The sequence below is a fragment of the Coccinella septempunctata genome, chromosome 5 (assembly GCF_907165205.1).
Source record: "Coccinella septempunctata chromosome 5, icCocSept1.1, whole genome shotgun sequence".
NCBI classification, from domain to species: Eukaryota; Metazoa; Arthropoda; class Insecta; order Coleoptera; family Coccinellidae; genus Coccinella; species Coccinella septempunctata.
Genome location: NC_058193.1, coordinates 35,368,620 through 35,439,968, shown reverse-complemented (window position 1 = coordinate 35,439,968; position 71,349 = coordinate 35,368,620). Strand labels below are relative to the sequence as shown.

The window sequence follows — 71,349 nt, the reverse complement described above, 5'->3', positions numbered from 1 at the left end:
TAATGCGAAAAGTTTACTACAGGATTTTCGATGAATGTCATCGTAGAATAAGTTCCCGAAAATTGATTTTTCCATTTTTCATTTGACTTATCCTATACATTGTAAGTGTCTTAAGGTACCAATAAATACCTAATTATTATTATTATATCGATGCATTAAGATGAACAGCCACAAATACGCGCCAGTTGTCCTGTTAATTGTTTATTCTTGTGAAATTTTTGTTCAAAGGTGAAGTTCATCTTGACTTGAAACTTCCTTTTACTTATATTAATGCATGATGTTTTTTATTGAAGAATTTAACATTCTCGTAATTATGTGTTAATTACTTCGGGAGATACCCATTCCCAACCACTACAACATATGCATTTCATCTTCGTGTTATTATTTTTGAAATCTACAACTGATGTAACGTATTCAAACTTTAGCCAAAGAAGATAACGAACATTAACTCTCCTCAAGATAGAGCATATTATGATATTATACTGATCTTTTGTATTTTCCATGCAAATAATTGGATTTGGTATACCTTCAATCAGTTTGTATAAACTTCAATTATGTTAGTCACATATTTTCTGAAGAGATTCGACATTGTTATAAAATAACAGAAACTTTTACGTAGAACGGGCAACATAGCGTTGATTTAAAACCCAAAAATGTTTTGACAAGCTGCATAACCCCACATTTTCGTACTATACAGGGTGAAATGTGTCAAATTTCCATGGCCAACCGACTGCTAAAATAAAAGTGAATGGAGTATATGAAACGAGCCTTTCTACTCAAAATGAAATGGAATTTTCAAATCTAACAGACTGTCAGTGTGACGTGTCATATTCATCAATTGAACAAGGATGAAGATGCGTTTTCTGTTATCGATGATGAAGAGCAACCTTTAAGTAACTACTCACCTAAGAGGAATTACTGTAACTGTGCTGAATTCCACCAAAACCTCAGCGAAATGATCCCGAACGGGTGACAAAACGGCACTTCTCGTGTCCTCCTAGCGTTGCCATAACCCTGATAACAGCCTCACAATCTTTTCCCAAGGCCAGTGCAAATCGCCGCGACTGTTACATCAAAGACATATCCGATACGTTCACACACTGTCCAAACTGTGTCCGAATCGTCCCTGATTTTACGCTCGGTATTATGTACGTTGCAAAAATAGATTGTCCACATGTTAATTTAAAACTTTAGGTAAACATACGCGATTCTAAAATAGAGCCGATAGCCATGTTCACTCTTCGATTCAGTTCCACACCGTCTACAAGAATAAAATAGTTGTCGTCACTCGTATTTCGAGAACGGCTATCTAGATTTTTTTTCTGTACTTTCTGCTGCTTCGATGCCAGCACAATGATTTTGATATCTCGCCGTGGATGTATCAAATGGGCAGGGAAATGTCAGTGTGGGCTATTTTCGTTGCAACATAGGTGAGTTGGGCAACGATATGGAAGAGATGATTCTTGGGGGACAAGGTCGGAAGATGTTGGATAGACACTTGTAAACAGGAGATTTCGAAACGTTGACAGCGGATGGGTCAACGTTTTTCATAATGGTCATTGCATTGGTCTTCTTTACTCGAAGGAAATGCAGTTTTGCTCCTGGAATGGACGCTCATTCTTATGGATATTGTAGAAAATTGAAATTCAATGATTCGAAGAACTTTCTCTTGGGAAACTCAACTTTGAGGCTGCTACTCTGGATGTTATTGAAAATTTTAATCTTCTAGGCACACCAATATTATACAGGGTGGTCCAGATCGTAACCAAGAAATTTTAACCACGTATTCTTCATCAAAAATAAGCCCTAGTTTGTCATATAAACATATGTCGAGAAATGTTTCCTCTCCGAGATACGGGGTGTTAAAATTATAGAAAAAAAAATGTTTTTTATCAATAACTTTCACACTGCTTGAAATATTTTTATGAAATTTGAGACATAGGTTTTGAGCGTCAAGGAGCACTTTTTGCATAATATCATTTCTTTTTTATTCTACCAGTAGCGTCCGTACTGCAGAGGGACTGAATATTTTCTGACAAAAAAATGATACGCCACTGGTTTTTCCGACAATAAAAATTACTATTTAAACCCTTTTTTAATTTGGAGCAAATTCGGTCTCTTGACTTTTTGCTGTACGAGGCACCGTTTCCGGTTTAAAAAAATAAAACACATTCTCATGCATGAAGAAATCGCCAAAATTTGATATAGCAAAAATAGTCTTATTATTATGTACCTACCATATCAAATTTTGGCGATTTCTTCATGCATGAGAATGTGTTTTATTTTTTTTAACCGGAAACGGTGCCTCGTACAGCAAAAAGTCAGGAGACCGAATTTGCTCCAAATCAAATAAGGGCTCAAATAGTAATTTTCATTATCGGAAAAACCAGTGGCGTATAATTTTTTATCTGAAAATATTCAGTCTCGCTGCAATACGGACGCCACTGGTAGAATAGAAAACAAATGATATTATGCAAAAAGTGCTCCTTGACGCTCAAAACCTATGTCTCAAATTTCATGAAAATATTTCAAGCAGTGTGAAAGTTATTAATAAAAAACATTTTTTTTTCTATAATTTTACCACCCCGTATCTCGGAGAGGAATCATTTCTCGACAAATGTTTATATGACAAACTAGGACTTATTTTTGATGTAGAATACGTGGTTAAAATTTCTTGGTTACGATCTGGACCACCCTGTATAATACTCGTAGGAAATGAGCATCAATAGGTTACCATCGAACTTTAACATTACCAATAATGGGCAACGATGTGTAACATAAAACATTTATTCTGTTCATAGGAAGACAGATTGTCTACATTTTCCACGTCTGGTATATTGCTCTCTCTAGGAAATCATAACAAAAACATTCATTTCATCACGAAGAATCACGTTTTATTAGGGTAGGTAAGTACAGGATATATCTTTCGAAATCATCTTCAATCTGGTAGATTCGAAAACATTACATGGTCAGAATTTCAGTTCGCACCTCTCAACAAAACAGACGGTGCTAGTGCCAACTGGAATGCTTCCACTTTTACGAATCCACTATACACTAGAGTGATGAGACGTAGACCATCAATAAGCACTCATGATGTAAGAAGGGGATTGATAGATTTCTGTATAAAATTTCACTCGGTAATGCAACGATGTGGTATCGGAGCCAAGATAAACGGAAAATTGGAAAACGATACCGTTGTAGTTTTTAGAATCGCGCGTTATAGGTATTTGTTACACCAGGTATCTGGAATTGCTGCAAGGAATGCAACCCTTTGAAAACTTGAGAGACATATTTATTATTTACCGAGCTCGATGAAATTCAATATTTATCACTAGAAGAGTATGTATCATATCTAGATCTACCATGGTTTTTCTGGGAGATGCTAGAGTCAAAGGTTGCCCTTCTAAAAATTCCCAAAAAGATGGGGTCAGTTGAAACTTCCTCAAGACCGAACGGTTGTGCCGAAATTGATGAAATTCTCAGATTTATTGCAAGAAGGGTCGCTCTTTCAGAATATGTATCACATTTAGATCTGCGATAGTTTTCCTAGAAGATACATGACTCGAAATTTGATCTTCGAAAAGTTCCCAAAAAGATGGGGTCTCTCAAAAATTAGTCAAGAGTTGCTCTTTCAGAATATCCTCCTAAAAGAAATGATTACAGTGTGAAACAGCAGACATACTCAGAAAGTCGAATTAATGAAGGAAAGAATGGCAAGCCATTATCATAATTCAAATAGCTTGCGTTCTGACGAGATATTATTTTGCCTTCTTTCAGGGAGGCGTTCATGCAGAAGCTTCTCAAATGTGGTCTGAGTATTTTGACCTCCAAAATAAATTATTCTCCAAGTTTACTGTGTAAGTCATCTCCTCCAACAATCGCTATGTGCTAACGAGGTTTCGACGGCCAGAGAAATGAATATGGATTATCTTGAGTTCAATTTACTGGAGTACTCAATGTATGAGGTTGTAGAAACCATTACTGCTGGAATTCACCGATATAAACTTTTTTCACAGAACTGTAAACACGAGTCATTCATCCCTGGTACTTCATCGATATATTGTATCTAGCATGTATCTCGTATTCTCTGGGTTCTTATTGTTGGCATCAATTCCCACACAGCTCAAAATTGAAACCGAAATTTGGCGTTCAACAAATTATTACTTGAGTAGCAAATGTCCCACGCAATACCAGCAATTGAATCAACCCAAGATGCTGATGAATCCAACAATTGTACTCTTGTAGACATTATGGTGATCAATGGAAATAATTAAAAATAACATTTAGCTACCTAGAAATTGGCTCGATACTAGAGGTTATTAATAATTGGAGGGTACTCGAAATTTTCGTTAACTTATTTTTATTAGCTCGTAAATATTTGTGCAAATTAGTTGTGACACTTTCTCATTGGTATTGATGTTTATACTGAGTTATATGTGAGGATGGCAAGTGTCAGGAATAAAAAGACGTTTATATCGATAAACATTGTATATTGTTTGCCTTTAGTTCTCGATTTCGTAACTGATCTCTAGGGACATCATAATGTTGCCAGTTCTGCTGACTTTGTGATAGGTACTGTGATGTCCGTAGATCTTTCTTGACACCGATTCAAGTAGGAATAACTCAGCGATATGTGAGTTAGATAGTAGCTTCTTCAAGACCTTCTAACGAACGATTCGAAAAGGATAACGTCAATCTCTTGACATGGGGGAAGACAATAATGGACGAAAACCTTACGTTGGAATTGTGGGATCCATGCAACCAATAATCCGAAGCCTCTTCACTGAGCAGATAGCCCAGTATCTACTGAAAATCTCACAACCTCATTTCCTACATCTAATAAAGTGCTCCCTTGTTGATAGATGCATGAAGGCTTCGCCTGATGCTATTTGAATTATGGAAGGGAGATATGTAACGATATTTAGAAACCATCTGCTTCCTACACGAAATTAGATCATTCGTCATTTAGAGCTGAAGACCAGAAGTTTGCAAGATTATATTGTAGCATTCGTTCAGACATTAATTGGTGCTTGCAGTGAATTTATGATCCATTAGCAGGTAATATTAAGCCATGTTTGACAAGAAACATCATGGCGGAAACAGCAATTTTACGTTCCTGGAATTGAAACGCGATTAGTTAAACTAGTATTTGTTCCATTACGATATCGATTGCTACTCGTCTAGCCCAGTGAAAGCTACAGTGTTAATGAAGGCAACATTTTGGAAAATTCGTTCAAGTACAGGATGTGAATACATGCTGTCATATATGCCCCTGCTTAGATACAGCCCTATTAAGATGGCACCTGAGAAGCAGTCTTCTGTTTTTTCTCAGAAACCAGAAAACTGACAGAAATTGAATTGAATAGACTCTCTGTGGGAGCAAGAATGGCAATCAGAAAGAATTTTGTTACCGGGAATTCTGGATTACATTTGTATGTGACGTTAAGAATTGCAGAGAAAGAAAAAGTTTTTGATGCTAATTCAAAGCGCGTGATTCGTTTACGTTAGTGAATGTGCCTGTTTAGGAATTAGGAATACGATATACCATCTGTTAACATCAGTCGAAAATCTGCGTAATCAAAGTCGGACTTGGAAGAAGGCCAAACCTAGACTAGTCAATAAAGAAAATCTATCTAGTTCCTTTTGCCAATGAACTTGTTCGAGAAGTCGTTTGTTATTATTCATTCGTAGTTCTTATACTCCTTTATATAAGATTTTCCGATACTGACAGCGCCCAAACGTCTAACCAAGAAAATTTATGGATTGTAGGGGGATATATAAATAGATACGTTTTGTGTGACAGACCCTTCAGCACCTTATGAAAAAGGCGTCAGCGCCATGTGTTTGAGCTCCTCATCAGGAAATTATGGGTCTCGTGATCAAAAGAGTGTTTTCGAATAAATTTTCCACTAATTCATAGAAACCATGGACGAAATGTTGGATCAAGGATTCATTTCACGTATGATTATTAGTTATTATCATGTATATATTCGAATTATCTGACAAACAATTAGTGAAACTGTGACAAGTGACAATTATCGTAGCTTTAGGTAAACATAGCCTTAAAAAACACCCTATTTTTCATCAATGTATACTTCATAATCGAATAATTCTGAAGGCCAACAGAAAAAATCCATTGGATTTCAGTTTATTTATTTTAGTGATCGAACCTTGAAATCTAGAAAGAAAGGATTATAATCTAAAGGTTATGATGAAATTTTTAAAGCCTTCTTTTTGAAGTAAGTAGTATATTTCATGAGGTTGATTTCAAAAAATCTCATCCTCCTTCATTCGAACTTCATTTTGTCTATTTCAGCTCTTGTCTGATTTACCAAGGTTCCAAAATTAAGGATTAAAACATATTACCAATAGTTTCACAGCAGAAACTCGAGATCTGTATTGGAATAACCAAACTTGATCTTGTCCCTTTTACTTTATTAGAAAAGATCATCATTACTTAAAATTTAATTGCCTAACGGCCGGTTTCATAATCAAACCTAAAGTCCCTTTAATTTTAAAGCCTCCTTTAGCCCTACTAAAAATGACAGTAAAGGAAGCTTTAAGTGACTTCAAATTTGATTATGAAACTGGACATTAATTCTGTATTATTGTATGTTTAGGGTGCTTTTTCATGACCAAAGATAATGAAATAGAAAAAGTTAAATAAACCATATCAGTTGCTCATTTATATTAACATTATAGTCAAATATAAAAAAAAGAAATCATTCTGTCAGAAATATTGAACAGTATTCCTATTTTGGATGACATAATTCGTTGTATTCTCCAGTACAGTATTCTTTACTGGAAAATTTAAAGAATTACTCGAAAACTGAGAAAAGCAATGAGTTCAATGATTGCTGACATAATTTTCCAGGAAAACCAGCATTGAAATAAACCCAGGAGGACCAAAATGCCCCTACCTGACAGTCATAATAATTTGGCATAAATTAACATTCATAAAAGATTCAGATGAACCATTAGGCCAGACGACCCTACATCAAGAAAACCCTCGATCTAAAAATTGAAACTGTCCGAAAATAAGACCAAAAATAAACTTCTCACACCTACCTAACGGTATAAGGCATCGCATAACTATCACACAGACCAATTCACTCGTGATACGCGGCAGATCGACGGCGTCTGGACGCGTTATTTACGCTTCAGCGTCGTAACTGCACTGACGTTTGAGCGACGCCAGAGAGCGACGTCCGTCGAGGCATATGGGTTGACGTAAAGCGGGAATTTCACCCGTTTTCCACCTGAAACACCTCCGCGCACGCGCCCTTCGACTGACCGAATAGGTGTCTTTGTTGACGCTAGCCAAAGTTCAAGTGCAGGAGGGAAGGATCCCTTTGATGGACTGCCGAAATGTTTTGGCGCATTTTTGGTCGTTTTACTGGGCCTTCTCACGTGGATTTACTCCAGATTTTCGGGAAACTATCGAATTATGTTTCAATTATTATTTTCATTGCTCATCTGTATATGAAAACGTGAAAATTGGAACTATATTCCATACTGGAGTATTTTTCAATCCATATTTGATCCATTTTTGAGCATTCGAACTCATAAATTTCAAGATTTAACGTCACATGTAAGAAAATTTATTCACTGACTAAAGCTATCTTGAGACAAGTTAATTATTTTCGAATAAGCTTGACAAAAGAAGACAGGGAACAGACACCTCTGGAATTCTGTGTACTGGGACACTTAGAACACTCTAACTAAATGGTTTGATGACCCTGAGAAAACGGTTCTGATGCTTCTAGAGTTAACTCACAGATGTTTCAATCTTTTCAGCATGAATGAAGGGTAGTGAAGAGCAAGCTGCGTGTCCCAGTTCTTATGTTCGATAACTCAAAGATACGCCACTGCTCTCAACTCAATCACAGGAGCTTGGTGGATCTTCTCATAGTTTTGTATTCATTTGATGTATCTTTCTCCAACACAAGATATCATCCACGTCTTCCTATTTTCTCATTTTGACCATAACGTTCCATAAAAATACCAAAAATTCAAAGAACCCAACTCTTGAAACTAAGTTGGAAGCTATCTAATGGATATTTGAACGTTTTGTAAAATAAAAGTATTCTTTATTTTTTCTCATATAATGCATCATTTTCGAGTAATTTGATATTCAAAAAGTATCTGTGAAATTTGAAAAATTGGATACTTTGACTGAGAACAACTCTGTTTAAAGGATCCACAGATGTTTAGTGTCACAGATTTAGCTAGTTATTCTGAAGGCAATATTGTTTTTCCAGGGGTGGCACAGCTCATTAAGAGAACTTAAAATGGCTATATTTTTTTATTAGGGTCGAATCGCGAGAATTGGTAGTTTATTCCATAGTCTTTAGTGTTTCCTTGAATTCTGAGAGTAAATCCTGTTTTTCATCTCCCAAACCATAGTAGTGTTTGTTAAGTGACAAAAAACTTAAAAGGAAAAATTGCAAACAAAGAGATGTTCAATATTCCTGAAACACAACAATTAGACTTGAACCAAAACGGCTTCATCTAGGAGAAATAAGAGAAAGATCCAAATACAATTTATTTCCATATACAACATTTTATTCGGTATGCACATTTTCAACGTTGCTTTTTCAAACGAAAAGAAACATTCCCTCAATTGGCTGACCTCTTCAAGCCAGAGAACAATCCCTTTTCCCTCATTCTTCCCTGTGAACTTCTTTCCGCCTCATTATACCCTGCCTTTCAATTCTTTCTTCTTAACGACCACACTTTCTCACTTCAAACCCCAGGTTTTAACAGGTTGCGTACGCAAGCCATCCTGTCGACAGATATTTCAGCTTCTTTCAGTCCGGGACAGATAGTCACGAATAAAACGTATAATTTTTTGCACAATCCGACTTTTTTTGGATTTCATTCTTCAGAGTGTTGGAAATTGAGTATCAGCTGGTTCTTTGGCAATGGAACATTCTATTTCTAATCCAAGTAAAACATGAAATTTTCATTTTTCCAGTTGTCATTCTCTGATTTTCAGCTTATTACAATAAATTTCATCAATTTTTTTTGTTCGTATGATTTTCGAGATATGAACTTGTGTACTCTTCTTCAATCAGAGAATTGAAATAATTTCAGAAATTTAATTTCTGTTCATTCATATTACAGAAGAATTTTTGAAATCAGCCACTTTGTAGTATCGATATGAACATTTTGATGTAGTGTTCCGCATAATGAATGCTCTGTGTTTGTACTTATTTCAGAAACGAAAATCGCAATATTCCTATGCATATAGTATTCAAGGTTCACTGAACTCATGCCATCATTCACATTAATATGCCTTTTCAAAACGAGGATATTTATGAGCTGCTAACACGATAATTCTGATGGGGGAGATAGCTATGAACTAGGGAAAACTCCTTGGCATTAGATTTGGATCAGTAGTATGAAATTGAATAATTTCATTTTCGTTTTACCAACTGTTTGGACTCCTTCCAAATTTCACTATCTGCATATTTGTATGAAATTTTTAAATTGTTATTGATGGAACCAGTCCTTTTATGTTTCTCCGAAAAAAATTTAGGGGAAAAAGTGTTTCTTCTGACTTCAGGAATTTCCTGTTGTTGCAATATATTTATGTCAAAGACTCACCCTATATATTTGTTTTCAAGTGAGAAATCCTGTGATAACTATGTTTATTTTAGTGGTTTTTGAAGTAGCAATGTCAACCTTAGTGTTGAAAAGTTATCTAACATTTACGTATTGTATACTCAATAGAAAATTACTAATCATGAAATTAGAAAAAATAAATTAAAATCACTTTTTGAGATGTATATTTATGTTTAACGCATCTATAAATGAAGAAATTACTCAATAATCCCCCCAACTTAACGACCATACAGGAAATACATTGTATTTCCACAATCATCGTGGAAGAAAACTTCCAACAATGCGGGAGTAGCCAAAAATAAATTTGGGGGATATTTCTGCAACTAAAACGATCTATTTTAAGGTGAGACCGCAAGATGGCTGCAGCTATTCGGTTTATTTTCGCGTCAAGCAGTATTTTGGAATGTTTTCAGTAGAAAACCCTAATTTCAGACATTTCTCCTTTCAAGAATTGTTATTATTTTTTTATTAGAGTATATACACGAAAAACTACCCTTCCTTTTGAAAGATAGTTAATGAAATGGTTTTCCTTATGCTGGTCCCAGCAAAAAACTTGGTTGGAAGTTTTTGACATAAAATACATTTGCTTTTTTTGTGTTAGTTAACAATTTTCATTAGTTGGCAATCTCTGTTGAAATTTATTGTTCATATACTTTTTTGGTACTGGTAGTACTCTTTTCTATAGAGTTCGTACAAAATCTTCTAGTTCAAATGTTTATTTTTCGTTATTTTATGTTCTCTTATTCATTTCACTATCAAAAATTCTGTAACATACTAAATAAACAAAAAATTTGGAAGGATGATCTGTTATGCTATTCACTGTTTGAATTTCGAAGAGGTGGTCGATTCTAGTGTGCATTTATGCGTATCTTAAGTATAGATGTAAGAAAAAAATCGATTTCATTTACTTGTATCTATCGAAGCTTTGAAAATATTACAAAAAATGAAGTGTTTCTCATTCTATAGCAAAATCTACTGTTCGCATCTACGTAGAAGTGGAAGAAGTCCTTCGGATCCTGTCTGAAAACTTATCCCTATAAGCTTTGTCCTCGAAAGCTAACTTTCCAACGTTCAAACGTCAATATAATCTACCGAGAGACACAAGTAATTCTTCTTCGGGGCGCAAACTCAGTAATTTTCACGTTTTAACCCCTGGATCAAGCATCTAATTGAGATGAAAAAAACACGTTGAGCAATATTTGAACGATTGGTGGTCTAAACGTTGGTCAGGCAACAAATTTCCTAGCTGCATCTTTCTGACAGTGAAAACCAGGCGGGTGCGCTAGTGACTTCCCAGATAGGACTCCCGATTATCGATTCCTGAATTTCTGGAGAGTGGCGAACGTTGCTGTGGTGGAGTGTACACAGCTGATCGATTTCCTCTACTCAGTGCTGGGTCCTACCCACATTTCGTGTTAGTTTTCCGGTTAAAGAAGAATCCATAATTTGAACACATCGATAGGTGGTGAAATAAAGGTGAGTTTTTAGTGTTCATTGTTGCGTTTGCTTTGTTTTTGTCTCTTAACTGATGTTGCCCTGTTCATACAGCAATATATTGCACCTGTCATATTTTTAGTTGACGGGAATTCAGTTAATTGATCAAGAATTGCTTGAAATAATCGAATACAGGAAGTGTTCAGTATTTTTCAAGCCTTTCTGCATGTTTCAAGCTGTTGTTGTTTCAAAACAGATTCGTCCATTGTTTACAAAAGCAGAACTAGGCTATTAGGTTTCTGTACCATACGATGCCAAAAGAGTGCTTGTTCAATTTATTTCTGAATCAATAACGGTTTTGAAATGGTTCAGAAAGCCAATTTTGTATATTTTTCTATGGAGTTTTCTGTCTCTGTTCATTCTGAACCCAAGGATTCAACAGAGGTCCAAATCTGTGTATTTCAGACTGACCTAGATTAGAACTCGGCAATTTGAAGCATCCTCGAACATACACTCCTCTTAAACTAACGACCACTTGATATCAAAAGGGTAAGTCAACCTAAAGCTTTTGCCTCATTTGGAATTCTTTCTCAAGTTTTGAACGATTGGAATTGGTGGAATTAGAATTTTTATTAATTGATCGTGTTCGACTCTCTTCACTGGTATATTTCTTATTCAAATGCAAGTTTTATCCGAGTTCATTTCACATTTGGATTATGGCTTTTCTGTCTTTCAAATTTATATACATCATAAGTAATACTGAAGGGGTAATGAAATATTTAGGTTGACTTAGAAGCCCAAATGAAGTTAGAAACTGTTCATGAAAATACCAGCACATATGGTGAATAGAAAGACGAATATTTCACTGGAACCAGATTGACAAAAAAGCTTGTATTGAATAAAGAAAATGATAATTTCAATAAAAAAAAGTTCATGAAAATTGGATTGATAAAAAAAACATACAAGAATACAGTTAAAATGAAAACCTGCCATTTTCAAAAACTAAAGAAGAAATTATCTTGTATTTTTTGTGTTTATCGGAGCCTCAAACATTGATTTCTAGTAGCTTGTTACAGATACATATAAGCTTCCCTTTTTTGTTGTTCTACTCATAGACGTGATTCCAATAGTTTTTCATTCTTCATTGAATTTAATACACAAGAATACCTCGTTTTATTTCGAAAATAAGTGGTATTTTTGTCTTTTTCGAAAGAATAGATGCCAGTTGGGTGAACGAAAATCAACAAATCAAACTTTAATGTTTAGAGCAATGCCAGATGAGGACGACTCGATGAAACATTGTTCGAATTTGTAATGACAACTGATTCTATTCACTGAAACCACTAAGGTGTGATACCTGTTAAGTCCCATCACACGAGAATACATATGACGAACGTAGAGCTGAATTTATCTGTCTATTTCTATTTTTACTGTTTACCCATCATTTTCGAAAATGTTATACCTTCGATGATATTGAATTATGAACTCAAAGAACCTCTTTAAATCTTCATTGGAAGCCTATACTCGAAATCCTCAAAAATATGCTAAATCTGTCTATACAAAAGTCGCGCATTCTAGGCTAGGCTTTCCCGACTCCAATTTTTCATTTGCTTCAATCGGAGTCGTAAAAACAAGTGTAGTTAAAATTTAACTGGTATTAGATTTGATAACAGAAAATTTATATGCTGTTAGAGCCCATTGTTCAATGCCACTGCCTTCAGTGGTCAATTTCATCTTTGTGGGTCATTATGATCGTGATGTTCAGAGACGGTGTTGCAAATACGGATTTTATATGTAGCCAAAAACTGCAATTTCTGGAAATCTCGGGGTGAAATATGAGCAGAGGTGGATCCTTCGATGGAGAGTTTGAAAGCTTAGATCTGAATCGAGAAGGTAGATAATTTTTGGTTAACTTCCGCTATAGCAAAAATATTTCTATAGATGCCTGTAGATCTATTTCAAGTGGTGATAGAAAATTTCAAGGGACTGTATCATCGTTTCTGTTACCATTCCGTTTCCGAGAACCATTCTGTAACCTATCTTCAGGTAGATCATTGTACAGACATCAGTTGATTTTTTTTTATCTTCAGTATCTGAAACGATGGATATATACGGTTGAAAAGAATCCACAAAAGTACTATTTATCCTCGTGAAATGCAACATCAAAGCAAAATAACCTAGAACATCTATTCAATTCATTTGTATAGGTAGTCAAGATCCTGAGATTTTTAGTGGGCTCCTTTGATCTTATTCAAAAAGGAAAATGTTTCCTTGGAGAATTTAGTCGCTCGCAGTTTTAAAACGATCCAGAAAACCATAAATGCGGTTAAAAAATGGATAATAAGAAAATTTGTGTAGGTATTCCTATCCACTGACATTAATAAACATGAAATGACATTATGCAACGATAGTATGAAATAGTTGAACACGTTATCACTGTGGCTTTGTTGTTGATAAAACGACATCGATTTAGTAGGAAAATTCGTGGTACCGGAGTGAAACGTACATCTGTGCCAAATAAATGATTGTAACATGTCTAAAGCAAGTAATAATATATTTTTCTTCATTATAATTCCACCCCATCATCAGGCTTTATCATTCTGATACTAAAATTGAAAGATTCCACCTTTTCAGAATTGGTATCATGAATAATTGAGACCTAACCTAGCCGTATTATAGCCAGTTTCATAATTCCTTCAATTTAAAAGCTTCTTTCTGGTTCCCTGTTCAGTTGGACTTAAAAAAAATTCAAAGTTGAATCTCTGGAAAGCTTACCGTTTCTATATCTGGAAGTAGGCCACTGAATTGATAAAATAATGAATGGATTTCGTGAAAGGTCATCGAAACTATTGGAAGAAAATGGTGTTTTTTCACTATTACGAGGAGGGATAGATTGAAAATATTCTATATATTCGTTTTTCGTTCAATGGAACATATCGATTAAGATAAAGGGAGCTTTCTCGAGATAAAGAGAGTAATGCAAGGAGATCTTTCTTGCCGAGTATAGTAAACATATGTATATGTCTGTAGCTGAAGAATATCGAATATTAATAGAGTAATCATCTGAATTACAACCAAGGAAGCGGGGGCTTATCATATATGGGACAGGAAACAATGAAATATAGTTTTACTATCATGGTAAATTTAATTGTTTGAATTCAGTCAGATACAGGTGTTCATGTGAAGTGTAATTAGATTCGAGGTTCGACAAAGGTGCAACATAAATTAAAGCGGATGTAGTGTTAGGATTTTTCTGATGTTATAAATGAACGTAACTATGCTCTGTGATTTCTAAGTACCTACTCTCTTGATATAAATCAGAGTATTACTCGAGTTTTCTTGTAGTATTTTGTATACTGATCTAGCAGTTTTGACCAGGTTGTTGCTATATGTCAAATCCTAGTTCATACATCTTCAAACTGAGACTTGAAGTATTTCTGTCGATGCAGAAATATTTTTCTTACTTATTATTAGCATGAAGGACCTCTATTAGAGACAAAAAGTGCATTTGAAACATCTCAACAATTACTATTCTGTTGTTATATATTTCTGTGTATAGGCTATCGCGTTATTTTTTTTAATGTTTTTTTTCAGGTGACCAGCCCTTTGAAATACGAAAACCAAGGCACTCTAGACTTTTATCGTGGGTTGAAATACCACTGGGATATTTTGGAGACCACGTAAGTCAATCACAATGAATCTAACTGAGTTTATTTTGTGAGGGAGGAAATATTTTTATATATTATGATACTATAATGTTAGATTTTTGGACAGCAATAAGTTTTGAGCTTCACATGGAAATAATTCGAAATGAAAAAACTCGTGAGACGACTTGTTGATAAAATGTTGACCAATGAAATAAACCAATGTTTTCCCCCACAATCAAAAAGTTCGATTTATTATCAATTGAACCGTAGTTATCGTTAGCTTCCATTTTATGTTCAACCACAAATTCGATAGAAGTACAGTAAGGAAATCTAGAAATACTAATTTATCGTTACACCTTGAATGTACTTTGAAAATGTCGACAAGAAAAACATTCCCAGGATGTCTCAATAAGGTCTGAATATTTTTCATTTTCATATATCTAATTATTATAGTTTTCTTAGTCTAGTGGCATTTAGATTTTTTACATGATTTTCTCCTTATATTTACACTCAGATACTTAAAATTTTTTGCCAATGCGTTCAAAAGCTTCTAGAAAATAATTTTTTCAGAAATCTTCATGAACATATAATTTTTTATCAATCCTATTTTGAATTCAAAACTTTCTACCGATTCCATACAGTTTCAACCCCAGTGGTAAATGAAAAATTATTATGAAAAGGACCATATGGTTATATTATTCGTGTAATAGGTCTTGGAGTAGGTAGGTATTAGATTGATCCAAACCAGTATTGAACAATATATTCTGATGATTGATGGGAAGGTTGTAATTTCAACTCGTTGGAGAAATATCTGTTATTTAATCCTCAATAAGGGAGCTATTAAATAGTGCTCAGGTAGTGTATTTAGATCATGAGAAATTCGTTATTTTAAAATCGATTGTTAAATGTTTTCGAGAATTTCTCGAACCAAGGTGAATTGACTATTTGATTTTGTGTTCTCCTACAATAATCTATCGATGGAAATCCGACAAGAAATGCGGGCTTATGGAAAAATTCGAATATAACTAGGTACCTACAATACGAAATGTTCCAATGTGAATTTTTTCTGCAGATGGCAGGAGCCGATCCCAAATGGCAGAAAGATGCTGCCGATCAAAACTTCGACTACATGTTCAAACTCCTCATAATCGGAAACAGTTCAGTAGGAAAAACCTCCTTTCTATTCCGATATGCAGATGACAGCTTTACGTCGGCCTTTGTTAGCACTGTGGGTATCGATTTCAAAGTGAAAACCGTTTATCGTCACGAGAAACGGGTGAAGTTACAAATATGGGTGAGTTCTAGTCAAGTATTCTTGGTTTTTATTTGAAGACACCGTGTTTTTCTTCAGGATACAGCAGGTCAGGAAAGATATCGAACAATTACAACCGCTTACTACAGAGGCGCTATGGGATTCATTCTTATGTACGATATAACGAACGAAGAATCCTTCAACAGTGTGCAAGACTGGTAATCATGCATTTCGCATCTTATTTTATTGAACACTCATTCATTTCTTGATATAGAATCATTATTTTGAAATTAGGTGGATACTTACGAGGATATATTGAAAAATTCTTAGCCTACTATAGAACCAAACAAAATTTCAATGTCAAAATATTTTATTACTCAACTTATTCTCTTCCTAATTGGATGCATTTATTACAGCGAACCTGCAACGTCTCTAGAACTTTCAAAAGAAAAGTTTCTTCTTGCTCTGCAAACCAGACCTCCACAGCTTTCATTACCTCCTCGTTGAAAGAAAATTTACGACCTTTTAAACTTTTTTTCAGTTGAGGAAAGAGATGATAGTCGGATGGAGCCAAATCTGGTGAATAAGGGGGGTGTTCTAGTTATTCAAACCCTAAATAACGAATTTTTTGCATGGCAACATGATATTTGCGTGCAGGGGCGTTGGCCTGCAAAAACAAAACCCCTTTGGATAGCTTTCCTTGTCTTTTCTCTTCAGTTTTTTTCCCGTAGAGTGGTCAGTAATGTCGAATTGTAATCTTCTGTTATTGTTCTACCATTATTCAAAAGGTCAATCATGAATACTCCATGGCAACCCCAAAAAAACTGAAGCAAGAACTTTGCCAGCAGATTTTTGGACACGAAATTTCTTAAGTCTTGGAGAACCAGAGTGTCGCCATTCCATCGATTGTTGTTTTATTTCTGGATCGTAGAAATGTACCCAAGTCTCATCCATAGTAACAATGCGGTTTAAGAAGTCTACATCGTTTTCAAATCGGGCACAGATCGAACGCGATGCTTCTACCCTTGCACACTTCTGGTCAACATTCAAACATTTGGGGAGCCATTTTGCAGCAATTTTTTTTATGCATAGAACTGGTGCAGGCTAACTAGATATCCATACATCCTCGTATATTGTCAGTGACATATAATTTCATCAATTCCAAATGCATTGATAACACGGAAAACCTCATCCCATTTTCCTGTTACAGGGTGACCCAAATAAAAACGTACTCCTGGGACAACGCCCAAGTAATCCTGGTGGGAAATAAATGTGACATGGAGGACGAGAGAGTCATAAGTTTCGAGAGGGGTAAACAACTTGCTGATCAACTTGGCGTTGAATTTTTCGAAACGAGTGCTAAAGAGAACGTGAATGTTAAGGTAAGTCGATTATGAGTCAATTCGAGGACTAGCTTGAGTCCAACATCAAGAAAACTCCGCTGACAGCTCTAAAACTCTCTAAAACTACGCCCTAGAGGAGAACCTCTAACCTAACCTAAAATAACCTAACCTAACTAACTGCTTAACAAGAATCATTTGCTGAGTGAAATGATCATTGAAATTTCATGATCATGATGGTTGGAACCATCAAAGGCATTCTTGTCAGTGGAGACTCTGAGCAATTTATCTAGATTCTAGAACAAGACAAGAAACTTGTAGAAGTAAGGAAGTAATCCCTCCAGAACTAGAAGGCCAGCTGTAGACTATGTGTTGTCGAGCTCTAATGAAGGCATAATAGACCCTAAGGTCAAAGTTTAATGAAACCCTCCTCAAATCAACAATCTACTGATCCAAATAGAGTCTCTGTTTTAAGGACTACACTTGAACTGCTTCTGTCTTGTTACCCTACTCAAAGGGTTGAAACTATGGCTTCAAAATAGACTCTAGAGGGTCAGCCTAGCGTATGGTGAACTGAAGAAAGGCAGAAACCTTAACCCTGAACAGTCTCCTAGAAACCTTTTTCGTTTCATCACGTTTTCATTGTTTCATTCTCTAATTTTCCCCTCCTTTCAGGCTGTCTTCGAGAGGCTGGTGGACATAATATGTGACAAAATGTCTGACAGCTTAGACACAGACCCCACATTGATGAGTGGTGGTGGTAAAGTTCCGCGCCTCACAGACGCCCCACAAGGACCACAAGCTGCCAATTGCAACTGCTAATAGCTCGACTCATGTCCATATATATGTTTCAAATCAACTGTAACCAAGTTGACCAGAATTTATTGAAATACGTCTGATGTTCTCTTCATTCCAATCGAGACTGACAATACGCATGTGTAGTATTCAAATAATGTTCAATAATCTGCGCCTGGAAACGTCCTCTCAATTTCATACAAGGATTCACAAAACAGTTTTAAATGTATCTTATTGAAGAAATCTCGAAATTTGGTGGAATTCATGATGTGAATTCTCGTACGAATTATACGTTTCTTTCAGAACTCCTTTTTTCAGACTGTTAGGCAATGAAACATTTTATGTATATTATGAAAGTGCATATTCGATGTGGATATTTAGAATTTACAAACCAATCAAGCTTAACACTGCTCCTTCAAAAAAGAGTGATTTGAAGGGCTACTATTTTCCAAAGACAAAGCTCAGAAATTCTTTAAATTTCACGCTCATTCTCATTATTTTTATTTTGAAAACGTTTTCAATTCATAAATTTTCTTGAAATTCGTTGCTTCTGAGTAATTACAGAAGTATAATCATCATATCATAGTCATAAAAGCATTTCAATTATGGAAAAAGAATCGCTCGATACCACACTCACAAAGCACAGTCACTAGTTGATATATCACATGAAGAAGTTTACGTAAGATAAATATTCTTTTATATGCTTATGGTTTCGAGTGAAAGAACAAACTAGTGTTGAAAAGATGGTAATGAAACAGATTTAGGAAGCTTGTAGAAGGAAAATACGCAAAAATGTAACAATTGGACGTGTAAATAGATCTAATAAGTGAAATAGTTTGAGTTAGAAAATATAATAATAATATGTTCAGGAATTTGATTAATTTATTTTTCCACGAGAGCAGCATCATTTCAAAATACATAATTCATGAAACACTATCAATGAACTGACATTTTTATGGGACATTCTAGATATTACTGCAGTTATACAAGAATAAAAATATTTTTATTCTTTGAAAATTCCATCTTTTCTATTTGAAAACGTCTCGTTTAAAGCAATCATTTTAAATCTACTTGATGTTACTCATATTGTTCCCAAAATTGATTGAATCAGTGACAAAATCACACATAATCCAACGAAAGATTCTGAAATCAAATTATAAAAGGTAAAGGTACCCTTGCTGTGTACCTAGTTGTGTGAATAATAATGTTAAAAAATGTTAAACATCGCACACGATGAAATCCAACAACCCATTAAGTGTTATAGATTTATTGTTACCTCCAGAATAATTATTGTATATTAAAACCACCTGATTTATTAGTGTAAAATAAATAAAGCGTAAATGCCAGCTGTTAACCCTTCTTCTTCTTTCTCTTTGCTTTATCGGTCGTTTTAGCGTGTTTTTTCTTCTCGTTCTTATATTTGATCGTTGTGTAAGTGGTGGGGGAAGGACTGGTTTCCCAGTAACGTTTGGGTTTCAATTTGGGGATGATTTCATACGCTTTGAAAGTTCTGTACACTCCATTGGGGATGACGTTGGTATCCCCAGAAGCTTCCGGTTTGAAGAGTGTCATGACCACTGGACCTCTGAAAAGGACTGTGTTTTGAATGGTCATGTGACGAAAACAGGTTCTACCTGGTGATTGGCTCGAAGGTGATTTTTTTCACGGGTATTCCATCTTTCCCCATTTTCAATTTACTGATCAGTGTTTTCTTCTTGTTCCACTTTACTTTAGCCTCCTTCAGTCTGGATAGTTTCGGGTGAGATGCATAGTATAAGTAAGTATTTTCAGATTTTGGTTTGTAGGTTCGGTATTTGTTCCTGCGAAAGAAACCAACATCTGTTTATCTTCAACAATGAAGAGTGAGAGTATGTGGTGAGGTTTGATACCAACAGGAAGTAGTAGGAAGTGTCAAAAACAAAAATATTATGGTTGTTTGAAAGTTTTCAACATGTTGTTCAGTTTATATGAGGTATACTTGTTTGTGGACAGGATTTTAGACTTTTATGGATGATTTATTGTTGCAATAATGAGCCAAGGGCACTCACTTCTGATCTGGAAATGACAGATTAGCAACATGATTGTCCTCGTCGGTTAAAAACATTTCGAAATATCCTGTATAACTGCTCTTCTCGCTATCCAATTCCACCGATATAGCGTAGGTATACACTGCAAAAATCATAAATAGAATAGGGTGGATCATGAATCAAAAAAATAACTCACAACAAAATGGATTCTCAGCTGCGGTGTTCAAATAAAAGGATGAATTCGATGTTATATTGTGCTTGGAAGATAAACCGAAAGTTATGCATAAATCTTCATCTGTATCGGACATGCAAGTGATGCATCTTCCCTACAATCGTCAAATAGTACTAAAAATCAACATCTGAGCACGAAAACTCACATCTAAGAAATGCTGGTAGTCCGGACACTGAACTCCAACGAAAATGCAATCCCTGTTTTCTATGGACTCTATGAAATACTTAAAAGCCCGCTTATGACTGCAACCGGGCAGAATCTGGCCTGGCAAAAGTTCCTGCCTGCCCAACTTCAAAATCGAATGGTGTTTCACCTCCTTACATCCGGGTTGGATGTCAGCATTATTTACGAAGAAATCAGCATCGCCCATGAATTGTCCGCTACCTTGACTCACACCTGACAAAGTTGGAAATCGGAATTGTGGCGTAAAGAAAACTTATGGCTCACTTTGAAAATAGTCTGTGTGTAAAACTTCCACGTATTTCGCGCAACCTGCGTGCAAGCGAACAATTTCAGGCATATACTCGAATCTGGGACCTGTGGGATCCAGCCCTGGAAAATTGGAAATTAGTTTCTCAATGAACGCGTAGAAAAAAGAGAGAACCTGTAATTTTTTTCAAGCCACTTATCTCCTGTCCTACATATCCAGCTATGTGAGCGCCAACGCCATGTCCTATCAAATGTATGTCGTCTTTACAGGTTCCAAGTGTCTGTAATATACCTAGTGACATTAGAATTGTTACACTCGGAACACAAACACAAAATGATCACAAAATACAGATTTTTGGGGGTTTTGATGGGCCTTAACTACCCCAGTGGTGCATTTTAGAACGTTGGTTGACGTTTCTTCCACTTCTAGCAACATAGACCATAGATCAAGGTTAAAATCTAGTCTGTTAACACGAGGCAAAGGAGTAGGTATTATAAAACTTGAGGTCCAATAGCCTCACGCTGCACTGAGTCACTCACAAGTAGCATATTGATGAAGACTATGATCTCCAGCGCCACCACTCTCGCATTAGCTATAGCTTGGTCAAAGGGTGGTTCAGCACCAGCTTCCCAGTCCACAGATATCATATTCAAGGGATATTTCTCCAGGACTGCTGAACCAAGATGCTGCAGACGGATGCTAATGGTGAACTTGGGTTACTGTTCTTAGGTGTGTTAAATTCTTCGTTACCTTTATCCATCCCGTGTATCCGTTACTTGTGAAATCATGGATAGCTATGATGACGTCGGAGCCTCTTTGAAAGCCGGCATTGGAGATGGACCTTGCGTTAGCTGATGCCTTTTCGAATACTAAAGTATCCTGCAATAGAAGAGCACTCACTTTTTGATTGGAAAAAGTCTTATTTTCATTATTATTATACCTTAACTTCAGTTTTTCTGATATCAATATGAATTAGACCTTCAAGATGATATTTTCAAATGGATTGAATGCAGATGAGTAAACAAATTAGGAATTTTTCATGCGAAATCGATAGCTCTGTTTCTTTGTGCAAAGAATATTTTCTTAGGATTTATTCCAGTGTAATAAACTCTGGATACTTACACTGTCATCACTTCCTAGTATCAGAAATTCGGTCTTGATAACATGTCTTTCTAAGGGTTTGTAATTGACCGGCCTATATTGAGGGTGATACCATTCCTTTGTTACCTCTATACATCCAATATCCTCAAAACATTGACTAAAGAGGACTATCAGAAAATATCGTAATTACAATACGTCAACTACGCTAATTTTATCGAATTATCGGAAATCTTTGGACCATAATTGATGATGAGGCATGTATTTACGGCCTTCTGTTTACCTATATTTGAAATTGGGAATAATATTGATGGGTACGGCCAAAAAAAGGACAATCAAGTTGATACCATTATAATTGATGATGTCATTTAACTTCATTATTGAATAAAATAATTCCTGCAATACCAGTGAGGTTATTAAAAGTTCAATATTCAATGTTATTCAATTGGTAATTTTATTATTCAAAAACCTGTTTTAAGTTAAGATCCAACAGAAAAAAAGTATGATTTTGAGTGTCATGAGTCCACCTCTGGCATTTCGAGAAATACGATTTTTTACCTTAGTCCTCACTTATCAAGCCTTAATGATCCAATTGAGGCCAGTTTGTCTATGATTGAGGCCATGAGTGCGTACTTTTCGAAAGAAATATTGTAAAGCATATAGAAACATTCAATTAATCTAAAAAATCTTCGTCTCTCAAACGAAAATTTAATGAATGTAATTTTCTCAACAAAAGAAAACATTGAAAAATTATAAATATATAAAATAAGCTGAAGCACAATGGAAAAAACATAAACTGATCAAATTATTTCATCATTAAAAATGAATATATTAGTTGATATAAATTCTCAAAGCATGGGATAATGCTCTTGAACATCAACTCCAACTTTGAAGAGTTTCGAACATATTTTCTCATGTGAAATACGAATTTCTAAAGAATAATACTTACCCATATCAACTTTTTTATCAGTTCTATCCTCAGTTTCATTGTTTGCAGAATTGATCTTCTCCATGAACATTAAAGTGAAAAACAGTGAATATCCAAACTTGAAATACAAAAAATCGTTAACGAAGAACATCTCCACATAGTACGTGTGGAATGTGTCAGATTTTAACAGATTGACATTTTTTGGACACAAAAATTTTTGAAAAACTACAATTTTCTTATTCTTTCACAACGAAGATACAAAAATACACTGGTTAATTAAAATTATGCTCCATCAAAAGTCAATTCAAATTCGAAATAAAACAATTTTTTCAGATTATATTTTAATGTCATCGATGCTGTTGGTAGGCCATGAAACATTTTATTCATAAATGCACATCAACTTTTCCTTTAAATTTTGGTAGTATTATCCACTTCCACAGTAACTGTTGAAGATTTTTGAGCACCTGTGTTCTCAATTATTTGAACGTCGCCATTTCCTACATCATTCCTATTCTGGATCGGTAAATTTTTTTCTGTCACGCTGATCACTTTATGAGGGGTGGAATTTTTCTGTGTATCTTTCTCATTCGTCTTCTCAAATAGATTTCTGCTGCTTTGGAGTTTATCACGACATTCTTCAGCTTCATTTTCTACCACGCATTTGACCAGTTCATAAAGTTTGTCCAATTTATCTGATTGAGTATTGTCGTAAAACCAGTACGCTGGGTTCAGTTTATGAAGGAAGTAAACTGGAGCCACTGTAGGTGATATTGAGGTGGATGTTTGATTTTCTTCAAATTTTGTATTCTGGTAGCCAGTTCTCCATGCTGGGAAAATGTAGTTCCCTGAAATTCGAGAACTCTGAGCAAAGCTTGGAATATAATGTGTAATGGTAATTAGTGAATTGACATGATGAGTAGGGAGTTCTCCTACAACTAATCCTTCCTTATTTTAATAGGAGAAATCCATTGATACTAAAAATTTATCATAAACTTCCATAGACATTATGCATCATTTCACTTTTCCATTAATAAATACCTGGTAGCTCATACGGTTCATGAGTATGGATAAAATTTCAATTATAAGGTGATTTTGGATAAAAACAATAAAACAAAATGAAATTTGCTTGTTTCACTTACCGCTGACTCCTTGCAGAACCAACATACAACCAAACACAAACGCATACATTTTTTGATTTGTTTCTTCCGACCCTTAGCATAAGGCTTATATAGGTTCTAACAACTTCAACACTCATTATCTTTATCTTTGGATTACGGCACCTTGCCAGAATTTTGTTTTATCACAGGAAATGCATTTCAATCTTCACCCAACTGACAAGAAACATTCTCATTCTTATTGATGAATAAGGAAAAATTCTAGGAATTTCTTGAAATGAAGTGGATATATTCATTGAAAGACGCTTTCTGGTGGTTCTTTTAAGCAATATCCACTATCACCATATTTTTCTTCCACTAACAAAGACTTCGTTATGAATAAAAGAGCAAATTCTTCAGAAAAGATGGTACAGAATGTAGTACTAAGAAAATCATTCAACTGTACAAAAAATGTTCAGGAGCGATTTTGTGCTACCCTGTATTTCAACGTATCCATTCATCTTGTTTGTGAAATCGATATCAGGACATGATGAAGATGCGAGCATCAGAAATCAGTCAAAAATTTATCAAAATTGGTCGAAGCTTAGTCAAGGATGAAATTAGAGCAAATCTCTTTCCTTCCGGTTAATTTTATGATCCAGTGTATAGTGGAATGTGATAAACCAATTTAAAGATTCAATAAATCATTCAGAATTTCTAGTTCGATTGATACATGTTGATCATTTTTTCCGAAAATATGTAGATAGTGGTATGGAATATTTAGGATGAATATACCTACTTATCGAGTAGTTGACCTCTTTGATTTTGAACATGAATGATCTTTTCACCAGTCATTGTTTGGATACATTCGAATAATTATCAAATTGGACGTTTCAACAGTATTGCTGAATATCTGAAGGAGGAAGATGTTCACGTTAATTTTAATTTTGGTCTGTGTAATATTCCTCGTGAAATTGTTCATCTCAAGAAATGACGGTAGGAATTTCAAGGAAATACCAGGTCCGAAAGGCCTTCCTGTTTTCGGGAATATTCAGGATTATTTCCTAACAGACGGTGAGTCTTCCTAAATTTTCCTAAAAACGAATCATTTGAATTAATTCCATTTCAGAAAAATTGTGGATAGAATCGAGAGCAAGGGCACTCGAATTTTATCCAATATACAAATTGAAAACTCTCAATAAAACGATAGTGCACATTGTAGATCCAAAGGATGCAGAGGTTTAATGATATGAAATTAGTTAACGATCATTTTCGTATATTAAACACTTTTTCAGGTCGTTTTGAGTAATCCAAGATATATGACAAAAGGAGACACATATGGACCCTTCAAGGTTTGGATGGGAAATGGATTACTGGTGACTGAAGGTAGGATGAAAACATCATCAGCTGAGGGAATTTTTTTTGAGAATAGCCTCCTCAATTAACAATATCTTACAAGTTGAATCACCCCTCTGAATATCCTTTTGTCGTTGTGTATTGCTTCGAAAAATCTTTTTTTCAAATTTCAGGTGAAATATGGAGAAAGAGTAGAAAATTATTGACGAAATGTTTTCATTTCAACGCACTCAGGAATAAGTTGGACTTACTCAACAGTGCGGCGCTTAAGTTGGCCAGTATTCTGAGTGACGATAATGAAAAACCTACGGATTTGGTGAAACACCTCGGCAGGCATTCTCTTAGAGTAGCTATTGGTGGGACAAATAACTAGTTTGTTTGAAAAATCTACTAATGCTTATTTTAATTTTAGCCTCCTTCGTTGGGGAGAAACCAGAGGTGAAAAATGATGCAGCGAAACAATTTTTGAAGGCCTTACAAACTTTGACTAAAATAACAACTTATAAGATTTTTCTGCCCATTCTGAAATATCTCTATCTGTTCACTTCTATGAAAAGAGAGGAGGACAAAGCTGTGAAAATATTCCACGGCTTCACATCCTACCTTATTGAAGGAAACTCAAACTTGGATATTACAGAAAATAGTGATGAAACGAGACTCTTGAACGTACTGTTAACAAATTTCCAAGGTCAACAAGTGAAAGACCATTTGAATACCATTTTGTTTGGGGTGAGTATAAGCTTCAATTAGGTTTATGTTTCTGGAACTGAAATTTTATTTTCTTTTAGGGTCAAGACTCTACTTCCACAGCCCTGTCTTTCATTTTGTACGTGCTTTCGAACAAACAACATTTTCAAGTTAGTATTTGTTTAGATTTTGAAGCGCCTGTAACTGAGGATTGATCATGAAAATATCCAAAGAATATGAAAGGGTACAAGAGGTTGTGAAAAAATTTGAGAAATCTTTCAAATGCGTTTTTTTTGAGCCACCCCTGCAAATGTTGGTTCCTGACAACGCCTTTGCATACTTTTAATTAGATTGTTGAGGTAGCCTAAATCAACTGAGTTGGGGTAAAAGCTGTCTGAGTTCTTAAAGTGTATGTGAGAGCGTTTTCAATATAAAGCTTTATTACAAAACAAATTTTCAAATTTTGAATCAAAGTAACAATACCTGATCCAAAATTCGTAGGAACGCAAGTGGCAACTTAAGAAACGGTCACAAAATTTCTTAATCATTGTGGAGCAGAGTATATATCATTCATTTCTGTAATCGAGTATCATTTCTAAATATCTTTGTCTGTTCGAATTTCAGGATGAACTCTACAACGAAATCATGGAAGTTACGTCAGATGGGAGGCCATCTTTCGGGGAAATAAACCAGATGAATCTCTTGGACAGGTTCGTTAAGGAATGTTTCAGACTATATCCCCCAGCCCATTTTGTTGGTAGACATATAAACGAAAAGGTACCCCTTCCTAGTGGTTATACAATACCAGCAGGAGCTATGACTCTTATTCATATCTACGATATTCACCACAATCCTAAAATCTACCCTGAACCCGACAAGTTCGATCCTGACAGATTTCTACCGGAAAATATTCAAAAGAGACATCCCTTTTCCTTCATACCGTTTAGTGCTGGACCCAGAAATTGCATAGGTAAGAAATTTCCATCTCGTATAAGGAGAAAAGAACACGAAACATTTTTTCATTTTTCAGCTCAAAAATTTGCTTTGCTTTCAATAAAAACCGCCCTATGTGGACTTTTGACAAAATTCCGTATTGAACCCGTAGGATCACTTGAAGACATCGTTTTGATACCTGACATCCTGTTGAAGACCAAGTATCCTTTGAAAGTGATATTCAGACCCAGGATCACATAATCCATACTGAAAAAAATGGAATAAACTTCTTCAGTTCTAATTTTTATTTCTCAACAATAGAATCTGGAAGAAAAATCAAAACATACAAACTTGAATCTTGATCTCTGTTTATACAATATTTACAATTGAATATATATATATATATATAGTATTCTTTCAAACGATTTTTATATGTCTTTCAATAAATTTCAATAAAATTTTTACATTCGGTTCTGAAATACACAACTTTAATAATTAATTATCAGTAAGAATCTGTTGATTTTTCAGAAAATATATGTTCAATAAAGCATCACATATTATTTCAAATCAAAATCCTTTTGGCATGCAGAGAAAATTTTAATAGGAATATAAGATTTTTTAATGAGAATAATTAGATAAAATCACACATCAAAAACTTTCACATTTTTAATCATTTCATTCGTTAATCTTTTTGACGGTTTATGTTCAACATAAATGATTCAAATTCAAAGGAATCTATGGATAAACTTCTCTTGTAATGTGGTGCTTATAAGTATGTCACAGTGATATTGCACTTAATAGATCTTGGTTTAAATTCATAAATATATATATAGTACCATAAAATCCAATGTGGAATATTTCACTACCCATCTACATCTAATTAAAATGGCCATCGATTTGGCTCTTTATTTGCATAAGACTCCATTATCACCATCCTCAAGAGATTTACTATATTTAATTGGCAGTTACTTCAAGAAAAATTCATCTTTCGTCGTCATAAATATTTGAAATAAGGAAATTTGTACTCAGTATATTCATCAGATTGAGAATCTGGAATGTCAATCAAGCAATTCTTTGTGCGTTGTACCCTAAAAACATCCTAGTCCCTTGAACCTAAAACATGTCGAAAATTCAATTAAAACAATAGCTGCCTTGAGGATTTTTCTACATTTGGCATGTTCCTTGATGATGGGCGGGTTTTTTCTTAATTGACCGGCAGCTCATTTTAAACTAACATTTAATTTCTAATAGTAACGTGAATATCAATAAGGCAAATTTTTCTGAAAATTCATATCGATCCTTGATGCACTTGATCTATATTATTTATAATTTCGAACATGCCATCAAGTATGATAGGGTATCATTGTTTGTTATCTTTAGAACATTTCTCACATCGTACATCTATCAGCTCGCAGCTTATTATGTTTTTATTATAGGTCAATGTCGAATATTATCCATTACTACTTAATTTTATAAATACATGACACAGATATTTTGCAATAATTTTTTATAATGAACGGTATGAGTGCAATAAATATGCTTAAGTTTTGAATTGTTAATTTTTAATTACTCGAAGTGCATTGGAGGATTTTTTTTGGACAAATATTAGATAAAATGACTCTGTGCTATAGATTTTTCTGTGTGATACATACCTCGAATCTTTATCATTAGCTCCCTAGTTTGAATAAATAAAAAAACAAACTGCGAAACAGAAATTTCATATATAAAAAGCATTATTTCATTTATTTCTTCAGTTATGTTTAGTAGAACGACGCTCTTCAGGTTAAACCAAGAAAAACTTTGTTATATTTCATGTGAATTTTGTGATTTCTACCTCATGATGGTGTCAGAGTCTACAACAACCTAACTATATGTATCAAGTGCATCAATAGTCTCGAGAACGAAAGTGTTTAGTCAATTTCTGTCAGTGTTTTTCTTAGTTTCAATTCTGCATTGGTGTATACGTATTCCAATATGACATATAGTTTTGATGAATGTTGTAATTGTTCACTACTTTAAAGTTTTCGTAATATAATGTCTTATCCATTTCTGAGATCGAGGTAAAGTATCCGAGCATATCTCGAGAATGCAATGGTAAAACGAAAAGCGCAATAGTTTCGATGACATTTAATGGTCGCTTTTATCACTCTATAATTCTAAGGCCGTATCTTTCATTGGTAGGCACAATCTTTCAAGATTCGTGCTGCAAATATGCTTAAACCATATAATGTACATACTATCCTTCAGTTCAAGAAAAATCAAAGCCTGGATCTTCATCCTGCATCGTTCAAAAATTCACTCAGGGTGGTTGACTGGACTCTTCCTTATCTCTGATCGCCTTCAGAAGATGGCTTCTCAGCTCTGATTCAGAACTCCTCCAAAGATGCACTAATTCATCTTTCGATAAACGTTCAAGTGGGGATCTACCGTTAGAATTTCTTGGAGAGCAGTTTGGGGGTGGAGGAGCAGGAGGTAAAGAAGAACTTTCTTCTTTTTTCCTCAGTCTGTTTGGTCTAGCAAGCTTAGAAGACGGATCGTTCTCTGCAGATTTCGAATCTACACTTTCTTCTTTCTTGTTCCTCGTAGAACGATGCTTTTTAGCCACAGGATGGGAATCTAGAGACTTAGAAACTTCGGGAAAACATTCGTCCCTTCTTTTTAACTTGGGAGGCCTAATCTCCCTGGGACTTGGACAATTTCCTGGGTTCGTATTATCCAGCGATAACGAAGCTTCTTGTAGTTTCTTCTTAGCTGGAATTTCGTCATTTTGAACAACTTCCCCTAAGCTTTGATGCCTCGTTTTCTGTAGTTTCGGTTTGTCTTCCTCTGTATCATTGGTTGTATCTTCGACGTGGATTTTGATGAGTGGGTTCATCTGTTTGGGGAAAACATTATTCTCCTGGTGTTTAATGGTTTCCAGTCTGCTGGATAATTCTTTGGTTAATTCGCTTATGTTCATTTTGTTCCTTCTGGCGATCTCATCGTCTATTGGGTTTCCTTCAGTTGTAGGTTCAGTTTCTGAAATGTTCGTGAAGCTTCTAGCGGTTAGGACGTTACGTTTTTCTACACTGGAGAGAGTCTCTTCACTTTTTCGTAAATTTAAACTATGCTGCGGATGCAGGAACTGTTTTTCTATCGCCTCCTTGTACTTTGGGAGCGTGGCTAGTTTTCTTCCAATACTTTCGGAATCTGATAATTTCCTTATGGGTTCCATAGATTTTGCACTGCAGTCTGAAACGTTTTCAATGGATAAAACAGGACTTTTCGCTGAAAGTCTGTTTGCGGATTCCAGGGTGTCTAGATAACTAGATCTTCGGCTGTTTATATCAGGGGGACTACTGGTGAGGAAAGAAGAAGCATCTCTACTCAACCTTCTACCAACCAAATTGCTTCTTTCGTTGAGAAGACTAGATGAGTTGAAGATACTATCTGTACTGAATCTTCTGACGTTCAAATTCGTCGCTGATTTAGTTTTGTTCCTGGATCTAGGACTGAACAAGGGATGCCTGTTGAAATAAGACGTGGGAGATCTGATTTTATTCGCGTCGGATTTAGGACTGGACCTCATGAAGGTCCTCTTGATGAGACTAGGACTGATCTTCGATTTCCTTTCTTCCGGTGACGATTGACCTTCGGAGTCAACCTCAGTGACAGCCTCCAACTGGCTTTCCTCCTGTTGACGCCTGAGCGTGCTGAAAACGCGTAACAATTTGATTTTTCGAACGGATTTGTGTTTATGGTGAACCGAAGCTGAAAGATTGAACCATTATACCTTACCTTCTTATCTCTTGAATCATTTCGAAAAATTGTGCCTTACTCTTTCTTCGTCTACGTTGTTCGTGTTCCTTCTGAAACAAGGAGTAATCAAGATTATCTGCTCTAGGTATTTTGGGGATATTTTATATCAAGATCTGAGTGGAAAGTTTCGGTTTGATCTCTTAATTGTTACTTGATCTAGAAGAATATATACAAACCCTTTTTATGCTTTTCTGGAACAAACTGGTGATTTGACCTTGACGAATGGTATGGACCAATTCCCTTGCTGCGTGGTGTGGAGAAACAAGCTCTACGCAATTTATGAAGCGGTAAAGTTTCTGAAAAATACGTGAGTCATCAAACGCTCAATAATCCATACACAGAGAGAATTTACCTGACTGAAAAACATGATATTTCGGCTCCTCCAAACAGAACCTTTAGGTTTTTCACGAAGGGCAGGAAGAGTATAACGAAAAAACCAATGCTCTACAACTAAAATGAGAAGTCCTAAGATCACACCAAGACCAAGAAGTATAAAAACACCAGTAACTGCTCTCACTCCTAAGGGTCTAGGCTGAACGATATCTTGAACCAGTTTGAAACAAGGTAAACCTCCATACCATTTTTCCTGAAGAATATCCATGTAGCCATTGCTTGAATATTTCGCAATAACTGCAGAAATGCTGTCCTGGAAGGCATATTATGAAATTAAGTCATGCTCATGATGAAAGTACCTTCGAAACAAACCTTCAAAGGAAATCCTTTAGTCATACCAATAGCATAAGTGTCTTCGTTTATAGTGTCTCCAATCTTCTGTAATTTACATCCATGGTCAGTTGCCCTGTAATAATCCAGGATTGGTGTGTCAGCTATGAGAATATCCAGAGAACCATTCCTCAATCGTTCCACTCCTTCTTCTATATTTCCAAGGGTATACCTGTGCATATGCTGCCAAAGATGCTGATTTGCTTTTTGAACGTAGTACTCTGCAGCTGATGCTTTAGGTGCTCCGACTTTTTGACTCAGCAGCTGTTTCAAAATGGAATCAGAATAAAGTGAGAAGAAGAGATGCTATAAAAAATCTAGAAATGATGTAATGATTTTGAGTTCAAATCATCAGAATAGTTGAAAACCTGAGTCCTGATAGAGTTTTTTTCTTATTTGAAGGGAAAGTTAGAATATTTCGAAAACAGCGAAGCATTATATGAAATTTGGACTAATTACGAATCCATTGTTATATCTAGGAAAGAAAATGAAGAAATCAAGCTTTAATTGCAACTCTTGTGGAAGCAGTATCTCTTCTAGACTGGCTACATCGTTTCCTGTTATAGTTAACCCCAGAATCATATCTTCGCATTGTTGCATTGTTCGTCACACTACTCTGAGAATGTCCCAAAACCCATTTCCGACTTCGTGATTCAAGGAATAAGATTTGAATATAGAGCATTTCAAGGGTACGTTCGTTTTACGTCAATAACCGAGTTTATGTTCCAATTTTATTGCATTTCATTATCTCCACTTCAGCGTTGTTCGCGGAATGAATTCAAATTTAACTCCGAGCTTAACTCAATTCTGTGTGGAATTTGAACTGCATAAAACAGGGTAACGAAATTTGTAATAAAATCGGTTGAATTGGTTTATGCGCCTTTATTTCTAGAGGGCAATTCACTCTAGTTAATTTTGGTCGATCATATTGATGTCGACAGGAATATTATACGAGAAGATATGAATAACACTTTTATTTCATAAAACGTTCGAATATTCATGAGATTGCGTCAAACTCAGTTTCAAGAGTTGGGTTCTTTGAATTTTTGGTATTTTTATGAGAAAACTGGAAGACATGGGTGATATCTTATGTTTGAAAGAGATTAATCCAATAAATGAAAAACTATTTTCTGAAATCCATTTCATTCGATAAAACCGTTAGTGAGATAGAACTAGAAATAACATTTTTTATGGTTTTTCAACAGCCTGTATGGTTTAAACCGGGCCGACTTGGAAAAAATGGTATAGGAAAAACGGTTTTTTTTCGACCTCAAGAATCTACTGTTAAAATATTTATACGAATCGAATACTAACGAGGAAAAATCAAGTGTTAGTTCATTTTAAAGCCGAAAATCGAGGTGTTAGTTTTCGTTGGACCACACTGTATAAGAGACTGGACTCACGCCGATGGTAACACTCTTTCACACCAAGTTCTGGACAGGAAATCATAATATGCTTTATTTACCGCCAATCTCAAATGGGAAAGGCACTTAGGAGGAAGATAACTAATACACATGAGATCTAGTGACAATTTCAACTTAATCAAGGTTCCATGAAAAATATGGCCTGAAGAATTATTTAAAACATCAGAAGAAATACTCTTCTTTCTCTTATAGACAACAATCCAAAAGTCTAAGTGAAAAAGAAGTCCTACTTACACTTCTATCGTGATAATTGCTGACTGTATCGTGGAAGAAAAGTCCTGCAATCAATGCGGCGATGTTGGCAGTGTAGCTGGCCACGAAGATCACGGAAAATCCTCCCCACACGTTGATCAGGAACTTGTTTGGCCAGCTTTTCGGCGCCTTGAAAGCTACCAGATGGCCACAGAGCAATCCCCACATCACCCAGAGCGCTGAGCTCATGCTGAAGTTCTTCGATCTCTGTCTACCCCAAGGATTCAAGCCGAAAGGCGACAACCATTCGTAGATAGCAACTGCAATGGCTGTTATGTTGAGACTGGTGAATATCGCGATCCACAACTCTGGCGAAAAAGGCAGCAGGAACGCCAGTAGAGGTATATCCGATTTTTGCTGCGGTGCGGCTAAAAAAGATACCCCGCTGAAGAAATATGGTACGCTGAAATCCATCACTTCGCTTCTGGCGCTGGAGACGCTCAAAGCTGCGAAGCTCATATGAGCAGCTCCGGAAACTATATCGCCAACGATACCATTCCATTTCTTCTCCACCACATCTTCTTCTTCCTCCCCATCGCTGTTCTCGGATTTCCTCTCCAAATCCTTGAACTTGTAGCTCAAGAACTTCTTTCCAACATCTCGATCGTTGCGTCGTTTCTTCTTGACCAACGTCTGCGAACCAAACAGTCCATCAGCCACTATGTAGAGCCTGAAATCGAACTCGAGTTCTTGAGCGATGTTCTCCAAGAGATCCATGGCCAACCCGTAGCAGCAGTTCGTTTTGTATTTGAATTTTTGGAAGGGTAAAAAAGGCTCTTTTTCATCTTCGTATTCCACGTTGTAATAATCGGAATTCTTCACTTCTTTCATCGCTTCCTCTTTTTCCTCCTCTTCATCCTCCAGCCTTCGCATCTCGTTGAAAACTAAGGTCAGGTTGTCCTTGTCCGACGTGAGAACCCGATGGCAAGGTAGTCCTGTAAATGATCAATAGTTGGTAAAATTCGAGGGAGAGTATCTGGATAGTTTACCTCGAAGACATTGCCCATCTTCGTCCAGTTCGCTTTCCATGACGAAGGGTGGGGAGAGGGCTGTAACAACCCTGAAGGCTGTTCGAGCTCTCGACGAAATTGCAGCTACTGAGAGATCCCCACCTGGCCATACTATAGTATCCAAGCGTACAGACCTTCCAGAAACTAAGCCTACTCTTTTCCAACGTACTCGATTTTGTTGTGTATTATTTCTAGCTGAAAAATATCGATTTATCGTATTCATTCCAAGAAGATAAAATGATGTCATGACCAGAAAATAAATGAAGATCAATTCGTCAACTCATACCTGTCTCAGTTTTACCATTAACTGATGTGTTGGTGGTATCTCTGGAGGTTTTCTCAGAGATGAGGTTTAAAATTTCGAAATTTGCAACTAATGATTTGTCCACTTTGTCAACGCCAATTTCTTGTGTGAATTTCTTCCCGGCCAGGGCGTCATTGCAGGCTTCTCTAAGAGTCCTGGAACAAGATGTAAAGATAACCTCGAAGCTCTCAACATAAACACATCGAAAATTACCTTCCAAAATGTAAAGATATATTCTTCTCAGCGTCATTGGTGGGTCGCCAGCAACTTGTAGATATGAAACGTCTCTGCAGCGCGTCATTATTGTATACAGATTGATTCAGGACCATCTTCAGAGCTACAGCCAATAATCTCACGGCGCCCTTCACCAAATGCCTGTCTACCTTCACCGGTAATGGTCTAAGATAAAGCAGACCAGCTGGCAGTTCGGAATGAGTATCACTCTTAACATGAAATATCGATTTCAGTTCTTCAGGATTTGGCTTTTTCGATACCGAACTACGAGTACCCAGATCTCGATTGAACAGGAGAAATCGATCGTTTTGTAAGAGGTAATTTATGTGAAGTTCGTTGATGTCACTTTTGGTCAAACTACGTTTTGTTCGTTCGTCAGAGTCTGCATCTCTGCGGTTTTTGACTTCTTTATCTCTGTCTTCTTCAGTGAATTCCCTGAAAATGAAACTCATGAGTCTGTTAATTGATACAATGGGAAATTTTAAAGACATCCAGGTGTCACTTGGTAGAGCTTGATAGGATCATGGAGAGTTGATAAAATCAAATTTGAAAATAAGCAATCTAATCTTTGAGAGTAACCTGAGGGACTTGTACAGGTATGAACTTGTTCCATTTCGTCTCTCTTCACATAAGAGGGATGCATAAAAGCAATAAATCTAAGTAGACTTCGGTTATGGGGATTTAAGGTCTTCCAAGGTCGTCAGTGAGGAATATACTTGCTAAATAGTAAAATCAAATTTGAAAAGAAGCAACGTAATCTTCGTGAGTAACCTGACAGACTTGTACAGGTATGAACTTGTTCCATTTCGTCTCTCTTCACAGAAGAAGGGGTGCATAAAAGGACCAAATCTAAGTAGACTTCGGCTGTGAGGATTTGAGGTCTTCCAAGGTCGTCAGTGAGGAATATACTTGCTAAATGATCAAATCGAATTTGAAAAGAAGCAACGTAATCTTCGTGAGTAACCTGGGGGGCTTGTACAGGTATGAACTTGTTCCATTTCGTCTCTCTTCACAGGAGAAGGAATGCATAAAAGCCCTAAATCTAAGTAGACTTCGGCTATGGGGATTTAAGGTCTTCCAAGGTCGTCAGTGAGGAATATACTTGCTAAATGATCAAATCGAATTTGAAAAGAAGCAACGTAATCTTCGTGAGTAACCTGAGGGGCTTGTACAGGTATGAACTTGTTCCATTTCGTCTCTCTTCACAGAAGAAGGAATGCATAAAAGCCCTAAATCTAAGTAGACTTCGGCTATAGGGATTTAAGGTCTTCCAAGGTCGTCAGTGAGGAATATCTATACTTGCTAAATGATAAAATCAAATTTGAAAAGAAGCAACGTAATCTTTGTGAGTAACCTGAGGGGCTTGTACAGGTATGAACTTGTTCCATTTCGTCTCTCTTCACAGAAGAAGGAATGCATAAAAGCACTAAATCTAAGTAGACTTCGGCTATGGGGATTTAAGGTCTTCCAAGGTCGTCTGTGAGGAATATACTTGCTAAATGATAAAATCAAATTAGAAAAGAAGCAACGTAATCTTCGTGAGTAACCTGAGGGACTTGTACAGGTATGAACTTGTTCCATTTCGTCTCTCTTCGCAGAAGGATGGATGCATAAAAGCACTAAATCTAAGTAGACTTCGGCTATGGGGATTTAAGGTCTTCCAAGGTCGTCAGTGAGGAATACACTCCCTAAATGAGAACATATGAGACGTTACGACCGCACATCTATCAGCTTTTCCCTCTACGCCTCGAATATATGAAATGGAACATACCTAAAACTAATATTGGCCGAAGTGTCAATCCATAACCAAACAAAATGTCCATCCATCATATTGAGCCGTTTGGCCTCTTCCAGGATTCTCATGGCTGATGTTTTATCGCTTAGCAGTACGACTACTCCCCTCGTCGAGCGTGAAATATCTGCCAGTTTCCTGGAAAAATAGAGGTGATAAGACAAGTGCCTCGTAGATGATATTGTCCCTGTCAAGGGAATGGATGCCATTCATAAGTCTAGATTGTATCGGACGGGGAAACGGAAGTGGGTATATCATTTTTTTTTTCAGTCGAATTACGTAGAGGACTGGGAGCCTTGGATAAACCAAGGATTTATTCTCTTTTCTGGACGTACTGGATGTTAGTGACGTTTCAGCCTAATCTGAGGGCAGAATTTCAAGGAAAACCTTGTGATTAGGCTTTTCTGAGTTTTTTTTTTTTGAAATATTGCTTGTTATACAGGGCGATTACGCAAGTCGAAATTCAGGGGGTGATTTTCAACATTGTTAGTTCATTATTTTTTTTTCGTAGGCATCGTACTTTGAGAGCACGATTAATCTTCAATTTGCTTCACTAGAAAATGAAAAAAATCTCAGAAACTATATTCTGTACAGTGTGAGTCATTTTGTCTCGTACGAATATTTTAGCAGTAGATTCTTGAGGTCAAAAGAAACACTTTTTTCCTTAACCATTTCTTCCGAATCGGCTCGGTTTAAAAGATACAGGCTGTCGAAAAACCATGGAAATTTTTTTTATCTTACAAACGGTTTTATCGAATGAAATGAATTTCGGAATATAGTTTTTCATTTATTTAATGAATCTTTCTCGAACACAAGATATCACTCACGTCCTCCAGTTTTCACATTATGACCAGGACGTACCATTAAAATACCAAAAATTCAAAGAACCCAACTCTTGAAACTAAGTTGGACGCTTTCTAATGAATATTTGAACGTTTTGTAAAATAAAAGTATTCTTCATATTTTGTCGTGTAACGCGTCGTTTGCGAGCAATCTGATGTTCAAAAATTAAAAGGTATCTGTGAAACTTCAAAAATTGGGTACTTTGGCTGAATACAACTCTGTTTTAAAGATCCACTGTGTCACAGATTCAGTTTTGATTTTGTTTTTTCATAAATTCCTTATGAATTTAAAATGTCTATATATTTTTATTAGGGCCGAATCGGAGAAAATGGTATGAGAAAAAAGTATTTTTTTTGACCTCGAGAATCTACTGTTTATATATTTGTACGAGTCAAAGAATCAGCCTGTATATGAAGCTCAATTTAGGTTAGGTTAGGTTAGGTTAGGTCAAGTTAGGTTAGGTAAGGTAATATTTTGTATTATTGTATTTTGTGAAATGAAAGTATTCTTTATATTTCTACGTATAATGCGCCGTTTTTGAATAATCTTCAAAGTAATGTTCAAAAATTAAAAAGTATCTGTGAAATTTTAAAAATTGGGTACTTTGGCTGAATACAACTCTATTTAAAGCATCCACAGACGTGTAGTGTCACAGATTCAGGTTCAATTTTGTTTTTCCATAAATTCCTTATGAATTTGAAATGTCTATATCTTTTTATAAGGCCGAATCGGAGAAAATGGTATAAGAAAAAAGTGTTTCTTTTGACCTCGATAATCTACTGTTGAAATATCTGTAGGAGTCAGAGAATCAGCCTGTATATGATGTTCAAGTTAGGAAGAAATAAACCAGAAGGGAAACACTGTGGAGAAATTTTACCCCACGTTTGGATTCCTCTCCCAAATTCTGCTTAATCACTTACCTAACCCCAAAAGAAATGTATTTCAAAAATTCTAACCTATCTTTGTCACACATTTTATTTCTGTATTACGAGAAAGAGATGGCTCGATTAGAGCAATTGAAGTGAAGAAGAGAACAGAGGATTGTCCTTGGTAAATACCCCATCAAAATAAGATCAGCTCTGTAATCCTCACTTCCTACATTCACCCCCCAAGTCACAACCCCCTCAAATCTTCACCGCCAGCTTAATCTTCATCTGTCCGACGGAACTTTCGGGCAGTAATTCAGGAAGAAAGCCGTCTCGGGCGAGTTCTTAATTCGATAATTGGAATCTCACGAGACTTGCCATACCCGAACGACGAAGAAAAATTGTTAGTTACGATCGAACCCCGAAAATACCGGCCGATCCACGGTCCGGGAGTCCGGGACTGCGATAATTTATTTCACGACCCCTTTTTGCCTCGCGGGTCCCTTATCTAATTACCCGGAAACGTCCTGGAAACCAGCCAGGAGAACCACGCCACTGAGTAGCGCGTGGACAATAACCGGAGCTGAAATCGAACGACAGAGTCCGATTGAATTTTCATCTCGACTGGAGTCGATGGAGTGAATGGATTTGGAGAATCTGCATATTTAGGCGTGGTTTATACGAGCTCTTTTCGCTCACAGGTGTCAAAATTTTGAATTTTTTTCGTGTTTGCGTTTGTTTTCAAGTTTTTCCTGGCAAAAATCAAAAATAGGACTTATAGTTGGCGAGCATCATTAATCTGACAGTAATCAGGGGGGGGGGTTTTCTTAATCTGACAGTTTGAAGATGATGAGAAGGCATTTTTTTCAATATCTCCCTTCCTGTACCTCTAATCGTTTCTGTATTCATGATGAAAGTTGTATATAATAAAATTCTATACAACTTTTGTCTGAAGCAATTTTACATACTCTCAACCGTTTTCGAGTTAGAGGGCGATAAGGGCGAGGAGCTCAGCCACACATGCGAAAGGCCAAGGTCAAGGTAGAAATCCAGTCTGATGTACAGGGTGGGCAAAATTCGTTGTCTACTGAGAGGATCCCAAGAACTATAGCAGCTACGATACTTTGTTTTTGAGTTTGACAATTTCGTAAAGTTCTCATAGTTCTTTTGTCTTTGAAGTTACAAATCTGAAACTTAAACCTTTTACAGGCACTTTTTTACGTAGAATCCACTGATGAGCTGAAAATATTTCTTCATTTGGAATCATTAGTTGACCTTTCATTCCTTTAAATGCAAACTTCTATTGAATTTGTTATTTTTGAATCGGAAAAAAATATTTTGTCAGTAGAAGGTTTAAGTTTAAGATCTGTAACTTCAGAGACAAAAAAGTTATGAGAAATTTTCGGAATCGTCAATATCTCAATTTTTGTTCATAACTCGAAATAAAGAAAATGATAGGCCGATTCTGTTTTCAGATTTGGATTAGTCATGAAAAAAGAGCTAATGAATGTGTCATTCGTTTTCTTGCAGCTGCTACAGTTCTCGAGATCCCCTCAGTAGACAACGAATTTTGGCCAGCCTGTACATCGCCATATATCTCAAAAACGTTCGAACGTAGAAAAAATTGCTTCGCACAAAATTTTTAGAAAATGTTATACTCTACAACTCTTATAATGAATGCGAAAACAATTTGAAGCCCAGGAGAGGAGATAATTCAAAAAAACTGATTTTTGTGACCTCTATGGCCAATTTTTATTGTTTCGGCTAGCTGAAACTGTCAGATTATATTTTTTCCGTTGTTCTTGAATCATAAGCTTCAAATTAAGAATAGAGCCACCGCGCTCGAGAATGTACACGTGACTTTTTTTGCAAGTTTAGCACCCTCCTGCACATTTGTCAAGTTAAGGGAATATATACTTTTCAACATGTATTTAACCACATATATCTTAATCTGAAAGGCTTGAGTATGTACCTACAATGATCTTGTTTTTATTACTATTCTGATAGGCTGTCCTAGACAATTCCCCCCCGTATATACAGGTCTAATTTTTGGTAAAGGTACTCTACAGGGTCTAATGTATATCCCCTTATATTAATCTGACACGCTCGTGTAAATCCAGAATTTCCCTTCTGGGCTCCCCAACTTTAATTTTGCATCAAGAATCTGTGACCAATTTTTATTACATTCAGACACTGTATAGGCTTCCTCTCTCTATACTCCATTGATCCACTAGTATCTATATTGGATCTTCGTCGATCGTTTTACAAAAACAAAGGCCCGTGTTCCACAGATTCTAAGTTCAGCAAAAAACAGGTTTCCGATAGATGAAAGTTTCCGAAATTGACATCCGAACAGCGAAGTTCCAGTCGCAATAGACATTAGCTGTCCAACTGTTTGTCTACTGATACTTAGTACCCCGTCAGTTAGGTATCTCTCGAATTGGGTCGCTTAAACTTCTACTTCTACGTTTGGCCTCAGAATATCAAGTCTCCATTAAGCTGAGTGATATTGGAAAACCTCCCCTAGAACGGTAGCTTTTATATGAGTTTGCTTTCAAGTGAATCTTAGAGTTGAGAAATTCGGAAAGCGATCGTATAATTATTCCTGGATAGGTGGTTTTCCATTCCCCTGGACTTCGATGTAGTTCGAACATCAAACGGATCTTACTATTCGCGATTTACATATTCCAAAAGTTTTATTCCGTCTTGAGTTTATTGCCCAATCATGTTTGATCGTGAAATCAGGGGCGGACTTCCAAACAACACTCTGGGGAGTTCCTGACAGAGATAACCCTGATGGTCGTTTTGGTAAAGGATCTAGGAAGTGCAAACCGAACATATTGGTCTGAGATTATTCGGAAAACTATCCTAGAATACAATGGGGTGGTGGGAATACGAAAGTCTGTTGAGAACTATCACAGAAATTGAAAAACCTGTAGTAATAGGTATTCACCGACTCACCGTTCTTTTGCCAAATTAAATCAGAAGTAGAAAGAAAGATTTAATTAAATTGAGAATACGAGAGTTTCATTCTGTTGTTGTTTGGGAATTGGAGAGCCAGTTGGGTTTGGAGTGATGGGAAAATGCTCTTCGAATAGAATCTCAAATGAGTGGTAAATGAGATTTGAGATAAGCTGACTATTAAGTAGATTCTTTTGTAGGATTTTTCACCTACTAAAACGCACAATTCAAGGGTTTATCAAATGAAATTTTTGCTTCCACTTATAACAACCAGAAAATGTTCGATCTCTAACAAAATTTCAGTACTGAGAACTGACCAAAAGTGTTTTTTATTTCAAACATGGAAGGATATGAAGCTCAGCGTATGTACATTGCCAGGAGCCAGACTAAATTATTTTCAAAGTGAGTGAAGCTGAAGCCAGTATAGCAATAATTTCTTCCATCTTCTCTGGCAGGGTTCGCAAGCCCATTTTATTCAGCTTAGCTCATATATAATGATGGGTTATTTGATCTCTTACCCCTACAACCCTCTGAATTGGATATCAGATATCCGTTTCGAATATTTGCATATGAATTCCATCAGCAAGTCAATAATAATTCTCTATGATCAGTACGATCACATAGGAGCTTCAGGCAAGTCTATCAATTTGTTGCTGGTGCTTATCGCAATCAATTTATACTTATGAAAGAAAATATCGAGAAGTGAATACTTTTCAAGAAAATAGTGACGAATTTTTGTATCTGTATTGTAACGTTACATATGGAGTATACGTTAGTTTCCACAAAGACTTTCAGAAACCCTCAAATTATTCTTGGCAACAAAGAGAAGAGAAGATGGAAAAGCATTTTTCATTTCAAAACATGAATTTCGATCCCAATTTATCTGATCACAATTGTCCCCAACATCGATACCATATATATATCGCTCGGTTCTAAAAACCGCAGTGCAAAATAAATCTTTAGACGATAACAATATCCGACAAATTATGGGCAATTGCATTCAGCGTTTCCTCAAGCTTCTCGTAATATAAAGATCAGGAGCTTCCCTTATTCAGAACTAACAAAAGAATTCTTGCGAATGGGGTAATTGACGAAGGAGAAAGATTATAATGTAGCTCGCTTGCCTCCGTTTTGAAGCAGAAACCAGGAAGGAAAATTTCCTGGAAAATGGAACCCTTGTACGTCTACATCTACAAAGGATGCGATGCAGAAAAGTGGAGGAGACGCTCTGTCGTACGTCATTCAGGGCGTATTAGTAACAGGACATCGATTAAGATTTTCTGCATTGTGGAGAAAAGAGGCATTATAGTTGGAGATATATGATATGATTTCATAGATATACTGAGAGTTATTCTGATCAACCTTTTAGTTTTTTCTTAATTCTAGATGCTGCTGAGTATTTCTCTCATAGAATCGTTATTTCTAAGAGTGTTTTTTGTGATAGAATGTAGAGAACATTTCTAGAAAATCATACAGATATGAAAATTATTCGAAGATCTTGAAAAACTCTATGTAACATCAATCAAACCACATCTAAATTGAAAGGAATTGTTCGTCGACTCAATTTTCTTAATCTTAAAACCTTTAACTATTCAGTGGATGAGATATGGAAAAAATTACTTGTTCCATATATCTCCTCTTATTATCTACTGAGAATAGTGACTCAAATGTTGCATCCTTTACTACCTCTTCAATTAAGTCTGTTGAAACAGAATTCCATCGACATTCTATGATTTTCCTGCGAGAGTTAACATCCAACATATTTACGAGCTGAATTCATGTTGTGTTGAATATCAAATGAGATCTGGTTCATAGGGTTTGCGATAAGCATTGTTTCTAGGACCCTGCCTAACAAAGCTTACATCCTATTCGAAATTCAAACAGCACACCCCTATATTCAATGATTGAACATGTTTGTCGATTTCATCACTGCATGGATCATAAAGATTCAATATTGCTCTTTCGAATAATGTAAATTTTCAGTCCTGCAAAACGAAAGTTTGTAAATAACAACGTAAATGCCTGAAAAATGGTACAGCTGGCATTGTTGATGTGGACAGTACATGGACATCGAATCAGCTATAAATCAGTGAGTTCTCCCAGATTCCTCGCTTTTCTGTCAACAAACATCGAATCATCGCATCCAACATATTAATTGTTTTTTTAATGGAGTGACAAAAATTGGAATTTGCTGCTGTGTTGGGAGAATGTGGAACTCCATATCGGAAATAGGCTGTTCGTTTTGTTTATGGCGAAGAAAATTGGGAAAAGTAAATTGCGTATATAAGCAGTATATTTGAGCAGCTTAAAATTTGTTCAAACTGAAATTTATTTTTCAAAACAAAGCGACAAATAATATGATAAGAGCATGTCTTTATATTTGTGCTAACCAATTCCTACGCAACTACACTGCGCAAAAAAATTAACGCACATTATGGAAATCTCAAATTTATTCTACAACTGAAGGTGTTCTCAATGATAATTATTTTTATAAGAATTATGCATGCATATGTTATCCACTTTCAACGGTTTTCTTCAATACAGATGTTTTTTCCCAGTAGGAATAACAAAAGATGATATTATCAGATTTTGAATGTATTGGCTCCATTCTAAAATCAGTTGTTCTCGATCAATTCTAGTGATCAATAGTTTTTCTTTCGTTTGATTTTCTACACTCGATCGCTATGCAACGCGAAACACGCAATTTGACCCAAGAGGAATGTGCCCAAGCGGTAGTTTTGCGAGAAGAAGGGTGGACATACACAAGAATTGCAGAAAGGTTTGGAGTTTCCCATACAAGTGTGTCCAGAATGTTGCAGCTATTCAGGGAGACAGGTATGAATGTCCGAAGACCAGGACAGGGTAGACCACGGGTAACAACTGCCATTCAAGAACGTTACTTGAGAGTTTCTTCGTTGAGACAACGGTTTGCAACCGCTCGCCTCCTTCAAATTCAGCTTGAGCAAACTCATGAGGTGCAAATTAGCACTCAGACAATAAGAAATCGCCTCAGAGAATATGATTTAAGGCCTCGTGTCGCGGCAAGAGGCCCAGCTCTTACCCCAGTCCATCGAAGGGCGCGTTTGGATTTTGCGAGAGAGCATATCCATTGGGAAGAACCGATTGGGAAAGAGTTCTCTTCACAGATGAGTCTAGATTCTGCCTCTACCATTGTGATCGACGTTCCCTTGTATACAGACGTCCACATGAAAGATATGCTCAGTGCAATTTCCTGAATACTACTGGTTTCGGGGGAGAATCGATTATGGTATAGGGTGGAATATCTTTGACTGCTCGCACAGACCTAGTGGTCGTTGATAATGGAGCTATGAATGCTGATAAGTATATAAGGAACATTCTTGAAGAGCATGTAGTGCCATTTACCCCATACATTGGTGATAATTTCATTTTTATGGACGATAATGCCAGACCCCATCGTGCGCGCATCGTTCAGGAGTACCTTCAATAGGTTGAAGTCTCTCGAATGGAATGGCCAGCAAGAAGTCCAGATCTCAATCCGATTGAGCAGGTTCGGGACAACCTCAATAGAAGGCTGAGAAGTTCAGAAAATCATCCAGCTACTCTTAATGACTTAGGAATCCAACTCGGAGAAATCTGGGAAGGATTAGATCAGAACATTTTAAGATCACTCATTTTGAGTATGAACCGTCGTTGCCGAGCTGTAATTAACGCAAGGGGTGGAGATACCAAGTATTAAATCACTTATCAGCATTTCAGTATTTTGAAAATTGTTCATTTCTCTTCTTTCACATAAGATTCGGTGAAATCCTGAATTTTTCTTCCATTTAATGTGTCTTGTTTCGTTCAAAACCTTCCCGAGAGAACATAAAAAATAAGTTATGAAGTCAATGTAGAGTTAACTTTCATTAAAATTGAGATTTTCAGAATGTGCGTTAATTTTTTTGCGCAGTGTATTTGATGGCTCCTTCATTCGATGTTAGTAGTCGCTATGGTAAAGGAATACATTCTAGCGCCATCTGGCAGAAAAGGATTGATTTTCCTAGCTCTCATAGTGAAGATAGCAGCCCTTGCTCTCATTCTCAGATTACAGGAACAGCATATTATGATAATCAAACAGAGTTAGACCTCGGAAACGTTCGATTTCGAAGTCTATGGTAATTTTTTGCAGAATACCCTTCGATTATCCGATTTCACCCCCTGATTTTCAGTCCGTGAGTTTATGTAACTAATTCAGCTTGTCCGTAAACTTTGTCAGAACCACTTAGCGTTCAGAACAACATGATAAATAATGAGATAATGAATTCGATATCGTATCAGGAGCACACATTATGGTTTTTACTCACCGAAACAAAGATTGAGCTCTGAGCGGTGAGGGTAATGCTATTAGTGTCGGGTGTAATGGTTGAGCCCTCAAAATAGGCCAGAGCTCGGGTCCTCTCAGAGCGGTTGCGGAAGCTGGGTCAGCGAGTAACGTGAAAGTGTGCCAATGAGCGTGGAGTAACAATCCTCTTAAAGCAGACACCAGTTCCCTTCCTGTTGGCGTCAGTTGAATCTCTAGAGGACTGGCAGCCTGCGAACAAATATTTGTCGTATTTTCTGTCTTTGCAACATCGATAGGTAGACGAAATTTGCAAGTGACATTGAACTACTTTCGATAAAAGAAAACTTTCAACAAATTCACCTAGTAATTGCTATTCGGGAGTGCAGAGATTTATTTTTCAGTCATTTTGAATATCCACCATTAATGGAAATACACAGTTTATGAGATTTACATATAGTATCAATCCATTAAATTTGCAAATGAAAACAAATGGAGGCATCTGGCATGAAGAATAAAAATTAGATTGATGAATATCTATACAGTCCTTGACTCGTACAAATATTTTAGCAGTAGATTCTTGAGGTAAAAAAAAACACTTTTTTCCTATACCAATTTCTCCAATTCGACCCTGATAAAAAGATATAGCCATTTTAAGTTTTCATGCTGAGCTGTGCCACCCCTGGAACAGCAAGCTGAATCTGTGACACTACACATCTTTCAAACAGAGTTGTATTCAGCCAAAGTACCCAATTTTTCTAATTTCACAGATATTTTTTATTTTTAAACATCAAGTTACTCGAAAAAGACGCATAATATGAGAAACTATGAGGAATACTTTCATTTACAAAAAATATTCACTAGGAAGCGTCCAACCTAGTTTCAAGAGTTGGATTCCTTGAATTTTCGGTATTTTTATGGTTCATAATGGTCATAATGAGAAAACTGGAAGACGTCGGTGATATCTTGTATTCGAAAAAGATTCATCAAATAAATGAAAAAATATATTTCTGAATTCATTTCATTCGATAAAACCGTTTATGATAACTAAAAATATCATTTTTTCATGATTTCTCAACAGCTTGTGTCTTTTACACTGAGCCAATTCGGACAAAATGGTGGAGAAAAAAAGTATTTCTTTCTACCTGAAATATTTCTACGAGTCAAAGATTCACCCTGCATAAGAGAATTTTCAGTAAGTTTCAAAGAGAACATCAGAGATCTTTCAGAAAACCACTTTTCTTTCATCTGAAGAAAATTAATTTTAATTCCAGAGTTTTAACTTACACTATATACTAAAAAGCTTTTTTTCTAAAATTATCATCAACGTGAGACCCTACTTTTTTCCATCCCAACAAAAATTAGCTCAAACGATTCATTTATCGTGGTTTTTATAAAACTGACATCAATCAACAGAGATGTTCTAGTCTAGATATCCCACCCCTTCGAATTTTGACCTCAATTAAAATTGATTTCAACAATTTAAATACTGAGAGATGAATATTGTATACTCCATTCGCATATATTTTAGCAGTCGGTTGGCCATGAAATAATTTTCTCAAGTTTTTGTAACTAGAACGGAGTAAGGTTGGCACTCATGAAATGTCGTTAATGTCATAACGCCGTTGCCAACACTAATATCAATTTTTATTACGAAAATGCCGAAATTATTGAAAAAAGAGGCAGTGTTTCAGGAAGTGCTATTAAGAATTCAGGTCCGCTCATTCAAATAGTTATACCCTGATATTCTAAAATCCACAATACGTCAGACGGTAGCGAACATATTCAATGTAAGAGAATTCATATAATGTTTCATCTGAATCTGAACGACTTTGATTTCAGCTGAATATTTCCACAATCAGAAAGATTGTGAATGAAGAGGATGACGAAGAATTTCCTTCTATTGAGAGACCCAAAAAAGTGGTGGCATTTGAGAATTCTATATTTGAGAGAATTTACTACACGATTTTCGATGAATGTCATCGTAGAATAAGTTCTCGAAAATTAATTTTTCTATTTTTCATTTGACTTGTCCTATACATTGTAAATGTCTTAAGGTACCAATAAATACCTAATTATTATTATTATATCAATGTATTAAGATGAAGAGCCACAAATACGCGCCAGTTGTCCTGTTACTTGTTTATTCATGTGAAATTTTTGTTCAAAGGTGAAGTTCATCTTGAAACTTCCTTTAATTCCTTTTACTTATATTGAAGCAAGATGATTTTTGTTGAAGAATTTAACATTCTTGTAATTATCTGTTAATTCCTTCGGGAGATACCTATTCTCAACCACTGCATCATATGCATTTAATCTTCGAGTTAATATTTTTGAAATCTACTAACTGATGTAACGTATTCAAACTTTAGCCAAAGAAGAAAACGAACATTAACTCTCCTCAAGCTGGTGCATATTATGATATTATACTGATCTCTTGTATTTTCCATGCAAATAACTGGATTTGGTATGCCTTCAATCAGTTTGTACAAACTTCAATTATGTTCGTCACATATTTTCCGAAGAGATTCGACATTGTGATAAAATACGTAATAACAGAAACTTTTACGTAGAACGGCAACATAGCGTTGATTTAAAACCCAAAAATGTTTTGACAAGCTCCATAACCCCACATTTTCGTACCATACAGAGTGAAATGTGTCAAATTTCCATGGCCAACCGAATGCTAAAATAAAAATGAATGGAGTATAGCTATAAATCCCCCAGTGATCAATATGATACTCTGATCTAAACAGGTTATGTATTAAAGGGTTTAGAAAAGAGGTCAAGATATCAAGATAGTTTGTGGTATTGAAGAAGAACAGTTATTGGAACAGAGGGAAAAATGCAGCTTTCCTTGAAATCTCGAATAGGGAAATTTGGGATTCAATGAGTAGAAAGCGATGTTTTTTCAGGGGATAGGGGAGAAAATTTCGACAACATTGAGTTGTTAGAAGGTAAGAAGTGGAAGACGACTAGATGGGGGAAATAATTAGGTATCGTTTTGCAATCAGAAGAAAAATGACACAATATAAATATCATAAAGTAATGTAGGTATTCTGATAGTGAAAGATCATCATGACTTACCAAACTCCTGAACCCGGGTAAGAACTTATCCTGTCCTCTGGCCCACAGCACAGGAATTCCGATGTGAGTAGCAGCCAGGCTGACAGTTGAGGCTGCCGGAGAATCCCCAATCACGAACATAGCGATAACACGTTTTCTCTCAAGTTTCTCGCAAAGTTCCTCCAAAAATATAGCACTAAAACTTCCGTTCACTGGTAAATCAATAATAAGGGTGTCTAGTTCTATCTGGTATCTCTCCTTGGGGAACAGACTACGCGTCAGGTTCGTCAGCGTCTTGTTGAAGATCCTGCTGTACGTCATATTCGAAGAAGACGCGACAACAAAAAACATCTTCTCTCCCTCCTGATTCTGTTTCGCGGTGACATTCGAGCAGTAAACTTGCAACGAAAATACGACTAATAACTGTACTAATATAATGGTTTTGCGATTTTCTCCTTGCCAAAAGTTCTGGGACATCTTCACGTGGGGAGTTCAGAGGGTGGGGATGAATTTTGGATTCGTCATTTTTTCACGAAAAACTCCGAATATTTGCGCGGGCGAAGGGGGTATATCGTATCTAAATCGATTATAAGGATCAAGGTTTTAGACATTGTTGAGTTATTGCTTTTGGGTTTCGGTACTAAGGCTTGTTTGAATCGGACTTTCTTGAATATTAGCTTGTTACACTCGATGGTCATCCTTCAGAGGGTAGCCTCCTCCTTCGTTCCATTCTCTGAAATCAAAAATTATCATACAACTCTCATTTTTAGAAAAAGCACTGAAATATTCAACTGTATGACTTCGTTTTAATGGTAGACAAATATCTCCCGACGAATGTCAGGTATCTTTCTTTATCAATTTGGAGAACTGATTTGGGATAAGTAGGCCAGTGATTTCTATTTTAATCAGCAAATAACGCATCTACCATATCATGGTATTAGGAGCCATGCCCTTCCTTTTTTGAGAACTTGAGAGAATTTATCACAAGAAGAGCTGCTCTTTCAGAATATGTATCACATCTAGATCTACACGATAATTTTCCTGTTGGATACGCGAAATTTGACGAAAACTTCTCAAATGGGATCAGTTACAAGTTACAACTTCCTCAAGACCGAACGGTTGTGCCAAAAAAATAAAATTTTTACAAGAAGAGTTGCTCTTTCAGAATATGTAAAACATTTCCAGATGGAAATGTATTACATATTCTTTTATTGAGGGATAAATGACTCGAAATCTGACCTTCGAAAAATCCTGAAAAAGATGGGTTCAGTTAAAAATTCGTCAAGACCGAAAGGTTGCGCCGGGATAGATGAAATTCTCAGATTTATTACTAGAAGAGTTGCTCTTTCAGAATATGTATCACATTTCCATCTACGGTTACTTTTATTGAGAGATAAACGACTCGAAAACTGATTTTCGAAAAATCCTGAACAATATGGGTTCAGTTAAAGATTCGTCAAGACCGAAAGGTTGCGCCGAGATAGATGAAGTTCTCAGATTTATTACTAGAAGAGTTGCTCTTTCAGAATATGTATCTCATCTCCATCTACTGATACTTTTTTTTATTGAGGGATAAACGACTCGAAAGCTGACCTCCGAAAAATTCTGAAAAAGATGGTCTCAGTTAAAGATTCGTCAAGAGCGAACGGTTGCGCTGAGATGGATGAAATTCTCAGATTTATTACATGAAGAGTTACTCTTTCAAAATATGTATCACATTTCCATCTACGGTTACTTTTATTGAGAGATGAACGACTCGAAAGCTGACCTTCGAAAAATCCTGAAAAAAATGGGTTCAGTTCAAAATTCGTCAAGACCGAACGGTTGCGCAGAGATGGATGAAATTTTTAGATTTATTACTAGAAGAGTGGCTCTTTCAGAATATGTAACAAATTTCCATCTCCGGTTACTTTTATTGAGAGATAAACGACTCGAAAGCTGACCTTCGAAAAATCCTGAAAAGATGGGTTCAGTTAAAAATTCGTCAAGACAGAAAGATTGCACCTAGATTAATGAAATTCTCAGGTTTATTACTAGAAGAGTTGCTCTTTCAGAATATGTATCACATTTGCATCTACGGTTACTTTTATTGAGAGATAAACGCCTCGAAAGCTGACCATCGAAAAATCCTGAGAAAGGTAGGTTCAGTTAAAAATTTGTCAAGACCGAACGCTTGCACCTAGATGGATGAAATTCTCAGATTGATTACCAGAAGAGTTGAAATTATATGAAACTTGGATAGTTTCTGTAAGTTCCGACCAGGACTCAAAAACAGTAACAATATGGCGAATGCTTCGGTGCTCTAGAGTTTATATCAGATTCGCATCACATCTCAAACGCGGAAGTTCCGCTGGAGTTGAAGCTTCCAGTTCTGATTTACTTTTCTCATTTCCTAAAGATGTTAAGGCAGAGGCAATGCGGAGTTTTTCATCGGAAAATATTTTTCGTTGCATAGAAGAAGAAACAGCAAATCTCAAACGGATGGCTTTGAAATAATCGGGATCTCAACATATATATCTTTCAGCAGGATTATTTGAAAGATTCACTAATAATCATCCAGCATATTTTCATGAAATTTTTCCGTTTTGGCACTAAAAAGGCAACCCTCAAAAGATTTCGCAATGCAATAAACACACAGGGTAAACTTTACCGGAAATTAATGATTTTGGCGGAGATACTGACTTCTACTAATCTATAAATTGTACGTAACAGTTTCCCTAAAACTAATTTGAACTCAATTCCGATACGGCACCATAAATTAGCGAGTCAAGATCGAGAATTATCTAGCGGAAAAGCAAAAAACTTTAGCCGGATCGATGCAGATTCGAATCGAACAGAATCCTCCTAAAACCTCCGTATTTACAGGAAGCGAAGGAGCTTTTGTGCACATCGAATGAGTCCATAAATCCTAGAGTGGTCCGTGAAATAGAGTAGAGCGAAAACTGTTACCGGGGAGTTAAATGAAGGCAATTTGTTTAGACTCCATCTAGTCGGTTGAAATATAAAAAACCCGGCCTCTTGTGTGCGCGCTCCCTATATTTCGGCCTGGAATATAAATTCGCAGTTATTTCACAAACAATCGTGGGAGAGTGGGACTGCTCCAAAATTTTTTGACATCACCCTAGGGGGGTGTTCATCTCGGACTGAAATGAAAATTCAGATATTCTTTCAAGGTTTTCGAGAGGTCTTGTCTCATCGTCTTTATATCACTCCCCAAACAATTCAGATGTCTCAGAATAACAGATGTTTGTGTTTTCAGAGACATGTGATTGACCTATATTTTGGAATAGAAGAAAGATGTCTGATTGACCGCCTTTTTCAACCTCATTTTCGACATTTCGTCAATTCTTACTGAGACAATATTCAAAGTTGCAACAGTTTTTGGTTGAAAAAAGAAATGTGAAAATTACAGGACCTCATATTCTATGAATTGATCAGGAATTATGTCGACTGAAAAAAGCTATTGTCTATTTTGAATAGCACCTATAGCTTTAGGTATTTTCTCATTACAGGTCTTCGTTGTGAACTAAAATTGACTGGCAAGGGCTTTCAGAATTATTTTTCGTAGAAGGATATGCCTTTTTTCATATTGAAATTAGGTTAAATGACTCCCGAGTCAAACATTTTTTTATCATGATAATCACTTACTAAATAACTTTTTCTATAATAGAGAAATACAAAAGGACTATTAGTAGATAAGTAGGATTAAATTTTATTGATAATTTTCCTTTTTTAACTGACAAAAATCACCATAAAGTTCATTAATCAATATGAACTACCTTCATCAAAAGTATAATAAATTTTCATCTGTATAATGATGAAAGATAGATATATAGTTTCAGAGACTGAGAGTGAAAACTCTAAACAGTTTCAGAAGATTCCTTATATTTGTCAGTAATGAAAAAGTTACTTTTCCGAAGAAAAACTATTCCAATAGAAAAGTTTCAAATTGGCGACAGCATTTCCAGAGCCCCCATTATATCGAACTTAATGTCTATTTTTGTACAGCATCAAAAAGTAATGTATATTTGAATCACCCCCTATGTGGAATCTCGTGCTCTGCTATTTCAATCGAATCATCAATCACGTATCCAATTACAGAGAACACAGGCTTTTAATATTTTCAATTAAAAGTTAGTGAAAGTTGCTTCGTTGGAAGCAGCCAACTTTGATTACTCCTTAAAATTTAAAAATATCAAACTCTTCAACTACTTCAGCACCTCACAGATTCTTTTTTTTTTCGATTGTTACTTGATTGATCGTTAACGTCGATACATGAGGAAAATTCGAGTTCTTAGTACAATAATGCTTTTTATGAACTTGAAGGAAGCTCAGGAGAAAGGAAGAACAAGAAATGTTATTGAGAAATATAAATAGTTTGGTTGATTCAAAACTTTTGATGAATAAAAGGAGGTCAATTAACACCTAGGAGATTCTGTATGTCTGTAGCAGAATCAGGAACAAAGATAGATATCCTTTTCAGTGAAAAACTTTTTTCTAATTTCTCCACCGAGTTTTCGATATATGTATTTCAGTTCAAAAAGTTCTGATCCACGTTGATTGAATGAGAACACGATATAAATAATCCAAGAAATATTCATGCTTTCAGTAAAATTCGAATTCTCGTGAAAAATTTCACTTTCATCGATCCCGAAATTTTTCAAGAACTTCGTAGAGTTTAGCTTGCAAATTTTAAATTTGGCAACTCACCTTAACTCCAAATATTCCCAGCATTTTCCTCGAACACTTAACATTCAATAAGTTCGTGGAGTTCTTCCGGATCCGGCCGAATTCAAAAAATTTTCCTCAGATCTCGGAGCGGTTCGCGAAAAATTCCTTCAGTCTTCATGCTACGAAAGCCACTCGATACTACTTCAGGAACTGGGAGTATTTCACGAGCGAGGAAAACATGCGAAATTAAAGGGCTGAACAAGCGACGATCGGGAAAATTGGGCCATAACACACTTGATTCTCGCGGTCTGGAATGAAGGTCCCTGTCCGGGTGGACTGCGCACGCGCCCCTCCAGAATCGATGGGGACACATCCCTATACATACTTGCATAATACCGATGCGTCTTATTTAAAATTGCACATAACAGCAAAAAGTGGAGGAGGTTTAATTAAGGGTGAACATTTGACGATTTCATCAGGGCCTCAATGGCGGTAAGGCCCCTGACGACTTTGACCTCTGGAGATCCAGATCAGGACCCGCCCTTGTGTTCGCGCATTTCTGCCAAACTTTCTCCACCGAATAAAACTTCCAAGTTATGCGGGATGGTTGGGAACCCCTAGGATCGGCGATGTAGTGCGCTAGAATTGCTGATCGTATTGAAATCAGTTAGGGTAGATCGCCTGAGATTTGGAATCTTAAGAGAGTTGGAAATGTTCGACTTATAAGGGAGGAAATTAATATAGAGGGAAAGTGAGAGTAGGTTAACTGATGCGAGAAAAACAGGCTTCATTATCTTCTTCAAATCCATTTTAGCTGCAAGTATACCGCTTGTACCAGAGTCCCCCACTTTCCTTTTAGTATACAGAGGACATTGCATACAAAACAGTGACTCTGTAGGTCGGCAGAACCAATTTACACAGGATGAGTCTTTGACTCGTAAAATATTTCAACAGAAGATACTTGAGATCAAAAGAAACAACCTTTTTCCTATACAATCTTTTCTGATTCGGCCCTGATAAGAAAAAGCTAGTTTAAGTTTTCATAAAGAGTGCATCCCTGCGAAAAAAATTACCTACAGAATAACGTACTAAATCTGTGATATTACACATCTTGAATATGAATATTTTTATAGTACGTAGTGGTCATAATGATAAAACTGGAAGACGTGGGTAATATCTTGTGTCGGAAAGAAATTCATCATATACCTAAATGAAATTCATTTTAATCGATTAAACCATTTTTCAATGCTTAGTTTTACAAGCCCAACCCCCATATTTTGAATAGGAACGATGGTGTGATACCTCATTAGAAAAGCCTTCCTATTCTGATTGGATGTTAAATATCGGGTACATCGAGGAGTCATAGAAGGCTGTGGTCTATATCTACTATTTATTGAATCCTAAGCTTTCTCTACTGTTTGTGTAACTTCACCAGAGGTCTAAAAAGTTAAAACATGGACTTTGAGTGAGTATCTCACACTATATTTTCAGAATTTGAACTCATGTCCTTGTTTTATCTTTTTAGACCCCTGATGATTACCAAGCTATGAACTCGGTGTTTTGTTCTGCGTTTCCAGACACTCAGAAATCAGGGAAAACGACGAAGCCTATCCAGTAGCAAGGATGAAATCTAATGTTGAAAAAAAATACCAAAAAAATCTGTAGCACTCTGGCTTTATTCAAGATGTTGATTGGTGACTATTTCTCTATCTTTCATGGAAAGAACTCGATTAAAAATTGATTTAATGAATTCATTCCAATATGCACTGTATATAGGTAGTGTATATTTTATAAGACAATTAAATTTTACGACCCTAACGTCCAGTTCAGGAAATTTGATGCCCCATCAAAATTTAAAACTCTCATTTTTGAAGGGAAAAATGGATGATTCACATTTTGATTGAGTATTAAATTTTAATGGATTTTCCTGCAACTGGACGTAAGTTTAGGTGGAAATTACAAGCAGGGATGGTTATCTGTCATCTTCACAAGGTTCTGTTTCAAAAGTTCATTCATGGAAATCCGGAAATCAAACATTTTCCAACGTATTCGATAACTTCCATCCGTTACTGTACAGGAGTAGCAAAATATAATAAACTTCTTGTAGTTTCATGCGACGTGACAGTGAACTGACAGATGGAACGACATGAGACGCAACGTTTCGAAAGTGAACAGAACTGGAATGGCATCCTGGGATAGTTATTTATCCGAGAAGTGTGAAAATATAGTGGTTTTCACGAAGTTTGTTGTGAAAACGGACGGGAGAAAATGGGACAATCATATGAATGAATAAATGAATTTTAAAAGACTGTTCTGGACGAGTTTTCGTATTAGAACTTCTGATATAGCTCTAAGAGTTAGGTACAGTACGAAAAATACCATAATTTATTATCAGTCAGTTTTTTTTTATGAGACTCTTCATTTTTTTCCGACAGGAACAAGAATATCAACTAAATATACTCTAGTATCTGATCAAAATAAACATCTAGCAACGAATATTCCTATCAGCTGTTGAGCAGTGTATTTTCGATGAAAAGTTGTTCTTCATTTGAATGTGGGGTTCAGTGATGGTTTCTAGACGTTTATTTTTAATTACCTGTGCATTTATACATTCCACAAGCCCCATCTGCGCAACTATTCAGTTTTTGCTCATTCCATTGAACTTAATGAATATAAACTTAAAAATTAACAAACACCGAGACTGCTGAAAGAGAAAGATGGTTGTTTTAAATGAACTGGGGAATATTCTGAGGAAAATCTGGCGTTAATTAATGATCAACCCTAATTAGACCTCTTCTTCTATTAAACACGAATTGTCTTTTCCATCTACAACGATAGGGAAACAAAAGCTTAATTCAACCTTAAGTTTCTGATTGTTTCCTCTATGATTAACGTTCCTGACCTAATATAATGGAGGTTTTTGAATAGTTATAGAACATTTCATATAAGAACACTTTTTAAAACTGTTTTTGCTCCTAGACGACCCTAATTCATTGTGAACAAAACATGCTTTTGATTTTTGAGCATATCAAATTATACCAACAGTATACCGATACCTGAAGGATATCATAAAGCATTCTCCGTCTCATCATATTCGAGGATCCACAGAAATAAAACCCCAACCCAAAGAATCGTATAGATGAAAAAACGTGAATGCATTTTGTCAGTCGATTTTCGCCGGTCTATAAAAATCCATACCGAAGCATTTATCGAAGAATGTCCGAAAGTACATAAATAACTCAAAAAGATCGCCACCCACCAAGATCAGTGAATATCTTCACCTACAACTTGAACCGAATGAATGACCAACTCTCATCTCATTCAGAAATAGTGAATTGGTGTACAATGTGAATGAACTCGCTCGAATGGTTCAGACTGAATGAAACTAGTGTAAATCACTTAATTCGGACACTGATGACATTTTCGCCATAGTCCATTTTTGTGGCCAACCATCTGACGTAATTTATAGCGATTCGTATGGATGGATTGTGGTATAATATGTGTAAGGTATTTCACTACTCTCCTAGATATTCTCATGGGTTCTTAGATGGCAGATTACTTGTATGGTGTGCTTACTAAGGCATATTTAGAGTATAGAAAGTCCAATGGAATTTTAAAGTATACATCTACTGATAAATACAATTTATTTGATCCTAACAACACGAAAAAAATTAAAAATTGTATGCTCATCTTCACATGGATCTATCCTAATAAATGTTAAAGTTAACTGGTTTCTACTCCAAATTATGTAGGAGAAATCATTTGGACATCATGCAAATCTTCTTGTGGTTTAAGGGGAAGAAAAATTCTCGCTTTCCCTTTCATCATTCATTGCTGAAATCACGAGTTTATCTTCATTAAGCTACGAGCGTTAGGATCTGCATTTGAATTTCAAATGGTTGCAGCGTTTGATCGTTAACCATAGCACGTATTTATGCAATAAGGGTCGTTTAATATTTATTGATGAATGACGGGGGGAACATAACCATAACACCCTTGTGTAAATTGCAACTAATTCTGGCTTCCTGGACGCCGCGTGTGGTATTCGCCATCATTTCACTCATTCACTGGCAACATATTTAGCGATCGCAGTGGGATACTGTCTTCTTCATCCATTATTACAGGAACCGCAGACAGACGGAAAAATTCGATTTATCTCATTGTGCTCTGCCACAATGAGCGCAGTTTGGGGACGGAGATTGTGTACGAGATTCATTTTACGTGAGACACTTTTCGATGGGAAGTCGGGGTTGCGTCAGGTTTGTGGGTTGTTGTGGCATGTGAGATTTATTGTTAGGTGGACCATCACACGATATTTTCGCGAGAAATGTGGCGTTCGTCCTCGCGAAAACAAGTTTATCGATTCTGTCTTGAACCTAAGAGGGATTGCTTGCGGTAGGATTTCCATCAGGAAAAGAGTGGTTGGAAAAAGTAGCGCGTATCACTCCTGGGACCGCCACTGCACCGAGCTCTATGAAATTTCGTGATTTATCACAAGAAGAGTTGCTCTTTGAGAAAATGTATCACATTTGGATCTGCGCTAATTTTCCTGGAAGATACGCCACTCGAAAATTGACCTTCACTTGAAACTTCCTCAAGACCGAACGGTTGTTCAGAAATGAATGAAATTTTCATATTTATTACTAGAGAAGTTGCTCTTTCAGAATGTATTTGACATTTAGATCTACGATAATTTTCCTTGAAGATACGCCACTAGAAAATTGACCATCGAAAAATTCCCAAAAAGATGGGGTCACTTGAAACTTCCTCAAGACCGAACGGTTGTGAAGAATTGAATGAAATTTTCAGATTTATTACTAGAGAAGTTGCTCTTTCAGAATGTATATCATTTTTGGATCTACGATAATTTTCCTGAAAGATACGCGACTCGAAAATTGACCTTCGAAAAATTCCTAAAAAGATGGGGTCACTTGAAACTTCCTCAAGACCAACCGGCTCCAAGGAACTAAATGAAATCTTGCTATTTACTACTAGAAGAGTTGCTCTTTCAGAATATGTATCACATTTAGATCTACGATTATTTTCCTGGAAGATACGCCACTCGAATATTGACCTTCGAAAAACTCCCAAAAAGATGGGGTCACTTGAAACTTCCTCAAAACCGAACGGTTGTTCCAAAATGAATGAAATTTTCAGATTTTTTACTAAAGACGTTGCTCTTTCAGATTGTATGTCACATTAAGATCTACGATAATTTTCCTGGAAGAATTCCCAAAAAATGAGGTCACTTGAAACTTCCTCAAGACCAAACGGCTCCACCGAATTAGATGAAATCTCGATATTTACTACTAGAAGAGTTGCTCTTTCAGAATATGTATCACATTTAGATCTACGATAATTTTCCTGGAAGATACTCGACTCGAAAATTGACCTTCGAAAAATTCCCAAAAAGATTGGGTCACTTGAAACTTCTTCAAGACCGAACGGCTCCACCGAACTAGATGAAATCTTGATATTTACTACTAGAAGAGTTGCTCTTTCAGAATATGTATCACACTTAGATCTACGATGATTTTCCTGGAAGATACGCCACTCGAAAGATTACCTTCGAAAAATTCCCAAAAAGATGGGGTCACTTGAAACTTCCTCAAGACCAAACGGGTCCACCGAACTAGATGAAATCTTGGTATTTACTACCAGAAGAGTTGCTCTTTTAGAATATGTATCAGATTTAAATCTTCGTTAATGTTTCTGGGAGATACACTCGTCAAAAACTGAGTAGTTTTTTAAGTAAAGGCACTTTTTGAATTATGGTATGGGTGGTTGCTGCTTTTAGAGGTAGGACATCTTTGGTATTCATCAGAGACAACATGACCACCGTGCTTCACAGAATAAAATGTTGAAGGATGATAACATTTCTCATTCGTCCAAATTCTTCACTCTCTGGGAAAATCACACAATGCTGAATATGACAATACCACCAGCAGTCCATCGAGATAAAACACGAATCACAACAATCTCCCAATAAAAACCTGCAGAATAGATACGTCATAAATTATTTCTGGTTCGAGTCGTTAACTGCAGTTACAACAATGTCACAAACGGAGATCTATCAAAGTTTGAAACGAAAAAAAACGAAAGTAGAATGCTCAGGTGTCTAAGATCCTTCGATCGATCATAATTCCCATTCAGGAGCGATTTAACTCGTGTAAACCCAGAGATTCGTAATATAAAAAGCTATGGATTTGGAAAAGAACGCCCCCAATAAAGTCAAAGTGTCCGAAAGGGAGGTTCAAGGGCCAAAAAAATCTTTTACGTCGGCATCAATGACTTTTTTATTGTTGAATGAACAACCAATTCAGATTATAGCGTAACATTCGGTATTTTAGCACTGGGTCAAGCATTTATAACTTGGGTTCCCACGACTTTGGCTTTTATTCTGGCACAGGTGCCTGACTATTCGGAATTGTAAGAGTTTCTAGGGGCGTTCACTGGCTATTTGTTGTTGCGACAATAGGTTAAACAAACAAGTAGCTATTTGGAAGGTGCAGATATCTTCCAGCGATGGCCAGTCTGCAATTTATTGTTTTGTATGGATTCTGGGTGGATATCATAAGTTGATGAAGAAAAATACTAGGTATTTAACAAATTTGCATAAAATCTGGAGAAATAATAGAAATTCATTCCCAGGAAACTATTAGATCTTCACCCATTCAATTCTGTCAAAAATTGTATCGCAGTAATGAATTCTTGGATTGAATTTGAACCAATCGTATCATATAAGGATGGAATTAATGTTAATTAAGGATTCTCATGATTGTTGTGCGTGAAACACCAGATACCTAGTACTAAAGGTCGGATCCATTGCTACATGACCTAAGACAGCCACGTCCCTCGCTTCGTCTCCTTCATGCACCTTCTTATTGTTTCCGTCTAAACCTGTAGCGTCAAATTTGGCAACCAGTTACACAATGTAAGCAGAGAATACATTTTTTCCAGTATGTCGTTCGTTGAATAAAGCTGCTGTTGCTTGTAAAGTTCTTAAAAATTCACGATAAAGGTAAATCAAAACCATGAGTTGGACTGATGAATTTTCACTTCATTTTTCACGAACTACTTCCCCAATAAGCATCCTCAAACTGTCCCACAAGGTGTACCGACCCTGTTTCCCACATATTCGAACCGATGAAACACCTATGTCGCCTAGTACGAACGCTGATATCCGACGCAAACTTCCGAAGATCACAAATCATCCCCTGAATGAAACACATTGGGTAAGTAACGGACACTGGGCAGTTTGCTACAATGTCCGCTATCATTACCTCACAGTCAGGGTCCAGGGTGTTGACTGGTTCATTCAATATTGCGTCTTTAGTCCGAATTCCAATTCCCTATTATGGAAACATCCGTTCGAGAGTAGATCCAAGGGAAATTGCCAGGAACGGGATCATTCGAAAAGGGTCCATTATAACGAACGTAACAGATTTGGATTTCGTCCATATCAGAAGAGAGTACACTAGCCAAATCAGTGAGTATCACTCTGACAAAACATTTTTATTACAATTCATTACACCTGGTTCGATTTTTATTATTACCCTTCCCAGTTATGCCTATTTGGTTCTGTCTCAAATTTCACCACCAACTTCAACTTTCGAAGTATGTTATAGGGAATACTCCTTTAACGATAATGATGTATTTTTTATGAAATATCTTTGGAATGTCCCATTTTTAAATAACCATTTCAACCGTTTCCCAAAAAAATCATTTTAAGTACTTAAAAATGAAAAATAAAAATGGGTACTTAAAATTTAAAGCGTTTCGTTTCTATTGCACAAGTTGGCAACATCGACTGAAATATGCGTTGATAATAAAGGACAACAAATACACTATCTTGATGAGATAGACAAAGATGGCTGTCTGTGAAGTCTGCGACGAACGAGGAAGGTCGTAAAATTTTATGAGGTTTTTATGGCCAGTGGCTGTTGAGGTTCGCCAGTGAGTACGCGCTTTATGATGGCTGTAAATCAACAGCTGTTATTTTATGAACAAGCCATTGTTCTTTTTATTTTCTAGTAGACGCTGTTGCCAAATCGTAAACTAGAAACGAGGCGATTTAAATTTTAAAACCTCATATTTGATGAATGATTTTGAATAGCTTCCGCAGTGCAATTGAAAATTTCATGAATGAAACTTATAATTATTCAGTTTAAACTTGCATATGCTGTGATAACCCAAATTGAGCAGAATTCCCCATTGTGATATATTGTGCTACTATAATTTATTACAAATTCATTACAACTGAGTCATCAACTCGAATCCCAATATTGATCATTAACCCTCCATTCCAAATAATCTGAGGTATTGTATACCAATAACTATCATACTGACATATACCTACTATTACACCAGGCCACCTGACGCTGAATGGTCATAAAACCCTGTATCATGTAATATTTGTGATGACCAACCATTCGGTTCAAGATAAATGGGAAATTTCAATTGGAACATCATTCGTTTTGGTATATTCCTTCAACCGAATCGTTGATCGCCAATATCACATGATACAGGGTGTTTTGTGATCTGTTGTAATGAAACATTACACTATGATAAAAGTAACTCTTGTAATAAACTACCTCAAAACACTTGAAGTGATTTAACTGCTGTAGATATGAGCCACTAAAATAGGCGATGGTCTATAAAAAAATTCCTTAAAGATATCAGTTTATGATCTGAGGAAGGATAAAAGCTTCGAAACGTTACGTTGGTTTATTCACGATATTGGGAAGAAAACTAATAAGTATCTCAAAATATCCTTCAATCTATACGGGGACTAATTCAGTCTGGTCAATTATTTCTTATTTCCAATAATAAATCGAGCAAGAAAAAAATATTCCCAGTAGTTGATTTCAAGGAGTCCTGTTCGATAACAATCAGCTTCAATCAATAATATCCTGGCATTTTATACAAGCGTACCTATACATTATTGTATTATTGAGATGACAGCTAAGGAAAAGGGACATCCTTTCAAAATGGGGTAATTTGTCTGCTTTATTGAAGTGAGCAGAGACGTAAATAAGTCGTATCTTTCCTTTTCATTCAGCTGGAGCTTATGTCAACAAACTCGAAATGAATGCACAGTAGATAATAGAGGTTCTCCCTCTTTTTATTTGAACTACTTAATATCGGAAGATTTTCAGGCAAATGTATTTCTTTTTCGCAATAATTGATGAATTGAAAGAGGGAATATTTTATAACTGAATATTCGTAAAAAGGGAATGAAAATCAATCCTTAACTAAGTTTAAGAATATATGGGACAAATTCAGAGAGATTCGTTAATTATTAATGAAAAAAATGGTATAGAGGAATTTTTTGAACGTTTCTTGGGTTATCATTGAAGGTATGGACACCTAGAGGTTTGAAACAAACTGTAAATGGAATATCTTTGAACGCATTTTCATTGTTGGTTGTGAAAATGGATTTTCCACGGTTTTCACTCAGATTTGTATATCAAAAAGAGAAAAAGTCTATAAGAATAAATAGTTTTTAATAATCTGTTCCTCCCAAAAATATATCCTTTTTACAATCTAATCTTCTATGTACAATTTGAACATATAGCACTCTGAAATATTATTTATTATATACAAATATCAGTCGATTTTTTTACACGATCAATACAAACTGGGTAAAGGCTGCATAAGTGGAAAACTGCCGGTCCAAGCGTCATAAGGCAGCATAACTGGTACGGCATAAAAGCCTTTAGGTTGAAAATGTGTACGGTAATGCTTTTTGAGGTGATCTTTCCTTCCAAAACATTTTCCGCACTGCGTACAAGGAAAAGGTCGGAGGCCACTATGTATCCTTTTATGCCGCGTCAGTTCCTCGTTTCTCGTGAAAGTTTTGCCACAGTCTTTTTCGTCACATTTGAATGGTCTCTCTCCTGCAAAGAAAAAACTCCATTAATATCATAATTCAGCATGGAACTGGGTTGGAAAATGTAAAAAGGGACGATTTTATCATCAGGTCAATGTAAAAAATCTTCTAAATCACAAAGTCGCAGGTATTTATAAAGCTTGGGTTTAAAAGTTGAGTATTTAAAAGAGAAAGTTTGGTTGGCTTGATTTTTTTGGCTGAAGTCTTATTTAGGTTACGGAAACTTATCCGACCTTCTAGTTTTGTTATTATTTTAAGTTTTTCATAGTACTATAATAAACCCTACAATGGAATTTTCTTCCAATATCTTGTTTTATATTGAATGAATTTATTTATGGTAGAATGCATAAAAATAATGTGTTTCTTCTCCTGAAAAAATCATAGTTCTTATTAAGCTTCACTGAAAGCTTTCTGTTAAACAGCTTGGCTTATTCTCTCAAAAGCTTAGATTGATTATTTTTATCTAGGACGTAATATCTTCAGCAGAACAGATATTCCATTGCCAGATTCACTTATCTCAACCCCTATTTGCCCCACAGCCTTCGTACAAGGGGTACTAGCTCCGCCCTTCCGAAAAATGCATTAGGGGATTCATTTGTGGTCTATAAAAAAAGATTTTCAGGACGCATTTTGTCGAGATGAGTAAGCATATTTATCAGAGTGAATTTATATCCGAGAAATTTCTGCGAAGTTGAGAATTGCTGTCATCAATCAATAGGAATATATCACGATTTATATTTCAGACAACATTGCTATTCGTGTTAGTAACTACAGGCTGTGAATAAATATTTGCGAAATGTAGGATACAGGTCCCAAAGATGCAATATTTAATTTTTTTCTTAGAAACCAGAAAACTGACGGACCTGAAATTGAGCAGGCATTATATGAGAGCAAGAAGAATCAAAATATAAAAAAAAATTTGGTGGTGTCAGAATTTTTTCTCAAAAACCGTTACTTTTAGCAAGAAATTGCAAGTGACCTTATTGGTCCATAATGAATCCAGCTATCAGAAATTGTTTTTTTAAGGATATAATATGAAAAAGGAAGGAATGGAAGAAATAAAATATCGCTCAATGAGCATTTCGAATTGGAAATTTTTAAAACTTGCTCTGTGCTTGAATTTTGGGGAATATCAAAAATGAAATTATGAATTTCTGTTCTTAACTAGTTGGCCATGACTATAATAGTAAAATGGGGTTTTCATATATAGTTGGTAATCAGCAGGAAAGAATGAATATTGATGCCCTATTCCTAACATTTACCTGTATGAATCCTGATATGCCCTTTGAGCTGTCCGTTATTCGAGAAGCCAACATCGCAGTGTGGACACTTGTACTTCTTGGGCCTCTTCTTTTTCGCATTCAAGACCTTCTCCTGATGCTCCTGCTCCAGCACCCTGGCATACTCTTCCAGAGCGTATCCGTTAGCGAAATGCTCCACCAAGAAAGGATCGTTTGGAACCAACGAATAATTTTGCGTCAGACTGCCAAGGTTGGCTTGCATCAAATCCGAGTAATAACCATATTCAGGATATGGTGGAACCCTATCCGGTATCGTCAATGCGGTCGGAGAACTGCTGGCAGAATTCGCAATAGATTCCATAAAATTGGCAGGTAAGAATGATTTCCCTTCTTTCGTAATATCACATTTGGTTTCACATTTTGGCGTCGAATCACTGTGTTCGTCTGAGTTGGCCCTGACCAGCTTCTCATCCGATATAGTGCCATCTTCTGTGGTTGTGGTGGACACCGTCGAGTCCTGGTTCTGAACATCCCAAGGACGAAAGAGCCGCGAGCACTTTTCCAAGTCCCTATTTTTGCACATATCCTTGACGTACATGTCTATCCACTTGAGGCACAAGCAAAAATGATTTCGGGACATTCAAGAGGGTATATAAGTCAAGGCAAGGGGCCGGCTTTTGGCAAGTGGGGATAGCTACTATAACAATGCATAACAGCCCTCTGTATTTATTGAATGAAATGGATCCTTCCCAACACTATCGCCCTTATGTCGTTAGTATTGTGAGTTGGGGTGGTTTGGGGCTTTTATTTAGGTGGATAAGTGTTACCATTTTTGCACGGTTGTCTTTTTTTAATGCGACTATTTGTGGTCGGATTTAGTTGTTATCTCTACCCTAAGTGAGTTTTCAACGAGAGTAATCCCCTGTAAGGAGTTAGCTGACGTTTCTGTTGACGTGGAAGGTGTCGTACCTTTAACGGATTATCCACGGTTATCCTTTCGTTAATTAAATCGAGATTTTGAATAGACGAACCGTCATATGAACTCAGGAGAATTTCAGGAAAAAGAAGAGATGCAAGATTTCCTGTCGAAAAATCAATATTTGAAGTTAGTTCTTTCTATTGAGGGTATAAACTGGTTTGGTCCGTTTTTTATGTTCAAAAATGCATTTATTTTCGGGAAAACAAGAATGAACAGGTTGTTCAAAGCATTCTCCATCGCTGGCCACCATTTCTATCCACATCTCAGCAAATTTTTCAATTCCATTTCTTCTCCTCTTTTGATGAGATCCAAGTTAGGAGCAGTTTTTCGATTCTGCTAAAAAAATGCACCTCTGATGTGCTAAATCATGCTGCATCTGTTAAAAAGGCAATACGATGTTTTCTTGCTGCCTTTGAATGGACTTTCAACGTAGTAAGGCAAGTAAGTAAGTGGGGGAAGAAACAAATTGGTTTTTGAATCATGTCCATGGATTTCAATGGTGCGCAAACTTCTTGTTGAGTTGTTGTTGGTTCTGCAAGTATCTCTTACGTTTAACTCCGATCTTCATTGAGTAACACCCCCAATTTTTTTAGCTGTTTTTCGTCTGAAATAAACGATCTTTTAACGTCAAAACCATTCTCTACCTGCTTTATCAGTTAGAACTTTGAATTCATAATCCTGCACAAACATTCGATGCTCTTCAGCATTGGAATTTTTTTCCAATTGAAAGAGGAACCTTAAATCTCCTGAAAATGCTGTCAACCTTAAACAAAATTGAACTTATTAATAATAAGAAAACGAACAATTTGAATTGCACATTTTATTTCACAAGAATAAAAATACGAAAAAAATTAAGGATGTTAACGTATATTGGACGATTTTGTACACAACTTGACTTCTTTGATTCAATCCTCTTATTTTTCCTTGTCCATTCGAATAACCAGAAGAAATATTTTGTATAATTATAGTTGTTGAGGTTTCCGTCTTTAGGGATGAGAGCATGAGTAAAAATATTCTTGACGTAGAACGTAGAATAAATGGTTTTTCTCCTCGAGCACTCCCGACGAAGAATAAATAGGAAAAAAGATCATTTTTCTCCCTCGCCACATAATATTCCCCTGCTGAACTTGATGAAATAGAAAAAAAAGAGTCATTGGCAAACGGTAACGGTAAATCTCGGAACTGGGTCGAACTGGACTCTGGACTATTTCACAATTTAGGTCACAGTATCGTTTTACCGGAGAGAAAACATCTCGATATGAGGACTCCTTTCCTTTCAGGAGAGGCATTCGACCCAGCAAGAAAATTCCCTTGCATTCCACTCATTTTCGCTTTGAAAAGTTGATAAGTTTTACCATTTATATTACATCGACTTCTTCTATTGAGTTTACGGAGAATGGGGTTTGTATTGGATTTCTTAGAGCGGTTTGAAAGGGTAGACTCAAAGGAATATAGGACAAAAATGTGTGAAACGAATATAAAATGAAGGTTTGGTTTTTCCTGATTATTTTGAAATTATTTTTAGATATTTACCGTAGAGTCTCCTCCAACTACGAGGATATATTGAAAAATTCTTAGCCTACTATAGAACCAAACAAAATTTCAATGTCAAAATATTTTATTACTCAACATATTCTCCTCTCAATTGGATACACTTGTTATAGCGAACCTACACGTCTCTAGACCTATAAAAAAAATGTTTCTTCTTGCTCTGCAAACCAGACCTCCACAGCTTTTATTACCTCCTCTTTGGAGGAAAATTTACGACCTTTTAAACTTTTTTTCAGCTGAGGAAAGAGATGATAGTCGGATGGAGCCAAATCTGGTGAATAAGGTAGGTGTTCTAGTAATTCAAACCCTAAATCACGAATTTTTTGCGTGGCAACATGAGATTTGTATGCAGGGGCGTTGTGCTGCAAAAACAAAATACGTTTGGATAGCTTTCCGCTTCTTTTCTCTTTTATAGAGAGAAGGGGTCAGTAATGTCGAATAGTAATCTCCGGTTATTTTTCTACCCTTATCCAAAAAATCAATTATGATTACTCCATGGCAATCCCACAAAACTGAAGCAAGAACTTTTCCAGCAGATGTTTGGATACGAAACTTCTTAGGTCTTGGAGAACCAGAGTGTCGCCATTCCATCGATTGTTGCTTTGTTTCTGGATCGTAGAAATGTCTCATCCATAGTAACAATTCGGTTTAAAAAGGCTACATTGTCTTCAAAATCGAGCACAGATCGAACGCGATGCTTCTACCCTTGCACGCTTTTGGTCGACATTCAAACATTTGGGGATCCATTTTGCAGCAATTTTTCTCATGTCCAAATTGACGTGAACTATATGATGAAAGAGTTTGTATAAAATACTCAGCGCTTTAGATATCCCAATTCGATGGTCTGGTAAAATCATGTCATGAACTGCATCGATATTTTCGGGGACTGACACAGAAACTGGCCTTCCCGATCGGTCATCATCTTCAATGAAAAATTTACCTCTTTTGAGGCTGAACTCCTAAGATTTATTACTAGAAGTATTGCTCTTTCAGAATATATATCACATTTAGATCTACGATAATTATCCTGAAAGAAAAACTACTCCAAAGCTGACCTTCCTAAAAAAAATGGGTTCAGTTAAAACTTCCTCAAGACCGAACGGTTGCGCCGAGATGGATGAAATCCTCAAATTTATTACTAGAAGAGTTGCTCTTTCACAATATGTATCACATTTAGATCTACGATAATTATCCTGAAAGAAAAACTACTCGAAAGCTGACCTTCGAAAAATTACCAAAAAGTTGGGTTCAGCTAAACCTTCCTCAAGATCGAGCTCTATGAAATTTCGAGATTTATTTCTAGGAGAGGTTCTCTTTGAAAACTTGGGAGGAATATTGTTTCGAATACCATCGAAAAAATATTTTATTTCACCCTTCATAAAATAATAAGTAGTTCTCTTACAAACATATACTTAGCTTATATTAATTAATTATTAACATACACCTATTTTATTTCACAAAACACCTTACAGTATTTCAAATATAAAATTATGCCCCAAGCCCAAAGTTTTTTTTAGTCATGAATTTTCATAAAATATCGACCACATCAATTCAATAGTTTCCTCGTTTTCTCAAGTGAGACTGATTCCAAGTGTGCCCAATTTCCAGCGCGATTTCATCGCACGATATGATTTCCCCAAATTTACGGCCACACTAAATCCCCGTAAAAGAAAGCCACCATTGTGCAAACCGCAAAATTCGAACCACGCTGAAAGTGATAGATCGTCGGACCTAACAATAAAAACCCCCGTCTTTAAGGTGACATATAAAAGTCGGACGTATTATGTCGCACTATCTTCATTCAATTGATCCCTCTCGAGTAATGAAAAGTGCACAAGGCCAACAAAAGAATTTATAAATATTTTTCCCGAACAGATCGGACTTTATACCTGGGCGGTCCGAATCAATGTGCGGTTTGGGTTATCTGCTCTGCCCAAGACGAATCTCCGAGGCACGCTTCGTATCAAATTGGTTTTGGATTGTGGCTGGCAAAGGGAGATCCGTTGGCATTTCTTGCCTTGGGAGTAATCGGACAGAAAGTTTAATCGATCGAAGAATGGGCAACCGTCTACTTCTCGCTTTTAGATTTGCGCCACTTCCTTCGTAATTAGGAAGCAGGCCTTGCCAGATGTAAATTATCTGAAATCGCGGATAATCCAACAAAGCCAGACCTCTATTCGATTCAAATCTCCTCTCTGGAGTCTCTGGTCCTTCTGAATAGCTAGCTAAAATAGCAGAACGAAGAAAAAAGAGGAAGAAAAGTGTGTCCTTATCCCTATCGAATCCTATTTCAAAATAGATGGAGAGTGGATATATTTCATTCATAAATGTTTCTGCTACTTCATAGGGTATCCAAATGTTGCTGTAGATTATTATCAATCTTTCCAAAGTACTTTTACAAGATTTGTTGACGTTTACTGTGAAACAGGTAAATTAAAACAAAAAAGGAAGTGGTCGACCCAAGAAACATCCCCAGAGTTACTTAGCAATATTGGAAATAAGATGACAGAAGCTCCACGAACCTCTGTTCGCGTTTTATCTCAAATGGCTGCAGTCTCCGTTGGCATGCCACACGATTTTGCAGAAAGGACATCCATTTGTTTCCACAACGATTGACGTGTAGTCAGAGAATCGAAAAGATTGATTACCTGCCGTAGTAGCATCCATAAAAATTGGTGTCTGTTATGCATCAGTAAAATACAAATTGTCGGACCTAGTTTCTTTGGTCTAACTTTATCGTTATGGAAGAGAAACGATCATGCCTTTTTATAGCTAAATTAAATTTTGATGAATTCTCTAATTCCTGATACTGAACATTACGTTCGTGTTTGATGGTGTTATCTCACACAGTGTGATTTTTCCTGAAGCCTCATTTGGGAAGTTCTATTTTTCAAATATCTAGACTAGAATCATATAAAAATTAATCAAATTAATGATCATTCTTTCATTTTATATACCTGACGTTCCGAATATATGAGAAGTGGTGCAAAGAAGGGGACATTTCTAGCAACTACTTATTTTTAGTGTAGAGGACACTGAATCCTGATACTCATTCTAATGAAAATGTTATTCAGTTTCTTTAAATAGGTTGTGGTATTGGCCACATCAACTCAATTATTTATAGAGAATTAAACATTCTTATTGTGATTTATTTATATTACTGAAGTAGGTGGAAACCCTTCACAAAATTGTGAACACAAAAAAACATAATAACTCGATTCATTCAAGGTTCATGTCTTTCAAGTATGGAAATTGTGAATTTCGATCAAAATTTCACCAAGATTGTTTGGATTCTTGTGATCTGACTCAATGAAAGATATTCTTTTCGCACGTTGAGAGAAATCAGCTAGTTACTTTTTTCTGAAAAGTGTATTTCCACTTTCCATACAAAATTACGATATTTAGGTTAATGACATCATTGTTAACATTTTAAGAATATGTAAAGATGATGTAATTCAAAGAAAGACAAACATTCTGCCACAGAACGTCAACCTTCAAAATTCCATAGTCTACTTGACGACGAATTTTTTTGAACGCGCGTTACATGCTTCAAAAAAACGCCCTGAAAGTTCATTTTTTCTTTGAGCTATCCATGAATAAAAGTATATTATTTAAACCAGAAAGTGTTTGTGGACAGTACCCGTGATAATTTCAAATTCACGTTTGCAATCAAAAATCATTATTATCTCATTTTAAGCTAACTCCATTCCTGACTTCATTTAGGTGTAGTAAATTTATCCAAAAAGGATGAGAAATTCTTGATTTTTCTATAAATTCTTCATACGATTAATTTACTCCAGGATGAAGACCTAGACTAATAAGATTAAAATAAGTACCTACATTAAGACTGTGCGTTACTGAGTTATTAAAAGAAAAAAACATTCCGATGTGTATCAATTTACGGACAAAATACAAACTCTCGCCTTCGGTTTCAAGCTATATTCATGGTTAATGGGTATTTTCCGAGAATGAGCAAATGCGAGAAATCAAATAAGAGATATTTCCGATTCTGCTTGGAAAAACTTGAGCAATAAAGCCAGTCTAACAAGAATTCAATTAGACGTTGAAAAAGGAAATCGCTGACTCCGATCTGATTATATTTATTCGATCGATATTCAATTTTGTCGGCAGGAATTGTAGACTGAAGTAAATTTTCAATAAAACAAATAAGAGGAGAGTAAACTTCCCTCCGTATTCTGACACCAATGCAGAAATAGAAATGGCTGCTGCGAGCGGAGAACAAGGGTGCAAAAATGGTCTTTCTCCTCACTTTGTTTGCACCCTTACTCAACATGGGGATGCCTGATTCTAGTTCACGTTTGTTGACGACGTTATTCCATGAAAATTCGAACAAAATATAGAAAAATTGATCAAATAATTTCAGAATATGGAAAGAGCACAATTAATTTTCTTTTTATACCCTTAATTAGATGAAACTTACTTCATTCGTCTGAAGTATACAAGGTGAATCGTACAAATATTTCAACAGTAGATTCTTGAGGCCAAAAGAAACACTTTTTTCCCTTACCATTTATTACGAATAGGCTCGGTTAGAAAAATAC

The 71,349-nt window shown here is 36.1% G+C and overlaps 6 protein-coding genes across 14 annotated transcripts in view; 2 read left to right on the top strand and 4 right to left on the bottom strand.

The window, feature by feature from the left end:
* LOC123314203 overlaps window positions 1–7,230 on the bottom strand; it is a 75,085-nt gene extending 67,855 nt beyond the window's left edge. Inside the window, exon 1 of the mRNA XM_044899335.1 lies at window positions 7,069–7,230. The gene's annotated coding sequence lies outside the window, so the exon portion shown is untranslated. The remainder of the gene's footprint in view (window positions 1–7,068) is intronic.
* A 3,633-nt stretch (window positions 7,231–10,863) lies between these two features.
* Window positions 10,864–18,604, top strand: LOC123314207 (ras-related protein Rab-3). Of its 7 annotated transcripts, none has more exons than XM_044899343.1 (6): window positions 10,864–11,103; window positions 14,656–14,741; window positions 15,781–16,002; window positions 16,060–16,178; window positions 17,171–17,342; window positions 17,976–18,604. In XM_044899343.1, exons 3-6 carry the CDS (start codon window positions 15,781–15,783, stop codon window positions 18,120–18,122), a joined length of 660 nt encoding a protein of 219 aa, XP_044755278.1. In that variant the 5' UTR covers window positions 10,864–11,103; window positions 14,656–14,741; the 3' UTR covers window positions 18,123–18,604. The 7 variants fall into 7 exon arrangements, with proteins under 7 accessions (XP_044755278.1, XP_044755274.1, XP_044755277.1 ...); XM_044899339.1 differs by lacking the exon at window positions 10,864–11,103 and adding an exon at window positions 12,804–12,954; XM_044899342.1 differs by lacking the exon at window positions 10,864–11,103 and adding an exon at window positions 13,472–13,606.
* A 742-nt stretch (window positions 18,605–19,346) lies between these two features.
* On the bottom strand, window positions 19,347–22,984 carry LOC123314205 (pancreatic lipase-related protein 2-like). Of its 2 annotated transcripts, XM_044899336.1 has the most exons (11): window positions 22,832–22,965; window positions 21,907–22,052; window positions 21,535–21,663; window positions 21,324–21,470; window positions 20,959–21,064; window positions 20,802–20,906; window positions 20,500–20,750; window positions 20,319–20,448; window positions 20,144–20,264; window positions 19,730–19,915; window positions 19,347–19,680 (listed from the first exon to the last, which is right to left on the bottom strand). In XM_044899336.1, exons 1-11 carry the CDS (start codon window positions 22,959–22,961, stop codon window positions 19,446–19,448), a joined length of 1,686 nt encoding a protein of 561 aa, XP_044755271.1. In that variant the 5' UTR covers window positions 22,962–22,965; the 3' UTR covers window positions 19,347–19,445. The 2 variants fall into 2 exon arrangements, with proteins under 2 accessions (XP_044755271.1, XP_044755272.1); XM_044899337.1 differs by lacking the exon at window positions 21,907–22,052 and having other exon boundaries at window positions 22,832–22,984.
* A 1,726-nt stretch (window positions 22,985–24,710) lies between these two features.
* LOC123314206 (cytochrome P450 4C1-like) lies at window positions 24,711–27,433 on the top strand. Its single transcript, XM_044899338.1, has 8 exons — window positions 24,711–24,978; window positions 25,034–25,143; window positions 25,200–25,290; window positions 25,434–25,616; window positions 25,673–25,989; window positions 26,049–26,117; window positions 26,572–26,917; window positions 26,978–27,433. The coding sequence occupies exons 1-8, from the start codon at window positions 24,831–24,833 to the stop codon at window positions 27,139–27,141; spliced, it is 1,428 nt and encodes a 475-aa protein (XP_044755273.1). The 5' UTR covers window positions 24,711–24,830; the 3' UTR covers window positions 27,142–27,433.
* On the bottom strand, window positions 27,167–53,422 carry LOC123314202. Of its 2 annotated transcripts, none has more exons than XM_044899333.1 (13): window positions 53,164–53,422; window positions 48,475–49,186; window positions 45,413–45,639; window positions 36,397–36,555; window positions 34,605–35,060; window positions 34,374–34,546; window positions 34,067–34,282; window positions 33,060–34,012; window positions 31,384–31,665; window positions 31,031–31,324; window positions 30,855–30,974; window positions 30,658–30,728; window positions 27,167–30,572 (listed from the first exon to the last, which is right to left on the bottom strand). In XM_044899333.1, the coding sequence occupies exons 2-13, from the start codon at window positions 48,928–48,930 to the stop codon at window positions 29,180–29,182; spliced, it is 4,800 nt and encodes a 1,599-aa protein (XP_044755268.1). In that variant the 5' UTR covers window positions 48,931–49,186; window positions 53,164–53,422; the 3' UTR covers window positions 27,167–29,179. The 2 variants fall into 2 exon arrangements, with proteins under 2 accessions (XP_044755268.1, XP_044755269.1); XM_044899334.1 differs by having other exon boundaries at window positions 30,658–30,725.
* Window positions 53,423–62,754: 9,332 nt separating this feature from the next.
* Window positions 62,755–64,855, bottom strand: LOC123314126 (GDNF-inducible zinc finger protein 1-like). The gene is made up of 2 exons (XM_044899245.1): window positions 64,279–64,855; window positions 62,755–63,023 (listed from the first exon to the last, which is right to left on the bottom strand). The coding sequence occupies exons 1-2, from the start codon at window positions 64,853–64,855 to the stop codon at window positions 62,755–62,757; spliced, it is 846 nt and encodes a 281-aa protein (XP_044755180.1).
* Window positions 64,856–71,349: the final 6,494 nt, after the last annotated feature.

Excerpts from the sequence above, each read along its gene's own strand:
- LOC123314207 (XM_044899339.1), top strand. The coding sequence starts at position 12,897 with ATGAGCAGAGGTGGATCCTTCGATGGAGAGTTTGAAAGCTTAGATCTG. Across the intron at positions 16,003-16,059 it reads GGGTGAAGTTACAAATATGG|GATACAGCAGGTCAGGAAAG; the intron begins GTGAGTTCTAGT and ends GTTTTTCTTCAG. Across the intron at positions 17,343-17,975 it reads AAGAGAACGTGAATGTTAAG|GCTGTCTTCGAGAGGCTGGT; the intron begins GTAAGTCGATTA and ends CCCTCCTTTCAG.
- LOC123314126 (XM_044899245.1), bottom strand. The coding sequence starts at position 64,855 with ATGTACGTCAAGGATATGTGCAAAAATAGGGACTTGGAAAAGTGCTCG. Across the intron at positions 63,024-64,278 it reads GCATATCAGGATTCATACAG|GAGAGAGACCATTCAAATGT; the intron begins GTAAATGTTAGG and ends TTTTCTTTGCAG.
- LOC123314202 (XM_044899333.1), bottom strand. The coding sequence starts at position 48,930 with ATGTCCCAGAACTTTTGGCAAGGAGAAAATCGCAAAACCATTATATTA. Across the intron at positions 31,325-31,383 it reads CTAAAGGATTTCCTTTGAAG|GACAGCATTTCTGCAGTTAT; the intron begins GTTTGTTTCGAA and ends TATGCCTTCCAG. Across the intron at positions 30,975-31,030 it reads ATATCATGTTTTTCAGTCAG|AAACTTTACCGCTTCATAAA; the intron begins GTAAATTCTCTC and ends CGTATTTTTCAG.
- LOC123314205 (XM_044899336.1), bottom strand. The coding sequence starts at position 22,961 with ATGTTCTTCGTTAACGATTTTTTGTATTTCAAGTTTGGATATTCACTG. Across the intron at positions 19,916-20,143 it reads CTGTCATTTCCAGATCAGAA|GAACAAATACCGAACCTACA; the intron begins GTGAGTGCCCTT and ends TTTCTTTCGCAG. Across the intron at positions 19,681-19,729 it reads ACCTTCGAGCCAATCACCAG|AGGTCCAGTGGTCATGACAC; the intron begins GTAGAACCTGTT and ends AGTCCTTTTCAG.
- LOC123314206 (XM_044899338.1), top strand. The coding sequence starts at position 24,831 with ATGTTCACGTTAATTTTAATTTTGGTCTGTGTAATATTCCTCGTGAAA. Across the intron at positions 24,979-25,033 it reads GGATTATTTCCTAACAGACG|AAAAATTGTGGATAGAATCG; the intron begins GTGAGTCTTCCT and ends ATTCCATTTCAG. Across the intron at positions 26,118-26,571 it reads CGAACAAACAACATTTTCAA|GATGAACTCTACAACGAAAT; the intron begins GTTAGTATTTGT and ends TTCGAATTTCAG.